General features: G+C 43.9%; 4 protein-coding genes across 15 annotated transcripts in view; 2 read left to right on the top strand and 2 right to left on the bottom strand.

Annotated features, from left to right (window-relative positions):
* The first annotated feature begins 13,127 nt into the window (after positions 1 to 13,127).
* On the top strand, positions 13,128 to 14,063 carry Or1d2 (olfactory receptor family 1 subfamily D member 2). Its single transcript, NM_001000037.1, has one exon. It carries the CDS (start codon positions 13,128 to 13,130, stop codon positions 14,061 to 14,063), a length of 936 nt encoding a protein of 311 aa, NP_001000037.1.
* Positions 14,064 to 18,050: 3,987 nt separating this feature from the next.
* Positions 18,051 to 18,735, bottom strand: Rpl29l6 (ribosomal protein L29 like 6). The gene is made up of 2 exons (XM_039087853.2): positions 18,722 to 18,735; positions 18,051 to 18,601 (listed from the first exon to the last, which is right to left on the bottom strand). Exons 1-2 carry the CDS (start codon positions 18,733 to 18,735, stop codon positions 18,112 to 18,114), a joined length of 504 nt encoding a protein of 167 aa, XP_038943781.1. The 3' UTR covers positions 18,051 to 18,111.
* An 18,448-nt stretch (positions 18,736 to 37,183) lies between these two features.
* On the top strand, positions 37,184 to 38,119 carry Olr1520 (olfactory receptor 1520). The gene has a single exon (NM_001000714.1). The coding sequence runs from the start codon at positions 37,184 to 37,186 to the stop codon at positions 38,117 to 38,119; it is 936 nt and encodes a 311-aa protein (NP_001000714.1).
* Positions 38,120 to 55,572: 17,453 nt separating this feature from the next.
* Rap1gap2 (RAP1 GTPase activating protein 2) overlaps positions 55,573 to 72,089 on the bottom strand; it is a 217,125-nt gene continuing 200,608 nt past the window's right edge. For 11 of the 12 annotated variants that reach the window (XM_039086002.1, XM_017597289.1, NM_001401654.1 and 8 more), the window contains 8 exons: positions 69,768 to 69,905; positions 67,972 to 68,090; positions 65,540 to 65,653; positions 65,203 to 65,320; positions 64,341 to 64,467; positions 60,884 to 60,960; positions 60,381 to 60,419; positions 55,573 to 59,574 (listed from right to left, as the gene is read on the bottom strand). In XM_039086002.1, coding sequence (XP_038941930.1) covers positions 60,411 to 60,419; positions 60,884 to 60,960; positions 64,341 to 64,467; positions 65,203 to 65,320; positions 65,540 to 65,653; positions 67,972 to 68,090; positions 69,768 to 69,905 — 702 coding nt within the window. In that variant the 3' untranslated portion in view covers positions 55,573 to 59,574; positions 60,381 to 60,410. The remainder of the gene's footprint in view (positions 59,575 to 60,380; positions 60,420 to 60,883; positions 60,961 to 64,340; positions 64,468 to 65,202; positions 65,321 to 65,539; positions 65,654 to 67,971; positions 68,091 to 69,767; positions 69,906 to 72,089) is intronic. The other variant, XR_005489831.1, reaches the window with a different exon arrangement.

A 72,089-nucleotide genomic window follows, 5' to 3' on the forward strand; every position in this document is an offset into this window, starting at 1 on the left:
TAGCCAGACTAACGAGAGGACACAGAGAGTGCGTCCAAATTAACAAAATCAGAAATGAAAAGGGAGACATAACAACAGATTCAGAGGAAATTCAAAAAATCATCAGATCTTACTAAAAAACCTATATTCAACAAAACTTGAAAATCTTCAGGAAATGGACAATTTCCTAGACAGATACCAGGTACCGAAGTTAAATCAGGAACAGATAAACCAGTTAAACAACCCCATAACTCCTAAGGAAATAGAAGCAGTCATTAAAGGTCTCCCAACCAAAAAGAGCCCAGGTCCAGACGGGTTTAGTGCAGAATTCTATCAAACCTTCATAGAAGACCTCATACCAATATTATCCAAACTACTCCACAAAATTGAAACAGATGGATCACTACCGAATACCTTCTACGAAGCCACAATTATTCTTATACCTAAACCACACAAAGACACAACAAAGAAACAGAACTTCAGACCAATTTCCCTTATGAATATCGACGCAAAAATACTCAACAAAATTCTGGCAAACCGAATCCAAGAGCACATCAAAACAATCATCCACCATGATCAAGTAGGCTTCATCCCAGGCATGCAGGGATGGTTTAATATACGGAAAACCATCAACGTGATCCATTATATAAACAAACTGAAAGAACAAAACCACATGATCATTTCATTAGATGCTGAGAAAGCATTTGACAAAATTCAACACCCCTTCATGATAAAAGTCCTGGAAAGAATAGGAATTCAAGGCCCATACCTGAACATGGTAAAAGCCATATACAGCAAACCAGTTGCTAACATTAAACTAAATGGAGAGAAACTTGAAGCAATCCCACTAAAATCAGGGACTAGACAAGGCTGCCCACTCTCTCCCTACTTATTCAATATAGTTCTTGAAGTTCTAGCCAGAGCAATCAGACAACAAAAGGATGTCAAGGGGATACAGATCGGAAAAGAAGAAGTCAAAATATCACTATTTGGAGATGATATGATAGTATATTTAAGTGATCCCAAAAGTTCCACCAGAGAACTACTAAAGCTGATAAACAACTTCAGCAAAGTGGCTGGGTATAAAATTAACTCAAATAAATCAGTTGCCTTCCTCTATACAAAAGAGAAACAAGCCGAGAAAGAAATTAGGGAAACGACACCCTTCATAATAGAACCAAATAATATAAAGTACCTCGGAGTGACTTTAACCAAGCAAGTAAAAGATCTGTACAATAAGAACTTCAAGACACTGAAGAAGGAAATTGAAGAAGACCTCAGAAGATGGAAAGATCTCCCATGCTCATGGATTGGCAGGATTAATATAGTAAAAATGGCCATTTTACCAAAAGCAATCTACAGATTCAATGCAACCCCATCAAAATACCAATCCAATTCTTCAAAGAGTTAGACAGAACAATTTGCAAATTCATCTGGAATAACAAAAAACCCAGGATAGCTAAAGCTATCCTCAACAATAAAAGGACTTCAGGGGGAATCACTATCCCTGAACTCAAGCAGTATTACAGAGCAATAGTGATAAAAACTGCATGGTATTGGTACAGAGACAGACAGATAGACCAATGGAATAGAATTGAAGACCCAGAAATGAAGCCACACACATATGGTCACTTGATTTTTGACAAAGGAGCCAAAACCATCCAATGGAAAAAGATAGCATTTTCAGCAAATGGTGCTGGTTCAACTGGAGGTCAACATGTAGAAGAATGCAGATCGATCCATGCTTATCACCCTGTACAAAGCTTAAGTCCAAGTGGATCAAGGACCTCCACATCAAAGCAGACACACTCAAACTAATAGAAGAAAAACTAGGGAAGCATCTGGAACACATGGGCACTGGAAATAATTTCCTGAACAAAACACCAATGGCTTACGCTCTAAGATCAAGAATCGACAAATGGGATCTCATAAAACTGCAAAGCTTCTGTAAGGCAAAGGACACTGTGGTTAGGACAAACCGGCAACCAACAGATTGGGAAAAGATCTTTACCAATCCTACAACAGATAGAGGCCTTATATCCAAAATATACAAAGAACTCAAGAAGTTAGACCACAGGGAAACAAATAACCCTATTAAAAAATGGGGCTCAGAGCTAAACAAAGAATTCACAGCTGAGGAATGCCGAATGGCGGAGAAACACCTAAAGAAATGTTCAACATCTTTAGTCATAAGGGAAATGCAAATCAAAGCAACCCTGAGATTTCACCTCACACCAGTGAGAATGGCTAAGATCAAAAACTCAGGGGACAACAGATGCTGGCGAGGATGTGGAGAAAGAGGAACACTCCTCCATTGTTGGTGGGATTGCAAACTGGTACAACCATTCTGGAAATCAGTCTGGAGGATCCTCCGAAAATTGGACATTGAACTGCCTGAGGATCCAGCTATATCTCTCTTGGGCATATACCCAAAAGATGCCCCAACATATAAAAAAGACACGTGCTCCACTATGTTCATTGCAGCCTTATTTATAATAGCCAGAAGCTGGAAAGAACCCAGATGCCCTTCAACAGAGGAATGGATACAGAAAATGTGGTACATCTACACAATGGAATATTACTCAGCTATCAAAAACAACGACTTTATGAAATTCGTAGGCAAATGGCTGGAACTGGAAAATATCATCCTGAGTGAGCTAACCCAAACACAGAAAGACATACATGGTATGCACTCACTGATAAGTGGCTATTAGCCCAAATGCTTGAATTACCCTAAATGCCTAGAACAAATGAAACTCAAGACAGATGATCAAAATGTGAATGGTTCACTCCCTCTTTAAAAGGGGAACAAGAATACATTTGGCAGGGAAGAGAGAGGCAAAGATTAAAACAGAGACTGAAGGAACACCCATTCAGAGTCTGCCCCACGTGTGGCCCATGCATATACAGCCATCCAATTAGACAAGATGGATGAAGCAAAGAAGTGCAGACCGACAGGAGCCGGACATAGATCGCTCCTGAGAGACACAGCCAGAATACAGCAAATACAGAGGCGAATACCAGCAGCAAACCACTGAACTGAGAATAGGACCCCCGTTGAAGGAATCAGAGAAAGAACTGGAAGAGCTTGAAGGGGCTCGAGACCCCATATGAACAACAATGCCAAGCAACCAGAGCTTCCAGGGACTAAGCCACTACCTAAAGACTATACATGGACTGACCCTGGACTCTGACCTCATAGGTAGCAATGAATATCCTAGTAAGAGCACCAGTGGAAGGGGAAGCCCTGGGTCCTGCTAAGACTGAACCCCCAGTGAACTAGACTGTTGGGGGGAGGGGGACAATGGGAGGAGGGTGGGAAGGGGAACACCGATAAGAAAGGGGAGGGGGAGGGGGATGTTTGCCCGGAAACTGGAAAAGGGAATAACACTCGAAATGTATATAAGAAATACTCAAGTTAATAATAAAAAAAAAAGAAAAAAAAAAGAAAATGCATTCCAAGTTCTAAAAGACCAGAAATGTCAAGACAGATTATTACACCTAACAAAACTGTCACAATAAAAGATAAACAAAATTAAAAATTAAAAGAAAATTTAAAAGGATAAACAAAAACTTTCCACGATAAAAGCAGGGAAAAGGAATTTATGATTAGTAATGCAGTTCTATAGAGTATTCTGGAAGAAATATTTTATAATACAATAAAAATATATATGTCTATGACTACAAAAAGGTAAACAATATAAAGAAAATTAACCAAAAGACACCACAAAATCAACCAAAATGGCAGGAATTGATACACATCTTCCAACAATAAGCATGAATATTAAATGGTTTCAATTCTCCCAACGAAATGACACAGATTAGACTAGCAGATTGGAATAGAAATTAGGATCCATCTTTTTTGTTTGTTTGCTTGTTTTTTGCTTGTTTTTTGTTTGTTTTGTTTGTTGTTGGTTGGTGGGTGAGTGGTTGGTTGGTTGTCTATGAGAAATGAAGTTCACCATCAAAGATAGTGAATATTACAGTAAAATGATAGGGGAAGATATTTTAAGCTAAAGAAGCAAAAAAATATGCTTGATTCTAAAATCTGAAAAAAAAATAGTAATCAAGCCAAAACTAGCAGAAGAGATAAAGAAGGTAGCTTCAGACAAAGAGAGTAATCAAAAATTACAGCTGAAGATGATAGTGGAACACATGTTACATGCAAAAGGAGTGGGGAACACTAGGAGTCAAAGGTTTAAGTTAAGATGACTGCAAAGAAGTGGAGAAGAGATAGGAGTAAGGGGTGTTTACTCCCAAATTTTAAGATGTGTGAAATAGACAAATTGAAACCCACAAGTTTGAAAGATAATTATAATTTCTTTTAAAAGCTGAGTGTAAACAGAGATGCCATATATGAGTAGACAATTTTGCTTCAGAAGACACAAGTTATCAAACAAAAATCTCATACCAGGTATAGGAGGGCATCTCCCTACAAGTTCTTGATTGCCTACCATGACCAGATAGCAAGACTCTTATTTCTGAAAACACCACACGCTTTGGTTGCAGTACATAGAAGAGTCAACCTCAAGCCAACTGAGAAATTTCCTCTCTGCTAATTATCTTTCATCATGCTAGAATATGTTGTTAAAGCAGCTAGAAGAAAAAAAATCAATGATCTTACCCAGTTCTGGCCTCTGCACACTACAACGCCCTCTTACAAGGCGAAATATTTCCATTTGTTCAATGGTGATATAACTGATATGGAGGAGTCAAAGCCTTCCTGATTGGTTTTAGACCCTTTTCCACGGAAAGGAACTTTATTCCTGGCACTGTAAACTGGTTCAAAAGTTGAAGATTGGGGATGCTACAGGCCTTAGGCCTACAGTTGTTATTTTGCTAAATAATTATGTTGTCAGACTACCTTTTAAAAACTGTGTTTATACCTGTAGATACGAGCTACTTTCAGTCTTGTTAGAGAAGAGAAGCTTTTTAGTTTTTAGTGATCAGTGATCTGTGGAGAGATAGATAGCCAATCAAAGACTTAAGAACAAGTGACCATGAGGGCACAGCACTAAATGGATACTCAGTTTCAACAACCCTCCACAAGTCTCAGGGAATATTATGAACAAGTATTTAAAAAGTATGAGGAAAAATGGAAACTGTATTATGAAATGCAATCTTCTGGTCATGATATGGCCGTTACACTAATAAACTTATGGTAGCTGTGGTTACCTACACAAAATCTACACAAGACCACGCCAGCCAAAATTACAGCATGGGTTAAGAAGAGGTTCACACACATGAAACTCAAGATGGATGATCAAAATGCGAATGCTTCACTCCTTCTTTAAAAGGGGGAACAAGGGGCTGGGGATTTAGCTCAGTGGTAGAGCGCTTGCCTAGGAAGCACAAGGCCCTGGGTTCGGTCCCCAGCTCCGAAAAAAAGACCAAAAAAAAAAGGGGGGGGGACAAGAATACCCTTGGCAGGGAATAGGGAGGCAAAGATTAAAACAGAGGCAGAAGGAACACCCATTCAGAGCCTGCCCCCAATTAGACAAGATGGATGAAGCAAAGAAGTGCAGGCCGACAGGAACCGGATGTAGATCTCTCCTGAGAGACACAGCCAGAATACAGCAAATACAGAGGCGAATGCCAGCAGCAAACCACTGAACTGAGAACAGGACCCCCGTTGAAGGAATCAGAGAAAGGACTGGAAGAGCTTGAAGGGGTTTGAGACCCCATATGAACAACAATGCCAAGCAACCAGAGCTTCCAGGGACTAAGCCATTACCCAAAGACTATACATGGACTAAACATGGGCTCCAACTGCATAGGTAGCAATGAATAGCCTAGTAAGAGCACCAGTGGAAAGGGAAGCCCTTGGTCCTGCCAAGACTGAACTCCCAGTGAACGTGATTGTTGGGGGGAGGGTGGTAATGGGGGGAGGGGATTACCCATATAGAAGGGGAGGGGGAGGGGTTAGGGGGATGTTGGCCCGGAAACTGGGGAAGGGAATAACAATCTAAATGTAAAGAAGAAATACTCAAGTTAATAAAGAAAAAAAAAAGAGGTTCACAAGGCCAACCCTTACCTGAGACTCTATCCGAGGTTGATAAAGGCTGGGAAATTGATAGTCATTTATCTTTGGCCATTTAACCACTGGTAGCTGCCCAGTGGATAATCCCAAATACATTAGCCAACAGGCAGCATGAATTGATTACAGTAGGCTATAAAAACAAAGTGGACATTTAGTAGAATAATAGTAGTGGTTTCTCCTCCTACTATTACTGGGCTAGATAGGGATAGTATTAAACTGATTCCTAGTGACTTATACTTGTACCCATAGATCGATGTATCCCTCAACCCTTATCAGAGAAGCTTCTATTTGCAGTAGATCTTGATTAACACAGAGATCCAAATCTGGCCAAGGTGCAGAAAAAGAGACTGCAGAATGTTGTTCCAATCCTATATGCAGCATGTGTGACATACACTGTCCTTCTAAGGTTCAAGGATCATTGCAAAAGAGTGCCAGACTGAGTGTAAAAGCCATAGTGGGTAGATGACTATAGGGAAACTTTTTACAGATACAACAGGACAGTTGCACCTAGGAACTCACAGTGATTGAATGATTAATGGGTCACAAATGAAATCAAGAAAGAAATCAAACACCCTAGAATCGAAGAAAAATGAAACACAACATTAAAATCTATACCATACAATGCAGTTCTACAAGAAAATTTTATGCATATGGGTCTAGATCCATCCCTACATTCACTAGGAAAAAGTCTTAATTAGGACTCTCTCGTTTATTTTTTTTTAAATAATTTTCTTTTTCTTGGATCAGCTTCATTGGCTGGATTCCCGATATGCCTTCCATGTTGATTCATGCTTCCGTAGTCTCATTTTCTTGTCTTTCTACCTCTTGCATTACACTCTAAATACTATGTTTAGGAGAAATAATTAGAGGTCCAGGTGACTTTATCTCCTCTGTGTATAATATTTTGTCACTGATATTGTTTCAGTCCTCACCTTGTGCATGATCCTCCTGCCTCAGCATCATTAATGCTAAGATCACAAGCATGTGTCACCATATCTAGCAAAGACTTGGCAACTTTCTCCAAAGTTTAAAATCAAACCCAAGGCTCCACACATGCCAGATGACTCTGTCACTGAGCTGCCATCATGCCCATGGTGTTTGAAAACTGCTTTAACTTAGTACTTGAAGTCACTAGTGTTTGAGGTTTTCTAAACGTCTAATGGCTCAAGCCAACTTCAGAACTTGTGAGCCATTTATTTCTGGCTTACCCTTACTCCTAGGGAAACTTGAAGGTTTCTCTGTAATAATAATTTGTTTTGCTTCCTGTAAACAAGGTTCATTTCCCAATTCCTTTGTCTCCAGATATTAACACTGGAGCAATTAGTTCCATGTTCATGTCATCTTGGGATTGTCTCCCCAAGGCCTCTCCAAAACTAATAAATAACCCTTTACATCCCCTTCTTAATGAAACTGAGGTTCACGCATCAGTTCTCAGAGACCATGGACCAACCACAGCACAAAGAGCCCTAATTTCTCTCTTCTGATTTATAGACCTAAAGACCCAAGAAAGAAGACCCTACTCCCCACCTGTAGCCACTAGGACAAGGCACAAAGTCCTGTTCTTAAAAAGTAACGGACTGAATTTTTATCCTGTATATGAGAAAAATGAAGGCAACAGAACTAGAGCCACAAAGAGCAGAGGGTAAGATCTGGGTCTCTCTCCCTCTGTCTCCCTTTCCCCTCTCCCCTCTTTCCCACTCCCCTCTTGCCCTCTCCCCTCTCCCCATTCTCATCTTCTCACTCACACTACCCCTTACTTCAAAGTACCCCCACCTGCCCTGCATGCAGTTCTCCATCCACAGGGAGGGCTGCACAGAAGAAGCAAAAAACCCATAACCATGTCCCCACTCAGAATCATCCCGCTAAGGAGACCAAGTCCTCTTTTTTTCCTGCAAGTGCAGAGTTTTGGGGTGTTTGTTTGCTTGTTTGTTTTTTTAGCTCACCCTACATTCTTTCCACACACAGCCAAGCACATAATAGAGGGGCTTCTATCTCTGCAGCCATCTAACCACAGCCACCCTGCAGGGTAGGAAATCTCCTTTGTGCTGAGAATTTGCTGTCTGGGTGGGTCCTGTACTGTTTTGGGGGAGCCGGCCTCCCTTTCACTTGGGCAATCCCAGCTCAAAGACATTCTCAGGCACTGTGAGACCTGCAGCTATGTGGGTTACAGAAAGCTGTGAGAGTCTGGGCAGATCCAGAGGGATCCTCCTGTTTCCCCCTTAGATAGCAAAAGACCACCCTTGACCCTCTACCAATGGATACCTTCTTCTATAAAGAAACCCTAGCCATCACCTACTCCACATTAATCACCCAGGCTTCTGAGGCTTCTCTGGGTGCCTTCCAGGATGAGAAATCTGCTGCCTCCCCAGTTCTCTTTCTGGAATGACACTTGCTTGGGGTACCAACCTCGTTCTAACTGTTATTCTTTAATTGCTGACCTGGACAATCTCCCCTTGCATGGAAACCAAAAGTAGTTCACTCCCACACTCCCCTCTCCTGTGCTGTGGCAACTCAGGGTCTGACAGAAACCAGTCACCAGCCATCTCAGCATCCTAGGCCCTTCTCTGCTGGTACAGGATGAGCTGAGGCTGTTCCTAAGGAGGGAGTAGAGCCAGGCCCCAGATGCAGAGGGCCCTGGAAGCCATTTCACTTCCCCTTTCTCCCACCCAGAGCTGACTTCCCTACCAAAATTGAGTAAACTGTATCAGAATGTTGAACTGGTTAAGAATAAGTCTCCTGTAGCCCTTTCCACAAGAGTCTCTCCAATTTATAATGATACGTTAGGGATGGAGAAATGTGCCCACATGTGGCACTTCAGGTTTTTGACCAGAACCATTGTTTGATATGTGAGAGAGCAGTTGGGGAAGAGATTGGCTGGTGCATCAAATTCCAGCCCTACCAGTTACCAGTTGAGAGAATCTGTGAAATCCATTAGCCTTCTAAACACTTCTGTGGCCTCACCTATAAAATAGGACAAAGAAATGTCTGTGATGAATTAAGTGCCTTAGTAGCAACCAGCCAGTAGTGGAGATTTGTGTCTTCAACTAGGGTATTTCACAGGAGCTGTGGTTTTTGAACCAGAGCTCTTCTGTTACTCTGGGAACTTGTCAGCTGCTTTCCCCTGGGGTGTGTTGAGTTCTTTCTCTCCTCTCCCTCTGGCTTTTCTGACTCTTGATGTCGTATGCCTTTCTGAATCTTTCTTCATTTTCTTCCTCCTCCTCCTCCTCCCCTCCCTCCTCCTCTTCTTCATCTTCTTCCCCTTTCTCCCCCTCTTCCTCCTCCTCCCCTGCAGCTATGTGGATTACAGAAGGCTCTGTCTTTCTCCCTGTCTCTGTTTTTCTGCTGCCATAGTCCATCTTCAGCTTTATTTACCTTCCTCAAGCTGATTCAAAACTATTACTGAGCCTCTCTCCTGAAATCTCAATTTTGCTCTTTGTACATTTTGAAATCCTTGTTGTGCATTTGGGAATCCTAGTTTCCACTGGTTCTTTTTTACCCTTTCTTTTATTCATTTTTATTCAGATTCTCTATTTGACATGGCATTATTGTTAGACTATCCTTTATATCTTTAGTTATAGTTTCCTTTGGCTTTATGAAAATAGAGAGAGAGAGTGTGTGTGTGTGTGTGTGTGTGTGTGTGTGTGTGTGTGTGTGTGTGTGTGTGTGTGTTGCTCAGGATAGAATTTAAGATTTCAAACATCTAAACTATCACTCTTTATATTTTTATTGTCTATGCTGAGATTTTAGGTTTGTTTGTTTGTGTTTGTTTTTTCTTCAGTAAGTCTGATATCACACTGTTAGCACAAACTATTTCTGAGGTTTGTTTTTTGTTGCCTGTGTACCATACACATCTGGTTTCAGTTTGAATTGCTTTCATTTTTGTTTCTTGTTTGTATGTTTGTTTGTTGTTTGAGACAGGGTTTCATTGTGTAACTCAGGCTGCCCTGCAACTTGCCATGTAAACCAGGCTTGACTCAAACGTGCTCTCTGTTTTCTCAGTGCTGGGAAAAAAAACATGGACCACCCACGCCTGGCTCATTTCTGTATTTTGTTTTGTTTAAACGGTGCTATTGCTCGTGGGGATTTTGTTTTTGTTGGTAGTGTTTTAGGATTGGTTGGGGAGGAGGTTGTTGTTGTTTTTGGTTTATTGGTTTGGTTTGGTTTGGTTTGGTTTGGTTTCGGGACAGTGGTGGTTTTGGTTGGTTGGTTTGGTTATACAGCAATGATCTTACTCTGTAACCCTCCCTGGCTGGCCTAGAACTTGCTGTGTCAACCAGGCAGGCCTCAAACTTCAATGACCCTATTAACTCCTCCTCCTCCGTGCCAGGGCTGCAGGCATAGTGTTTGGTGTTGTCCAGCTGGAGGTCAGGCAGCGTGCCCTGCACACTGGGCAAGTGTCCATCCCAGCACTGATGGAGATCAGTTTCCCGAACACAGATTCAAATTCCCAGTATTGCCTGCTTCTTTTATCTCCTCCTAATTTCTGTTGGAAGATGGACATTTTAGATAATTTATTGTAGCAACTGAAGTTCCTAGTCTCCTCTTCTGCATCTTGCTATTGTTATTTACTTACTTCTTGGTTTAAGGCCCAAACTTAACATGAACTGATACTAGGGTACCTGAAGGGCTTTGCTCTCCGTCCCTGCCCACACTAGTAATCAAACCCCACTCATTGCAGCTGACAATTGCTGTGACAATCCTCTGAGACACTGTAAAACAAACTATACAATCAAACCTGAATTCCTTGAAGGGATGCTAGTTACTATTGATGGTCTTGTCCTGGCTGTGGCAGTCTCATGGTCTCTTCTGCACTTTAGTCAGGGCTGCATCATCAGGAATCCATGAATCTCCTTTTACCACAGCCTCTACTGTGCTTCACATTTGGGCCTCAGTCTCTCCAAGCTCTATTGTGAATGAGGCCAGTTCCTTTGAGAAAAGAATAAGAACCATATATTTTTGGTCTGTTTTTGGCACACACAAAAAATCTCCCAGATAAAGCACTGGAACTGGGTGTGAAAGAAGCAAACCTCCCTCTTCGGAAAACCCCCCAGGAGAGAATATTGTGGGTACAGAGACATCAACTTTTGCCCCATCAGCCTCCCTTCCTTCCATGAAACCAGGAGCTCCAGCCTAGTCAAAAGTGATCAGACCCCTCAATCCTCAGCAGGCCACACTGAGCTAAAGCCTCCACTCTGCAGGGGACAGAACAGTGGGTGGCTGCTTCTCTATTACCACACAGAGGCTGAGGCTTAGCCCCAGTAGGGCTGAAAGAGAGGAAAGAAACACACACACACACACACACACACACACACACACACACACACACACACACACACACACTGTAGCCCTGGGATAGAGAGAACTATACAACCCAGGTTGCTGCAACTAGAGAAAATTCTTCCAGGGCTAGGGTGGTACAGGGCAAGTCCTAGTCCTGCCGTTCACACCCTCATCTTCTTCCTTATTCCTCATCTACTCAAATGGCTGCTTAGGATCATTTCCAGGGTCTTTCCATTCTTCATTTACACGTTTCACAGTTGCCCTGAAGAGCATGCTGGTATCAATCTCACACTCACACTTATTTTCAGCTTTAATGGTCCTGCTGTCCACACAGAGGCTAGATGGTTTGAAAGGGGCTCTGGGCCTTTGGCAGATGTACTACATCCCTGCCATTGGCATAATTCATTAATAGTTTACCTTTTCTTTTTTTCATAAAGAAAAACTGGTGTACTGAAAGAACATTCATCAGATTATTTAGAATAATTTTGTTTTAAATTTTGAGTTTGTGCAAATGAGTAGTTTAATCTCCCTTTTTATTCCAAGGAAGAGATCAATATTTGCTATGAAAACTGTAGTGTAGGAAGACTAGAATCACCAAAATTGAGTGCTAACTACATGGCATTACAGTTAAGTATGGATTATACAGTCATAGTATGGATTGTAGTACGGATTACACAGTAAAGGAGAGAGGCTTGAGAAGCATCTCATGGTAGAACACTTGTGTAGCATACATGAGGCTCTAGACTCAAGCGCTAGTGCCCAAAAATAAATAAATTAAATAAATAAGGAAAGAGTGCAAGAAATTTGTCCTAAAATGAAAAAGACATACTTTTTAGATGGGGGAAGGCACTGTATATTGACAAAACCAATGAGGGAAAAATACTACCTGATGGAAATCATAATTTTTAAGAATAAATAAAGGAGGCAGGTGGGGTGGCACACACCGTTAATCTCAGCACTTAGGAGGCAGAGGTAGGCAGATGTAGGTGAGTTCAAGAGCACCTGGTTCTGTAGAATGAGTTCTAGGTCAACCACAGTTATATAGTGAGATCCAGAGTTATATAGTGAGATCTTCTCTCAAAGAAAGAGAGAGAGAGAGAGAGAGAGAGAGAGAGAGACAGAGAGAGACAGAGAGAGACAGAGAGAGAGACAGAGAGACAGAGAGACAGAGAGAGACAGAGAGAGACAGAGAGACAGAGAGAGACAGAGAGACAGAGAAGGAAAGACTTAAGGAGGTATAAAATTACCTTACTTGATGTTAAGAAGTAACAGTAAGTTATAATACTAACTTAAAGAACATTTCCCTACTACATTAAGTGAATAAGGATTATTGAATTAAAAAGGAAAATATAAACACTGAATGTTCCAAGAAAGTTGTGTTTCCTTGGGGAAATTTCGGGATGATGGTGATGATGATGATGATGATGATGATGATGATGATGATGATGATGATGATGATGATGTGTGTGGGTGTGTGTGGGTGTGTGTGTGTGCGTGTGTGTGTGTTACACAGCTGGAGATGTAGCTCAGGAGTAAAGCACTTACCTGACACTCAAAGCACTGAATTCAATCTAGGTTTGAGTTTATGTTTGGGGATGGAGGAAGCAAGGTCTTGTCATGTTGTTGAAGCTGGTTTCAGCCTCCTAGGCTCAAGCAATTATCCTCATCCTCTTAAGTAGCAGAGAGTATGGACAAGAGCCTTCACACCTGGCTCTAAGATACTTTTAACACTAAGGAAGCTGTTGCTTTTTTTTTTGTCCTCATCCTCCATCTAAATAAGAGTGCTTGGTAAGCCAATGTTCATGCTCACATTGCAGAAAACTTGGAAATGGATGGAGGCAACCGGAGTGGGGACTTTGAGTTCCTACTCCTGGGGCTCTCGGAGGTTCCTGAACATCAGCGCATCCTGTTCTGGACCTTCCTGTCCATGTACCTGGTCACAGTGGTAGGGAATGTGCTCATCATCCTGGCCATTGGCTCGGACTCGCACCTGCACACTCCCATGTACTTCTTCCTGGCCAACCTCTCCTTCACTGACCTCTTCTTTGTCACCAACACTATCCCCAAGATGCTGGTGAACCTTCAATCCCAGAACAAAGCTATCTCCTACCCAGGATGTCTGACACAGCTCTTCTTCCTGGTGTCTTTGGTAGCCCTGGACAATCTCATCCTGGCTGTAATGGCATATGACCGTTATGTGGCCATCTGTCGCCCCCTCCATTATACTACGGCCATGAGCCCTAAGCTCTGTATCTTGCTTCTCATCTTCTGCTGGACACTAGCTATCCTCTATGGCCTCATACATACACTCCTCATGACCAGAGTAACCTTCTGTGGGGCTCGGAAAATCCAATACATCTTCTGTGAAATGTACGTCCTGCTGAGGCTCGCATGCTCTGACACCCACATCAATCACATGGTGCTGATTGCCACAGGCTGCTTCATCTTCCTTGTTCCTTTTGGATTCATGATCATGTCCTACATCTGGATTGTCAGAGCTATCCTCAGAATTCCTTCAGCCTCTAACAAGTACAAAGCCTTTTCCACCTGTGCGTCCCATCTGGCTGTGGTGGCTCTCTTCTATGGGACCCTTTGTATGGTGTATCTGAAACCCCTGCACACCTACTCCATGAAAGACTCAGTAGCCACCGTGATGTATGCAGTGGTGACACCCATGATGAACCCTTTCATCTACAGCCTGAGGAACAAGGACATGCATGGGGCCCTGGGAAGACTGCTAAAGCCACTTCAGAAGCTAACATGAGGGTTGCTGGGGGAAAGGGGTATGAAGAGGAGTGCATGCAGCCTTCAATATGTGCAGCCATCCCCTACAGGTTATGCAGGAGTGTTTAGACACAGCTCTGGCTCTCAATGAAACCTCTGTGGTGATGGAAAGACATGTAAGTACACCCCAGCATTCTTCAGATTTCACCATGTTTGGTAATAAATAAGGTCACACTAATGCCAACACTAGAATATTGCAGGGTAGAATATTTCAATGTGCCTGACCATAGGACTACATCCTCACGCTTTCCCAGATAAGCCCAGTTATGACATAGAGACATTTCCTGTATTATCTGACATACACCAAATGCACAAAAAAGCAATAATGACTGATTATTGGTCATTGGGCTATGATGGCTTGGAAGAAATTCTTTAGAGATGAATCACCAGAGCGAGAAGGGTGTAAGACTGTAGAATGCAAGGTTCAGATGATGTGGAAGTCATTCTGCTATTCATCAACATATTCTTTTTTTTTATTAACTTGAGTATTTCTTATTTACATTTCGAATGTTATTCCCTTTCCCGGTTTCCGGGCAAACATCCCCCTAATCCCTCCCCCTCCCCTTCTTTATGGGTGTTACTCTCCCCACCCTCCCCCCATTGCCACCCTCCCCCCAACAATCACGTTCACTGGGGGTTCAGTCTTAGCAGGACCCAGGGCTTCCCCTTCCACTGGTGATTTTACTAGGATATTCATTGCTACCTATGAGGTCAGAGTCCAGGATCAGTCCATGTATAGTCTTTGGGTAGTGGCTTAGTCCCTGGAAGCTCTACTTGCTTGGCATTGTTGTTCATAAGGGGTCTCGAGCCCCTTCAAGCTCTTCCAGTTCTTTCTCTGATTCCTTCAACAGGGGTCCTATTCTCAATTCAGTGGTTTGCTGCTGGTATTCGCCTCTGTATTTGCTCTATTCTGGCTGTGTCTCTCAGGAGAGATCCACATCCGGCTCCCGTCTGCCTGCACTTCTTTGCTTCATCCATCTTGTCTAATTGGATGGCTGTATATGTATGGGCTACATGTGGGGCAGGCTCTGAATGAGTGTTCCTTCTGTCTCTGTTTTAATCTTTGCCTCTCTAGTCCCTGCCAAGGGTATTCTTGTTCCCCCTTTTAAAGAAGGAGTGAAGCATTCACATTTTGATCATCCGTCTTGAGTTTCATGTGTTCTATGCATCTAGGGTAATTCAAGCATTTGGGCTAATAGCCACTTATCAATGAGTGCATACCATGTGTGTTTTTCTGTGATTGGGTTACCTCACTCAGGATGATATTTTCCAGTTCCAGCCATTTGCCTACGAATTTCATAAAGTCATTGTTTTTGATAGCTGAGTAATATTCCATTGTGTAGATGTACCACATTTTCTGTATCCATTCCTCTGTTGAAGGGCATCTGGGTTCTTTCCAGCTTCTGGCTATTATAAATAAGGCTGCGATGAACATAGTGGAGCACGTGACTTTTTATATGTTGGGGCATCTTTTCGGTATATGCCCAAGAGAGATATAGCTAGATCCTCAGGCAGTTCAATGTCCAATTTTCTGAGGAACCTCCAGACTGATTTCCAGAATGGTTTTACCGGTCTGCAGTCCCACCAACAATGGAGGAGTGTTCCTCTTTCTCCACATCCTCGCCAGCATTTGTTGTCACCTGAGTTTTTGATCTTAGCCATTCTCACTGGTGTGAGGTGAAATCTCAGGGTTGTTTTGATTTGCATTTCCCTTATGACTAAAGTTCATCAACATATTCTTCTGAGTGTCTATCAAGCATGAATATGGAGCTCACAGCCAGTTGTGAGAACTAGGTAAAGTTATAGGTAAATGAGCATACCTTATCAGTTAAAAGGCAATGTTAATCACACTGATTTAAATATTTGTAGTATCTATCTGTTTAAGACACAAATGCTAGGGCTAGAGAGATGGTTCAGCAAATGAGAGCACTTGCTGCTCTTCCAGAGGACCCAGGTTCCATTCCCACATGACAACTCACAATTGTCTGCAACTCCAGCTTCAGGGAATCCAATGTCCTCTTCTGATCTTTGTGGGAACCAGGCACAGATATACATGCAGACAAAATACTCATACATATAAAATTAAATAAATCAATCTTTTTTTAAAAAAAGTAAATAAATAAACAAAATAAGAAAGATGCTACAGCGTGGATAAAGCTCAAAGCAGAACATTTTCCAAGCAAATATGATGGTATGGTTCCATGAGGGAAAGAGAGAGGGAGGACAGAGAGAGGAGGAGAGAGAGGAGAGAGGAAGAGAAGGGGAAAGGAGATGGAGGGACAGTGGAGGGAGGGGAGGAGGAAGAGAAGGAGAGGAATGGGAAAAGACAGGGGAGGGAAAAGGGAGGGAAAGAGGAGAGAGAAGGGGGAGAGAGAGAAAGAACTCCAAAAGAATTAAATACACAACAAAGCTGGAAGGTAAAGGGTTACAAACTGGCACACACCATATTTTAAGTAAAATGTTGCTATAGTAACATTAGATAACAGACCTTAAAACAGAAAGGGTGGAGCTCAGCAAAATCATGGATGAAAGCCTACATCTCTCTGACCAAAAATAATTCTTACTCACATAAAACAGCCTGTTACTAAAATAAGATGCTTTATCTAAGCCTCATAATAACAATGAAGATAAACCTCTCTATACTGATTGCACAAAATATAAAAAGGAAACATCCAAAGGATCTTCACAGTGAAATGCATCATGGGAACACAAGAGGGGAAGAGGAGACCTAACTTCAGACACAGTTTGCTCAGCTGCCTCATGCAAGATTATATTCCTTCTTACGCCATAAGCCAAACAAACCAGTCCTTCATTTAAGGGAAAGAAGCACAAAGCAAGTGTTCCAGAAAACAAATTACAAAGTGACAGTAGCAAATATTCATCTGTGAATAATTAATTACTTTATATTATAAACAGATAGGGCTCTCCAATCAAAACACATATAGTACCTGGAAGGACATCGGGTGTGGGATTCAACCATGTGCTGTCTACAAGAAACTCACTTTACTGTAAAGTATACATACAGATTCAGAGTAAATGGGTAAACAGGCAAAGAAATATTCATTTATATATATATATATATATATATATATATATATATTCATATTCCAAGCAACTAAAAACTGGAAGAGTTGCTATGTTTTCATCAGACAAATAAGCCAAACAAAAAGTCAAACACTAAAAATAAGCCACAAAGGCCTCTTAAATAATGATAAAGGGACAAATTTACCAAAAGACATACAGTTGTAAATAGCTGTGCATATAACATCAGAGTATCTAAATGCATAAATCAATTGTTAAATGACTCGAAGGAGAGAGATTGCAACCATTGGAGACCCTGAACATTACACTCTTGGCAATTAGAAGACCATCAGAGGATGAACCTTGGCCTTTGTGTTAGCCGCTCTGCTTGTCTCAATGTCAAATCAGAATGCCTGACAGAAAAAACTCCAAGGAGGAAGGATTTGTTTTGACCATTTCAGGGATCTCAGACCACTGTGGCATGAGAGTCAGGCAGCTGGGGCAGCTCCAACCATGGCAGTGAGAGATTACAACATAGCCCATTCACATCAGCAAATAGTGAGAGCCCAGGCTATGTCCCGAGAAGGATACCTTCTTCAAGGCCTGCCCTAGCCAGACCACAGTTTCATTCTTTTGGGACTTTCTACTACTTTCCAAAATGACATCATGAGCTACTGACCAAATATTCAAACATGATCCTGTGGTGAGCATTTTACATTCAAACTATATGGATTTAAAATTTCACTTTAGACTAAATGGATCTATATTTATCCACAGTCAGCAGAATGTATATTGTTCTAGAGCTCAGTCCCCATTTGTGTGAAGTCACCCTGACTAACTCAGTCTATTTTGTGCTACCATAAGGAAACATCTGAGATTGAGTACATTATTTTTTTTCTTGTCTCGTTTATTTGTAAAAACAGCATAGGACACCGGTCATCTGCAAAGAGTGTGTAGGTGGGTGTGTCACAGCAGTCCATCTGTCTTCACACTGCCAGAAGCCTTTTCTATGGGGCCTTCACAGGGGCCTGGGCACCCTTGGGAGCCTGGGCTGGAGCTGAAGCCTGGGCCTTACCTGGAGCTTTGGCCTCTGCCTTGGTTTGAACCTTGGGCTTTGATTGGCAGAGCCTATGACCCTTGGCCATGTAGCTTTGAATCTTCTTCCCAAGCTTGGGGTGAAGGATAAAAGCCAGACGGCTGAGTTTGTGGCTGGAGCCCTTTGGCATCTTGGGCTTGACAGCCTGAGGCTTCACATGGGCCTTGATGGCCTCTGCTCGTGCACTCACTGCCTTGGCATTGTTGGACTGCATCTTCTTCAGGCCTTTCTTGTGCTTCTTGGCAAAACACATGTTCCTCAGAAACTTGGGGTCGACCCCCTTAAGAGATTTGTATATTTGTGAGTGGGGTTTCTTAATGACATTTCTGTGCCATTTGCAGAACTGGTTGTGTGAGGTATGGTTCTTGGACTTGGCTATGTCTGCATGGTAAGCCACAGCGCTGAGTACATTATTTTAAAAGAAAGAATGAAAAGAAATTTCAAGGCTGGAGAGATGTGGGTCAGTGGTTAAGAGTATTTGATATTTTTCCCAAGGACCAGAGTTAGGTTCTAACACTCGCATTGAGATGCCCATAACTACCCATAGACCCAGAAGAGCCTACGCCCTCTTCTGGCTTCCATGGGTACCTGCACCCACATTGTGTACATTCACAGAGACACACATTTACACATACATGAGTTTAAAATGAAAATAAATCCTTTAGAATGCAGAAGTTCATTTCTCACAGTTCTAGAAGCTGGAAAAATCAAAGACATTGGTGCCTGTAAGGACCAGTCCCTCAGAGTCAGTATAAAACATACCCAGAACCAAGTTCACAGCACCAAGGAGATTTATTACCTGGGAGGGATGGGGATCAAGGGGTTGACTTTACTGGGACAAAGGCAGTAAAAAGGTGTCTCTACAGGAGTGATGTTTAAGAAGAAAAGGGGAAGTCTGAGCTAGGATGAGTTAGTAAGGCATGATTGGCCAGGTTAGCCACTATAGCCAAATAATGAATTTTGATTGGTGAAGCTTGGTATTTCGTCTTAGGAATGAGTCAGTGGCCAAATAAGGGAATAGACTTTGGGGGCTGGCTTTAGTTTAGCTAAATGTTTAGCACGGGAGATGGAAGGAGAGAGGGTAAAACCTGCCAGCTCCCATGCTTGCTGTGTTCCTGCCTGTTGGAGAGTCATTCAGTACCAATTGCTGAACTGGGTCTCCTTCCTTCCAAGATTCTGCTTTATGCATCCTCCAGAGGGAAGAAATGCTGTGACCACGTGCTGCAAAAGATGTGTGAACAGGAGAGCTCACTGCTACATAAAAATTATTTTATATGGGTCTTACGTTCACTCACAAGAGGAATCCTTGTTTCCCGTTCCCCCTAGAGGCCCACCTCTTACTACTACATGTTGGCCATTAAATTTAAATGCACGACTTCAGGGGAAACACTCAGACCTTATCATCAACCCAACAGGGATGTGTTAGGATGTTCTAGATGAGTTTAATTCCACATTATACATGTCGGATCATACATTATTATACATTATAATATAATTGATTAAAAATCGATCAATATGTTGTCTCAATTCTGAATATATATGCCCCAAAGGCAAGGGCACCCACAGTCATAAAAGAAATATTACTAAAGTTTAAATTATACATTGAACTCCACACATTAATAGTGAGAAACTGCAACACCCACTCTCACTAATGGACAGGTCATCAAGACAGAAACTAAACAGAGAAATAATGAAACTAACCAATGTTATGAATCAAATGGACCTAACAAATATCTACAGAACATTTCAACAAAACAAAATATACCTTCTTCTCAGCACCTCAAGGAACCTTCTCCAAAAATGATGATATACTCTCATAAAGCAAGTCTAGAAAATTGAAATATCTTATCAGACCATCATGAATTAAAGCTGTACTTCAGCAACAACAGAAAGCCTACAAATTCATGGAAACTGAACAACTCTTTACTTAATAACCACTGGGTCAGAAAAGAAATAAAGAAAGAAATTAAAGACGTTCTACAAATCAATGAAAATGACTGTACAATATACCCAAACCTATGGAACATAATGAAAGCAGTTCTAAGAGAACAGTTCATAGCACTAAGTGCCTCCATAAAGATCCAATAAGATCTCATATTAGTGATCTAACAACATACTTGAAAGTTCTAGAACACAAAGAATCAAACACACCCAAGAGGAGTAGATGGCAATAAATAAACAAACTCAGGGCTGAAATTAATAAAATAGAAACTAAGAGAATGATGCAAAAAGTCAATGAAACAAAGAGTTGGTTCTTTGAGAAAGTCAACAAGATAGATTAAACACTTAGCCAAACTAACAAAAAGTCAAAGAGATAATATCCCAATTAACAAAATCAGAAATGAAAAGAGGGACATGATAACAGACATTGAAGAGATCCAAAGAACTATTAGATCTTACTTCAAAAACCTGGACTCCACAATATTGGAAAATCTAAATGAAATGAATAATTTTCTTGATAGATACCATTTACCAAACCTAAATCAAGATGAGGAAAACAATCTAAATGGACCTATTACCCCTAAGGAAATAGAGGCAGTAATTAAAAGTCCTCCACCAATACCCTCCATGCAAAAAAAAAAGGAGGATCAGAGGGTTTTATTGCAGAACTCTACCAGACCTTGGAAGAAGAGCTAATACCAACACTCCTCAAATTATTCTAAAAATTAGAAACAGAACAAACACACCTGTAGTGGGTTGGCCTAATGTTTGTATTCTAATGTTAAGTGTGGGTTCTTTCAATCTTGAGTCTGCATGTAGCCCTTGGAACCCTGCCTCCAAGTTAATTTTTGTTGATGTTTTGTCTTTTATTGTCTATTGTAATGCTAAGTGTGAGCCCCCAAGACCTAGATCTACACATAGAAGTAGACTCTAGCATCGGTAGACACAGCAGTGACCCTGTCTCTAGTTAACTGTGATTGGTAAATAAAGATGTCAATAGCCAATAGCTATACAGAAGAGACATAGGTGTGTTTGAGGTTTTGTGGGCTTGGAGAGAGAGGACCAGGAGGGAAGAAGAGAAAAAAGAAACCATTGCAGAATAAAGGAAGAACATGCAGGAGGGAGGAGAGCTGCCATGGCTAAAGGCCAAGAGAATGTAGCCCAGAGCGCTGCCCAATTGGAGTTTAAAGCACCCAGATGGAATACAGTCAATAATAAGTGATAACTTGGGGTTATTAATAGGGAAAAAGATTTTATCAACATGAAGGGTAGATATCTGTCTAGCTATTGGGTTATCTAAGGCTATTTATAAATATAAAGGCTGTCTGTCTTTCATCTGGGAACATAAATGGTCTAAGGCTGGGAAGAAGCCCCAAGCCAGAATTTTTAATTTTTCTACTATATCACCAAATTCATTTTCTGAGGCCATAGTCATCCTGATACCTAAGCCACACAACAAAGAAAGAGAATTTCAGACCTATGTTCCTTATGGATACTGATGCAAAATTCTCAAACTGAATCCAAGAGCACATCAGAAACATCATCTACTATGAGCAAGTGGGCTACATCCCGGAGATACCAGGATGGTTCAATATATGAAAATGCATCAATGTAATCCACCATATAATCAAACTGACAGAAAAAAACTAATAATAATCTTATTAGATACAGAAAAGGCCTTTTAAAAAATCCAACACCCCTTCATGATAAAAGTATTGGAGAGATCAAGAATTCAAGGCACATACCTAAACACAATAAAGACAACATAAAGCAATCCAATAGCCAACATCAAATTAAATGGAAAGAAATTTAGAGCAATTCTACTAAAATCAGAGACATGATAAGGCTGTCTACTCTCTCTGTATCTATTCAATATAGTCCTTGAAGTTTTTGCTAGAGCAATAAGACAACTAAAGAAGGTAAAGGATATACAAAATGGAAGGGAAGAAGTCAAAGTATCACTATTTACAGATGATATAATAGTATACATAAGTGACCCCAAAATTTCTACCAGGGAATTCCTATAGCTGATAAACAACTTCAGCAAAGTGGCTGAATACAAAATTATTTCAAAAAATTGGGAGCAAATGATAAACAGGCTGAGAAAGAAATTAGGGAAACAATACTGTTCACAAGTCACAAATAAAATAAAATATATTGGAGTAACTATAACCAAGAAAGTGAAAGGACTGCATGACAAGAATTTCATATCTTTAAAGAAAGAAATTGAAAAGGATATCAGAATATGGAAAGATCCCCCATGCTCATGTATCCAGATCAACACAATAAAAACGTCCAACCTACCAAACACAATCTACAGATTCAACACCACAATTCCCATCAAAATGCTTTACAGACCTGGAAAGAACAATACTCAACTTCATATGGAAAAACTAAAACCCAGGATAGTTAAAACAATTCTGAACAATAAAAAAAATCTGGAGGTATCACCATCCCTGATTTCAAGCAGTACTAAAGAACAATAGTAATAAAAATTCCATGGTACTGGCATAAAAACAGACACATTGATGAATTCAATTGAATGGAAAAATCAGAAATAAACCCACACAACAATGCACACTTGATTTTTGACATAGAAGCCAAAACCATACATAGAAAGAAGAAAGCGTCATCAACAAATGATGATGGTCTAAGCTGATATCTTCATGTAGAAGAATGCAAATAGATTCATCGCTACTACCCTGCCAAAACTCAAGTATTGGTGGATCAAAGGCCTCAACATAAAACTGCATACATGAATTCTGATAGAAAAGGAGGTGAGGAATAGCCTTGAATACATTATCACAGAAAACAACTTCCTGAACAGAACACCAAGAGTTTGGGTACTAAGATCAAAAATTAGTAAATAAGACTTCATGAAACATCTTTAGTCATCAAGGAAATGCAAGTCAAAATTACTCAGAGATTCTATCTTATACCAGCCAGAATGCTTAAAATCAAAAAGTGACAGCTCCGGTTGGCAAGGATGTGGAGCAAGGGGAACACTCCTCTGTTGCCAGTGGGAATGCAAACTCATACAGCCACATTGGAAATCAATATTGCATTTTTTAACCATTTCTGATTCCGCAGTTGAGAAACCTATGCTTATATCTGCACCCCATGTTTTAATTGGGTTATTTGGTTTGTCGATGTTTAGTTTCTTGAGTTCTTTAAATGTGATCCAAATTAAGATACAAGCCATGAGAGGAAATCTACCTCTGTTACTACCTGGAGGACAAGAACCAAGAGGCTGGAGAGCCCAAAACCCTAGAATAAAAGCAAACAAGACTAGCAGAAAAAATCAGTGAAATTATTCCTAATGATATTCTGCTATACTCATAGATTGGTGTCTAGCCCAATTGTACTCAAAGAGGCTTCACCCAGCAATTGTTGGAAACAGATGCAGGGACCCACAGTCAAAATTAAGTAGAGATTGGACAATCCTGTGGAAAAGGGAACAAGGACACCACAAGAAAACCAAAAAAAAAAAAAATCAACTAACCAGGGCTCATGGGACTAACACAGATATAATTGCCAACCAAAGCCTGCATGGAACTGATCTAGGCCCTCTGCATATGTGTTACAGTTGTGTATCTCAGTGTTTGTGTGGGACTCCTAATACAGAGAGCAAGGGCTGTCTCTGACTCTGTTGCTGTCTCTAGGACCCTTTTCTCCTGCTGGGTTGCCTTGTCTATCCTTAACAAGAGAGAGGGTGCCTAGTCTTATTGCAACTTGATATGCCATGGCTAGTTGATATTCATGGAAAGCCTGCCCTTTTCCGAAGAGAAACAGAAGTAGATGGAGTGAGGGAAAGAAGGGAGTTGAGTTGGAAAGTGAGAGACTTGGAGAAAAGAAGGGAGGAGAAACTGAGTTCGTTTGTTGACTGGATCATTCATTCAAGATTAATGATAATATTTTAGGTATATGAATGGAACATGATAGAGCTTTGGGACACCATAGAAAGACCAAATCTACAAATGACAGGCATAGAGGAAACAGAACAATCCCAAGCCAAAAGCATAGAAAATATTGTCCAAAAAATCATAGAGGAAAATAATAATAAATCTAGAGAATGAGATGCCAATCTGGGCTCAAGAGGCACACAGAACACCAAATAGACAAAACCCCAAACTTGATCATTTTAAAGTCAAAACACTAAAGTTACAGAACATAAAGGAATGTTGAAAGGTGAAAGAGAGAACAAAGTCACATGTAAATGCTGATCCAGCAGAGTAACAGCTGTATTTGATAGAAAACTTTTTTATTTATTTAAATTTTAGAGCCAAAAAATCTTAGGAAAATGCATTTCAAGTTCTAAAAGACCAGAACTGTCAAGACAGACTATTATACCTAACAAAACTGTCATAATAAAGGATAAACAAAATTAAAAACTAAAAAAAAAATTTAAACAATAAACAAAAACTTTCCATGATAAAAGCAGGCTAAAGTAATTTATGATTAGTAATGCAGTTCTATAGAGGATTCTGGAAGAAATATTTTGGACTACAGATAAAGAAATATGCATCTATGACTAGGAAAAGGTAAACAATATAAAGAAAACTAACCAAAAGACAACCACAAAATCAACCAAAATGTCAGGAATTGATACACACTTTCCAGCAATAGCCCTGAATATTAAATGGTCTCAATTCTCCCAATGAAATGACACAGATTATACTAGAAGATTGAAATAGACATTAGGATCCATTTTTTTGTTTGTTTGCTTATATTTTGTTTCTTTTTGTTTGTTGTTGGTTGGTTGGTTAGTTGGTTGGATGGTTGGTTGTCTATGAGAAATGAAGTTCACCATCAAAGATAGGAACAATATTACAATAAAATGATAGAGAAGGTATTTCAAGCAAATGGAGGAAAAAAGTATGCTTGATTCTAAAATCTGAAAAAAAGATAGACATCAAGCCAAAACTAGCAGAAGAGTTGAAGAAGATAGCTTCAGATAAAGAGAGTAATCAAAAATTACAGCTGAAGATGATAGTGGAACACATGTTACATGCAAAAGGAGTGGGGAACAGTAGGAGTCAAAGGTTTAAGTTAAGATGACTGCAAAGAAGTGGAGAAGAGATAGGAGTAAGGGGTGTTTACTCCCAAATTTTAAGATGTGTGAAATAGACAAATTGAAACCCACAAGTTTGAAAGATAATTATAATTTCTTTTAAAAGCTGAGTGTAAACAGAGATGCCATATATGAGTAGACAATTTTGCTTCAGAAGACACAAGTTATCAAACAAAAATCTCATACCAGGTATAGGAGGGCATCTCCCTACAAGTTCTTGATTGCCTACCATGACCAGATGGCAAGACTCTATTTCTGAAAACACCACACGCTTTGGGTGCAGTACATAGAAGAGTAAACCTCAAGCCAACTGAGAAATTTCCTCTCTGCTAATTACCTTTCATCAGGCTAGAATATTTTGGTAAAGCAGCTAGAAGAAAAAAATCACTGATCTTACCCAGTTCTGGCCTCTGCACACTATAACACCCTCCTACAAGGCAAGATATTTCCATTTGTTCAATGGTGATATAACTGATATGGAGGAGCCAAAGCCTTCCTGATTGGTCTTGGACCCTTCTCCACAGAAGGGAATTTTATTTCTGGCACTGTAAATAGGGTCAAAAGTTTATTGGGGAAGCTACAAGCCTTAGCCCTACTGTTGTTATTTTGCTAAATGATGATGTTATCAGACTACCTTTTACAAACTGTGTTTATACCTGTAGATACGAGCTACTTTCAGTCTTGTTAGAGAAGAGAAGCTTTTTATTTTTTAGTTATCGGTGATCTGTGGAGAGATACATAGCCATTCAAAGAGCTAAGAACAAGTGACCATGAGTGCCCAGCACTAAATGGATACTCAGTTTCAACAACCCTCCACAAGTCTCAGGGATTATCATGAATAAGTATTTAAAAAGTATGAGGAGGGCCCAGGAGCAGCAGGTCCGCTGCATCTGAGACACCGCCAGAACCTGAAGGGACCTACCGGATAAACAGTTCTCTGCACCAAAATCCCATGGGAGGGAGAGCTAAACCTTCAGAGAGTCAGACACGCCTGGGAAACTAGAAGAGACTGCACTCTGCACACATTTCTGACGCCAGAGGAAAACACCAAACGCCATCTGGAACCCTGGTGCACGGAAGCTCCCGGAAAGGGCAGCACAGATCTTCCTGGTTGCTGCCTCCACAGAGAGCTCGTAGGCAGCACCCCACGACCAAACTTGAGCCTCGGAACCACAGGTAAGAGCAACTTTTCTGCTACAAGTGACCTGCCTGGTGAACTCAAGACACAGGCCCACAGGAACAGCTGAAGACCTGTAGATACGAAAAACTACACGCCCGAAAGCAGAACACTCTGTCCCCATAACTGGCTGAAAGAAAACAGGAAAACAAGTCTTCAGCACTCCTGACACACAGGCTTATAGGAGAGTCTGGCCACTGTCAGAAATAGCAGAACAAAGTAACACTAGAGATAATCTGATGGCGAGAGGCAAGCACAGGAACCCAAGCAACAGAAACCAAGATTACATGGCATCATCAGAGCCCAATTCTCCCACCAAAGCAAACACGGAATATCCAAACACATCAGAAAAGTAAGATCTAGTTTCAAAATCATATTTGATCATGATGCTTGAGGACTTCAAGAAAGACGTGAAGAACTCCCTTAGAGAAACACAGGAAAACATTAATAAACAAGTAGAAGCCTACAGAGAGGAATTGCAAAAATCCCTGAAAGAATTCCAGGAAAACATTAATAAACAAGTAGAAGCCTACAGAGAGGAGTCACAAAAATCCCTGAAAGAATTCCAGGAAAATACAATCAAACAGTTGAAGGAATTAAAAATGGAAATAGAAGCAATCAAGAAAGAACACATGGAAACAACCCAGGATATAGAAAACCAAAAGAAGAGACAAGGAGCTGTAGATGTGAGCTTCACCAACAGAATACAAGAGATGGAAGAGAGAATCTCAGGAGCAGAAGATTCCATAGAAATCATTGACTCAATTGTCAAAGATAATGTAAAGCAGAAAAAGCTACTGGTCCAAAACATACAAGAAATCCAGGACTCAATGAGAAGATCAAACCTAAGGATAATAGGTATAGAAGAGAGTGAAGACTCCCAGCTCAAAGGACCAGTAAATATCTTCAATAAAATCATAGAAGAAAACTTCCCTAACCTAAAAAAAGAAATACCCATAGGCATACAAGAAGCCTACAAAACTCCAAATAGATTGGACCAGAAAAGAAACACCTCCCGTCACATAATAGTCAAAACACTAAACGCACAAAATAAAGAAAGAATATTAAAAGCAGAAGGGAAAAAGATCAAGTAACATATAAAGGCAGACCTATCAGAATCACACCAGAGTTTTCGCCAGAAACTATGAAAGCCATAAGATCCTGGACAGATGTCATACAGACCCTAAGAGAACACAAATGCCAGCCCAGGTTACTGTATCCTGCAAAACTCTCAATTAACATAGATGCAGAAACCAAGATATTCCATGACAACACCAAATTTACACAATATCTTTCTACAAATCCAGCAATACAAAGGATAATAAATGGTAAAGCCTAAAATAAGGAGGCAAGCTACACCCTAGAAGAAGCAAGAAACTAATCGTCTTGGCAACAAAACAAAGAGAAGAAAAGCACACAAACATATCCTCATATCCAAATATGAATATAACAGGAAGCAATAATCACTATTCCTTAATATCTCTCAACATCAATGGCCTCAACTCCCCAATAAAAGACATAGATTAACAAACTGGATACGCAACGAGGACCCTGCATTCTGCTGCCTACAGGAAACACACCTCAGAGACAAAGACAGACACTACCTCAGAGTGAAAGGCTGGAAAACAACTTTCCAAGCAAATGGTCGGAAGAAGCAAGCTGGAGTAGCCATTCTAATATCAAATAAAATCAATTTTCAACTAAAGGTCATCAAAAAAGATAAGGAAGGACACTTCATATTCATCAAAGGAAAAATCCACCAAGATGAACTCTCAATGCTAAATATCTATGCCCCAAATACCAGGGCACCTACATACGTAAAGGAAACCTTACTAAAGCTCAAAACACACATTGCACCTCACACAATAATAGTAGGAGATTTCAACACCCCACTCTCATCAATGGACAGATCATGGAAACAGAAATTAAACAGAGACGTAGACAGACTAAGAGAAGTCATGAGCCAAATGGACTTAACAGATATTTATAGAACATTCTATCCTAAAGCAAAAGGATATACCTTCTTCTCAGCTCCTCATGGTACTTTCTCCAAAATTGACCATATAATTGGTCAAAAAACGGGCCTCAACAGGTACAGAAAGATAAAATAATCCCATGTATCCTATCAGACCATCATGGGCTAAAGCTGATCTTCAATAACAATAAGGGAAGAATGCCCACATATACGTGGAAATTGAAGAATGCTCTACTCAATGATAACCTGGTCAAGGAAGAAATAAAGAAAGAAATTAAAAACTTTTTAGAATTTAATGAAAATGAAGGAACAACATACCCAAACTTATGGGACACAATGAAAGCTGTGCTAAGAGGAAAACTCATAGCGCTGAGTGCCTGCAGAAAGAAACAGGAAAGAGCATATGTCAGCAGCTTGACAACACACCTAAAAGCTCTAGAACAAAAAGAAGCAAATACACCCAGGAGGAGTAGAAGGCAGGAAATAATCAAACTCAGAGCTGAAATCAACCAAGTAGAAACAAAAAGGACCATAGAAAGAATCAACAGAACCAAAAGTTGGTTCTTTGAGAAAATCAACAAGATAGATAAACCCTTAGCCAGACTAACGAGAGGCTACAGAGAGTGTGTCCAAATTAACAAAATCAGAAATGAAAAGGGAGACATAACTACAGATTCAGAGGAAACTCAAAAAATCGTCAGATCTTACTATAAAAGCCTATATTCAACAAAACTTGAAAATCTGCAGGAAATGGACAATTTCCTAGACAGATACCACATACCGAAGTTAAATCAGGAACAGATAAACCAGTTAAACAACCCCATAATTCCTAAGGAAATAGAAGCAGTCATTAAAGGTCTCCCAACCAAAAAGGGCCCATGTCCAGACAGGTTTAGTGCAGAATTCTATCAGACCTTCATAGAAGACCTCATACCAATATTATCCAAACTATTCCACAAAATAGAAAGAGATGGAGCACTACCGAATTCCTTCTATGAAGCCGCAATTACTCTTATACCTAAACCACACAAAGACCCAACAAAGAAAGAGAACTTCAGACCATTTTCCCTTATGAATATCGATGCAAAAATACTCAATAAAATTCTGGCAAACCGAATCCAAGAGCACATCAAAACAATCATCCACCATGATCAAGTAGGCTTCATCCCAGGTATGCAGGGATGGTTTAATATACGGAAAACCATCAACGTGATCCATTATATAAACAAACTGAAAGAACAAAACCACATGATCATTTCATTAGATGCTGAGAAAGCATTTGACAAAATTCAACACACCTTCATGATAAAAGTCCTGGAAAGAATGGGAATTCAAGGCCCATACCTAAACATAGTAAAAGCCATATACAGCAAACCAATTGCTAACATTAAACTAAATGGAGAGAAACTTGAAGCAATCCCACTAAAATCAGGGACTAGACAAGGCTGCCCACTCTCTCCCTACTTATTCAATATAGTTCTTGAAGTTCTAGCCAGAGCAATCAGACAACAAAAGGAGGTCAAGGGGACACAGATCGGAAAAGAAGAAGTCAAAATATCACTATTTGCAGATGATATGATAGTATATTTAAGTGATCCCAAAAGTTCCACCAGAGAACTACTAAAGCTGATAAACAACTTCAGCAAAGTGGCTGGGTATAAAATTAACTCAAATAAATCAGTAGCCTTCCTCTACACAAAAGAGAAACAAGCTGAGAAAGAAATTAGGGAAACGACACCCTTCATAATAGACCCAAATAATATAAAGTACCTCGGTGTGACTTTAACCAAGCATGTAAAAGATCTGTACAATAAGAACTTCAAGACTCTGAAGAAAGAAATTGAAGAAGACCTTAGAAGATGGAAAGATCTCCCATGCTCATGGATTGGCAAGCTTAATATAGTAAAAATGGCCATTTTACCAAAAGCGAACTACAGATTCAATGCAATCCCCATCAAAATACCAATCCAATTCTTCAAAGAGTTAGACAGAACAATTTGCAAATTCATCTGGAATAACAAAAAACCCAGGATAGCTAAAACTATCCTCAACAATAAAAGGACTTCAGGGGGAATCACTATCCCTGAACTCAAGCAGTATTACAGAGCAATAGTGATAAAAACTGCATGGTATTGGTACAGAGACAGACAGATAGACCAATGGAACAGAATTGAAGACCCAGAAATGAACCCACACACCTATGGGCACTTGATTTTTGACAAAGGAGCCAAAACCATCCAATGGAAAAAAGATAGCATTTTCAGCAAATGGTGCTGGTTCAACTGGAGGTCAACATGTAGAAGAATGCAGATCGATCCATGCTTATCACCCTGTACAAAGCTTAAGTCCAAGTGGATCAAGGACCTCCACACCAAACCAGATACACTCAAACTAATAGAAGAAAAACTAGGGAAGCATCTGGAACACATGGGCACTGAAAAAAAATTTCCTGAACAAAACACCAATGGCTTATGCTCTAAGATCAAGAATCGACAAATGGGATCTCATAAAACTGCAAAGCTTCTGTAAGGCAAAGGACACTGTGGTTAGGACAAAATGGCAACCAACAGATTGGGAAAAGATCTTTACCAGTCCTACAACAGATAGAGGCCTTATATCCAAAATATACAAAGAACTCAAGAAGTTAGACCGCAGGGAGACAAATAACCCTATTAAAAAATGGGGTTCAGAGCTAAACAAAGAATTCACAGCTGAGGAATGCCGAATGGCTGAGAAACAGCTAAAGAAATGTTCAACATCTTTAGTCATAAGGGAAATGCAAATCAAAACAACCCTGAGATTTCACCTCACACCAGTGAGAATGGCTAAGATCAAAAACTCAGGTGACAGCAGATGCTGGCGAGGATGTGGATAAAGAGGAACACTCCTCCATTGTTGGTGGGATTACAGAATGGTAAAACCATTCTGGAAATCAGTCTGGAGGTTCCTCAGAAAATTGGACATTGAACTGCCTGAGGATCCAGCTATATCTCTCTTGGGCATATACCCAAAAGATGCCCCAACATATAAAAAAGACACGTGCTCCACTATGTTCATAGCAGCCTTATTTATAATAGCCAGAAGCTGGAAAGAACCCAGATGCCCTTCAACAGAGGAATGGATACAGAAAATGTGGTACATCTACACAATGGAATATTACTCAGCTATCAAAAACAATGACTTTAAGAAATTCGTAGGCAAATGGTTGGAACTGGAAAATATCATCCTGAGTGAGGTAACCCAATCACAGAAAAACACACATGGTATGCACTCATTGATAAGTGGCTATTAGCCCAAATGCTTGAATTACCCTAGATGCCTAGAACAAATGAAACTCAAGACGGATGATCAAAATGTGAATGCTTCACTCCTTCTTTAAAAGGGGAACAAGAATACCCTTGGCAGGGAATAGAGAGGCAAAGATTAAAACAGAGACAGAAGGAACACCCATTCAGAGCCTACCCCACATGTGGCCCATACATATACAGCCATCCAATTAGACAAGATGGATGAAGCAAAGAAGTGCAGACCGACAGGAGCCGGATGTAGGTCGCTCCTGAGAGACACAGCCAGAATAGAGCAAATACAGAGGCGAATGCCAGCAGCAAACCACTGAACTGAGAATAGGACCCCTGTTGAAGGAATCAGAGAAAGAACTGGAAGAGCTTGAAGGGGCTCGAGACCCCATATGAACAACAATGCCAAGCAACCAGAGCTTCCAGGGACTAAGCCATTACCTAAAGACTATACATGGACTGACCCTGGACTCTGACCTCATAGGTAGCAATGAATATCCTAGTAAGAGCACCAGTGGAAGGGGAAGCCCTGGGTCCTGCTAAGACTGAACCCCCAGTGAACTAGACTATGGGGGGAGGGCGGCAATGGGGGGAGGGTTGGGAGGGGAACCCCCATAAGGAAGGGGAGGGGGGAGGGGGATGTTTGTCCGGAAACCGGGAAAGGGAATAACACTCGAAATGTATATAAGAAATACTCAAATTAATAAAAAAAAAAGAAAGAAAAAAGAAAAAAAAGTATGAGGAAAAGTGGAAATAGTATTATGAAATGCCATCTTCTGGTCATGACATGACCATTACACTAATAAACTTATGGTAGCTGTGGTTACCTACACAAAATCTACACAAGACCAAGCCAGCCAAAATTACAGCATGGATAAAGAAGAGGTTCACAACGCCAACCCTTACCTGAGACTCTATTGGAGGTTGATAAAGGCTGGGAAATTGATAGTCATTTGTCTTTGGCGATTTAACCACTGGTAACTGCCCATGATCCAGTGCATAGCCCCAAATTCATTAGCCAACAGGCGGCGTGAATTGATTACAGTGGGCTATAAAGACAAAGTGGAAATTTAGTAGAATAATAGTAGCTGTTTCTCCTCTATTACTGGGCTAGATGGGGATAGTATTAAACTGATTCCTAGTGACTTATACTTGTACCCATAGATCAATGCATCCCTCAACGCTTATCAGAAAAGTTTCTATTTGCAATAGATGTTGGTTAACACAGAGATCCAAAACTGGCCAAGGTGCAGAAAAAGAGACTGCAGAATGTTGTCCAATCCCATATGCAGCATCTGTAGCACACTCTCTCCTAAGGCTCAAGGATCATTGCAGAAGAATTGCCAAAGTGTATAAGCCATAGTGGGTAGATAACTACAGGGAAACTTTTTACAGACACAACAGGAAAGCTGTACCTAGGAACTCACAGTGATTGAAAGATTAATGGGTCACAAATAAAAGCAAGAAAGTAATCAAACACCCTAGAATCGAAGGAAAATGAAACACAACATTAAAATCTATAGGATACAATGCAGTTCTACAAGGAAATTTTATGCATATGGGTCTAGATCCATCCCTACATTCACTAGGAAAAAGTCTTAATTAGGACTCTCTCGTTTATTTTTTTTAAATAATTTTCTTTTTCTTGGATCAGCTTCATTGGCTGGATTCCCGATATGCCTTCCATGTTGATTCATGCTTCCGTAGTCTCATTTTCTTGTCTTTCTACCTCTTGCATTACACTCTAAATACTATGTTTAGGAGAAATAATTAGAGGTCCAGGTGACTTTATCTCCTCTGTGTATAATATTTTGTCACTGATATTGTTTCAGTCCTCACCTTGTGCATGATCCTCCTGCCTCAGCATCATTAATGCTAAGATCACAAGCATGTGTCACCATATCTAGCAAAGACTTGGCAACTTTCTCCAAAGTTTAAAATCAAACCCAAGGCTCCACACATGCCAGATGACTCTGTCACTGAGCTGCCATCATGCCCATGGTGTTTGAAAACTGCTTTAACTTAGTACTTGAAGTCACTAGTGTTTGAGGTTTTCTAAACGTCTAATGGCTCAAGCCAACTTCAGAACTTGTGAGCCATTTATTTCTGGCTTACCCTTACTCCTAGGGAAACTTGAAGGTTTCTCTGTAATAATAATTTGTTTTGCTTCCTGTAAACAAGGTTCATTTCCCAATTCCTTTGTCTCCAGATATTAACACTGGAGCAATTAGTTCCATGTTCATGTCATCTTGGGATTGTCTCCCCAAGGCCTCTCCAAAACTAATAAATAACCCTTTACATCCCCTTCTTAATGAAACTGAGGTTCACGCATCAGTTCTCAGAGACCATGGACCAACCACAGCACAAAGAGCCCTAATTTCTCTCTTCTGATTTATAGACCTAAAGACCCAAGAAAGAAGACCCTACTCCCCACCTGTAGCCACTAGGACAAGGCACAAAGTCCTGTTCTTAAAAAGTAACGGACTGAATTTTTATCCTGTATATGAGAAAAATGAAGGCAACAGAACTAGAGCCACAAAGAGCAGAGGGTAAGATCTGGGTCTCTCTCCCTCTGTCTCCCTTTCCCCTCTCCCCTCTTTCCCACTCCCCTCTTGCCCTCTCCCCTCTCCCCATTCTCATCTTCTCACTCACACTACCCCTTACTTCAAAGTACCCCCACCTGCCCTGCATGCAGTTCTCCATCCACAGGGAGGGCTGCACAGAAGAAGCAAAAAACCCATAACCATGTCCCCACTCAGAATCATCCCGCTAAGGAGACCAGAGGACTTGACAAATCTTTTTTTCCTGCAAGTGCAGAGTTTTGGGGTGTTTGTGTTTGCTTGTTTGTTTTTTTAGCTCACTCTACATTCTTTCCACACACAGCCAAGCACATAATAGAGGGGCTTCTATCTCTGCAGCCATCTAACCACAGCCACCCTGCAGGGTAGGAAATCTCCTTTGTGCTGAGAATTTGCTGTCTGGGTGGGTCCTGTACTGTTTTGGGGGAGCCAGCCTCCCTTTCACTTGGGCAATCCCAGCTCAAAGACATTCTCAGGCACTGTGAGACCTGCAGCTATGTGGGTTACAGAAAGCTGTGGGAGTCTCTGGGCAGATCCAGAGGGATCTTCCTGTTCCCCCTTAGATAGCAAAAGACCACCCTTGACCCTCTACCAATGGATACCTTCTTCTATAAAGAAACCCCAGCCATCACCTACTCCACATTAATCACCCAGGCTTCTGAGGCTTCTCTGGGTGCCTTCCAGGATGAGGAATCTGCTGCCTCCCCAGTTCTCTTTCTGGAATGACACTTGCTTGGGGTACCAACCTCGTTCTAACTGTTACTCTTTAATTCCTGACCTGTACAACCTCCCCTTGCATGGAAACCAAAAGTAGTTCACTCCCACACTCCCCTCTCCTGTGCTGTGGCAACTCAGGGTCTGACAGAAACCAGTCACCAGCCATCTCAGCATCCTAGGCCCTTCTCTGCTGGTGCAGGATGAGCTGAGGCTGTTCCTAAGGAGGGAGCAGAGCCAGGCCCCAGATGGAGAGGGCCCTGGAAGCCATTTCACTTCCCCTTTCTCCCACCCAGAGCAGACTTCCCTACCAAAATTGAGTAAACTGTATCAGAATGTTGAACTGGTTAAGAACTCCTGTAGCCCTTTCCACAAGAGTCTCTCCAATTTATAATCATATGTTAGGGATGGAGAAATGTGCCCACATGTGGCACTTCAGGTTTTTGACCAGAACCATTGTTTGATATGTGAGAGAGCAGTTGGGGAAGAGATTGGGTGGTGCATCAAATTCCAGCCCTACCAGTTACCAGTTGAGAGAATCTGTGAAATCCATTAGCCTTCTAAACACTTCTGTGGCCTCATCTATAAAATAGGACAAAGAAATGTCTGTGGTGAATTAAGTGCCTTAGGAACAACCAGCCAGCAGTGGGGATTTGTGTCTTCAACTAGGGTATTTAACAGGAGCTGTGGTTTTTGAACCAGAGCTCTTCTGTTACTCTGGGAACTTTTCAGCTGCTTCCCCCTTGGGTGTGTTGAATTCTTTCTCTCCTCTCCCTCTGGCTTTTCTGACTCTTGATGTCCTGTGCCTTTCTGAGTCTTTCTTCATTTTCTTCTCCTTCTCATCCTTCTCCTTCTTTTTTCTTTTTCTTCCTCTTTCTCTTCCCCTTTCTCCCCCTCTTCCTCTTCCTCCCCTGCAGCTATGTAGGTTACAGAAAGCTCTGTTTTTCTCCCTGTCTATCTGTTTTTGTGCTGCCATAGTCCATCCTCAGGATTGTTTATCTTCCTCATTCTGGTTCAAAACTATTACTGAGCCCCTATTCTGAAATCTCAATTCTGCTTGTTGAGCAATATGAAATCCTACAATTTCCACTGGTTCTTTTTTACACTTTCTTTTATTCACTTTTATTCATATTTTCTACTTGACACTGTATTATTGTTGGGCTTATTTTCTACTTGACACTATTATTGTTGGGCTTTCCTTTATTTTTTAGTTATACTTTCCTTTGGCTTTATGAAGAGAGAGAGAGAGAGAGAGAGAGAGAGAGAGAGAGAGAGAGAGAGAGAGAATGTTGAATGTTGCTCAGGATAGAATTTAAGATTTCAAACATCTAAACTATCACTCTTTATATTTTTAATGGCTATGCTGAGATTTTAGGTTTGTTTGTTTGTGTTTGTTTTTTTTCTTCAGTAAAGTCTGATATCACAATGTTATCACAAACTATTTCTAAAGTTTGTTTTTTGTTCTTTTGGTTTGTTTGGGTTTTTTTTTTTTTTTTTTTTTTTTTTGCCTGTGTACCATACACGTCTGGTTTCAGTTTGATTTGCATTCATTTTTGTTTCTTGTTTGTATGTTTGTTTGTTGTTTGAGACAGGGTTTCATTGTGTAACTCAGGCTGCCCTGCAACTTCCCATACAAACCAGGCTTGACTGAAATGTGCTGTCTGTTTTCTGAGTGCTGGGATTAAAGATACGGACCACCCATGCCTGGCTCATTTCTATGTTTTCGTTTGTTTAAATTGTGCTGTTGCTGGTGGGGATTTGTTTTTTGGTGGTAATGTTTGGGGGTTGTTTTTTGAGAGTGGAGGTGTTTGATCAGTGAGTTGGTTGTTTTGGTTTGGTGGTGTGTGTGTGTGTGTGTGTCTGTGTGTCTGTGTGTCTGTGTGTCTGTGTGTCTGTGTGTCTGTGTGTGTTACACAGCTGGAAATGTAGCTCAGGAGTAAAGCACTTACCTGACACTCAAAGCACTGAATTCAATCTAGGTTTGAGTTTATGTTTGGGGATGGAGGAAGCAAGGTCTTGTCATGTTGTTGAAGCTGGTTTCAGCCTCCTAGGCTCAAGCAATTATCCTCATCCTCTTAAGTAGCAGAGAGTATGGACAAGAGCCTTCACACCTGGCTCTAAGATACTTTTAACACTACAGAAGCGGGTGGTTTTGTTTGTGCTCATCCTCAATCTAAATAAGAGTGCTTGGTAAGCCAATGTTCATGCTCACATTGCAGAAAACTTGGAAATGGATGGAGGCAACCAGAGTGGGGACTCTGAGTTCCTACTCCTGGGGCTCTCGGAGGTTCCTGAACATCAGCGCATCCTGTTCTGGACCTTCCTGTCCATGTACCTGGTCACAGTGGTAGGGAATGTGCTCATCATCCTGGCCATTGGCTCTGACTCGCACCTGCACACGCCCATGTACTTCTTCCTGGCCAACCTCTCCTTCACTGACCTCTTCTTTGTCACCAACACTATCCCCAAGATGCTGGTGAACCTTCAATCCCAGAACAAAGCTATCTCCTACCCAGGATGTCTGACACAGCTCTTCTTCCTGGTGTCTTTGGTAGCCCTGGACAATCTCATCCTGGCTGTAATGGCATATGACCGTTATGTGGCCATCTGTCGCCCCCTCCATTATTCTACGGCCATGAGCCCTAAGCTCTGTATCTTGCTTCTCATCTTCTGCTGGACACTAGCTATCCTCTATGGCCTCATACATACACTCCTCATGACCAGAGTAACCTTCTGTGGGGCTCGGAAAATCCAATACATCTTCTGTGAAATGTACGTCCTCCTGAGGCTTGCATGCTCTGACACCTACATCAATCACATGGTGCTGATTGCCACAGGCTGCTTCATCTTCCTTGTTCCTTTTGGATTCATGATCATGTCCTACATCTGGATTGTCAGAGCTATCCTCAGAATTCCTTCAGCCTCTAACAAGTACAAAGCCTTTTCCACCTGTGCGTCCCATCTGGCTGTGGTGGCTCTCTTCTATGGGACGCTTGGTATGGTGTATCTGAGACCCCTGCACACCTACTCCATGAAAGACTCAGTAGCCACCGTGATGTATGCGGTGGTGGCACCCATGATGAACCCTTTCATCTACAGCCTGAGGAACAAGGACATGCATGGGGCCCTGGGAAGACTGCTAAAGCCACTTCAGAAGCTAACATGAGGGTTGTTGGGTGAAAGAGGTATGAAATAGAGTGCATGCAGCCTTCAATATGTGCAGCCATCCCCTACAGGTTATGCAGGAGTGTTTAGACACAGCTCTGGCTCTCAATGAAACCTCTGTGGTGATGGAAAGACATGTAAGTACATCCCAGCATTCTTCAGATTTCACCATCTTTGCTAATAAATAAGGTCACACTAATGCCAACACTAGAATATTGCAGGGTAGAATATTTCAATGTGCCTCACCATAGGACCAGATCCTATGGTCAGGCTCAGGCTTTCCCAGATATACCCAGTTATGACATAGAGACATTTCCTGTGTGATCTGACATACACCAAATGCACAAAAATCAATGGTAACTGATTATTGGTCATTGGGCTATGGTGACTTGGAAGAAATCCTTTCGAAATGAATCAACAGAGCCAGAGGGTGTAAGACTGTAGACTGCAAAGTTCAGTTGATGTGGAAGTCATTCTGCTTTTCATCAACATATTCTACAGAGTGTCTATTAAAACCTTCAGAATGGGTTGCAAACGTTAATGTGGAGCTCACAGCCAATTGTGAGAAATAGGTAAAATTGTATGTAAATGAGCCTACCTCATCAGTTAAAGGACAATGTTTATCACACTGATTTATTTTTTTTCTCATCTTTATTAAATTGGGTATTTCTTATTTACATTTCAATTGTTATTACCTTTCCTGGTTTCCAGGCAAACATCCCCCTAATCCCTCCCCCTCCCCTTCTATAAGGGTGTCCCCTCCTCATCCTCCTCCCATTACCGCCCTCCCCCCAACAATCATGTTCACTGGGGGTTCAGTCTTGGCAGGACCAAGGGCTTCCCCTTCCACTGGTGCCCTTACTAGGCTATTCATTGCTACCTATGCAATTGGAGCCCAGGGTCAGTCCATGTATAGTCTTTGGGTAGTGGCTTAGTCCCTGTAAGCTCTGGTTGGTTGGCATTGATGTTCATATGGAGTCTCAAGCCCCTTCAAGCTTTTCCAGTCCTTTTTCTGATTCCTTCAACAGGGGTCCCATTCTCAGTTCAGTGGTTTGCTGCTGGCATTCGCCTATGTATTTGCCATATTCTAGCTGTGCCTCTCAGGAGAGATCTACATTCGGTTCCTGTCAGCCTGCACTTCTTTGCTTCATCCATCTTATCTAATTTGGTGACTGTATATGTATGGGCCACATGTGGGGCAGTCTCTGAATGGGCGTTTCTTCAGCCTCTGTTCTAAACTTTGCCTCCCTATTCCCTCCCAAAGGTATTCTTGTTCCCCTTTTAAAGAAGGAGTGAAGCATCTGCATTTTGGTCATCCTTCTTGAGTTTCACGTGTTCTGTGCATCTAGGGTAATTCAAGCATTTGGGCACACTGATTTAAATATGTGTAGTATCTATCTGTTTAAGACACAAATGCTAGGGCTAGAGAGATGGTTCAGCAATTGAGAGCACTTGCTGCTCTTCCAGAGGACCCAGGTTCCATTCCCACATGACAACTCTCAACTGTCTGCAATTCTAGGTTCAGGGAATCCAATGTCCTCTTCTGATCTTTGTGGGAACCAGGCACGGATATACATGCAGACAAAATATTCATACATATAAAATTAAAATAAATCAATCTTTTTTTTAAAAAGTAAATAAATAAACAAAAGGAAGAAAAATGCTACAGCGTGGATAAAGCTCAAAGCAGAACATTTTGCAAGCAAATATGATGGTATGGTTCCATGAGGGAAAGAGAGAGGGAGGAGAGAGAGAGGAGGAGAGAGAGGAGAGAGAAGGGGAAGGGGAAAGGAGATGGAGGGACAGAGGATGGAGGGAGGGGAGGAGGAAGAGAGGGAGAGGAATGGGAAAAGACAGGGGAGGGAGAAGGGAGGGAAAGAGGAGGGAGAGGGGGGAGAGAGAGAGAAAACTCCAAAAGAATTAAATACACAACAAAGCTGGAAGGTAAAGGGTTACAAACTGGCACACACCATATTTTAAGTAAAATGTTGCTATAGTAACATTAGATAACAGACCTTAAAATAGAAAAGGTGGAGCTCAGCAAGATCATGGATGAAAGTCTCCATCTCCAGCAAGATCATGGATGAAAGTCTCCATCTCTCTGGCCAAAAATAATTATTACTCACATAAAACAACCTGTTACTAAAATAAGATGTTTTATCTAAGCCTCATAATAACAATGAAGATAAATCTATCTATAGTGGTTGCACAAAATATAAAAGGAAACACCCAAAGAATCTTCACAGTGAAATGCATCATGAGAACACAAGAGGGAAGAGGAGACCTAACTTCAGACACAGTTTGCTCAGCTGCCTCATGCAAGATTATATTCCTTCTTACGCCATAAGCCCAAACAAACCAGTCCTTCATTTAAGGGAGAAAAACAGAAAGGAAAAATGTTCCAGAAAGCAAATTACAAAGTAACAGTAGCAAATATTCATAAATATTCATCTGTGAATAATTAATTACTTTAAATATAAACAGATAGGGCTCTCCAATCAAAACACATATAGTACCTGGAAGGACATCAGGTGTGGGATTCAACCATGTGCTATCTACAAGAAACTCACTTTACTGTAAAGGATACAGTAAAGTGTACAGTAAAGGATACTGTAAAGTATACAGATTGAGAGTAAATGGGTAAATTGGCAAAGAAATATTCATATATGTATGTATATATATATTTTCCAAGCAACTAAAAACCGGAAGAGTTGCTATGTTTACATCAGACAAATAAGCCAAACAAAAAAGTAAAACACTAAAAAGAGACTACAAAGGCCTCTTAAATAATGATAAAGGGACAAATTTATCAAAAGACATACAGTTATAAATATCTGTGTACATAACATCGGAGTATCTAAATGCCTAAATCAATTGTTAAATGACTTGAAGGAGAGATTGCAACCATTGGAGACCCTGAACATCCCACTCTTGGAAATTAGAAGACCTTCAGAGGATGAACTTTGGCCTTTGTGTTAGCTGCTCTGCTTGTCTCAATAACAAAACAGAATTCCTGACAAAAAAAAAAACCTCCAAGGAGGAAGGATTTGTTTTGACTATTTCTGGGATCTCAGACCACTGTGGCAGGAGAGTCAGGCAGCTGTGGCAGCTCCAACCATGGCAGTGAGAGATTACAACATAGCCCATTCACATCAGCAAACAGTGAGAGCCCAGGCTAGGGCCCCAGGAGGATACCTTCTTCAAGGCCTGCCCTAGCCAGACCACAGTCTCATTCTTTTGGGACTTTCCACTACTTTCCAAAATAATATCATGAGCGACTGGCCAAATATTCAAATGTGATCCTGTGGCGAAGATTTTACATTCAAACAATATGGATTTAAATTTCACTTTCGACTAAATGGATCTATATTTATCCAGAGCCATCTATCCATGGTCAGCAGAATGTATAATGTTCTATAGTTCAGTCCCTATTATGTGAAATCACTCTGGCTAACTCAGTTTATTTTGTGCTACTGTAAAGAAACACCTAAGATTGAGTACTTTATTTTAAAAAGAAAAAACAAAAGGAAATTTCAAGGCTGGAGAGATGTGGGTCAGTGGTTAAGAGTATTTGATATTTTTTCCCAAGGACAAGAGTTAGGCTCCTAGCACTCACATTGAGCTGCCCATAACTACCCATAGACCCAGAAGAGCCATGCCCTCTTCTGGCTTCCATGGGTACCTGCACCCACATGGTGTACATTCACAGAGACACACATATACACATACATGAGTTTAAAATGAAAATTAATCCTTTAAAATGCAGAAGTTCATTTCTCACAGTTCTGGAAGCTGGAAAAATCAAAGACATTGGTGCCTGTAAGGACCAGTCCCTCAGAGTCAGTATAAAACATACCCAGACACCAAGTTCACAGCACCAAGGAGATTTATTACCTGGGAGGGATGGGGATCAAGGGGTTGACTCTACTGGGACAAAGGCAGTAAAAAGGTGTCTCTACAGGAGTGATGTTTAAGAAGAAAAGGGGAAGTCAGAGCTAGGATGAGTTAGTAAGTCATGATTGGCCAGGTTAGCCACTGTAGCCAAATAATGAATTTTGATTGGTGAAGCTTGGTATTTCGTCTTAGGAATGAGTCAGTGGCCAAATAAGGGACTAGACTTTGGGGGCTGGCTTTAGTAATGTGATGTGTTTAGCAAGGGAGATGGAAGGAGAGAGGGTAAAACCTGCCAGCTCCCATTCTTGCTGTGTTCCTGCCTGTTGGAGAGTCATTCAGTACCAATTGCTGACCTGGATCTCCTTGCTTCCAAGATTCTGCTTTATGCATCCTCCAGAGGGAAGAAATGCTGTGACCACGTACTGCAAAAGATGTGTGAACAGGAGAGCTCACTGCTACATAAAGATTCCTTTATATGGGTCTTGTGTTCACTCACAAGAGGAATCCTTGTTACCTGATCCCCCCAGAGGCCCCTCTTACATGTTGACCATTAAATTTCAGTGCACAACTCAAGAGGAAACACTCAGACCTTATCATCAACCCAACAGGGATGTGTTAAGATGTTCTAAATGAGGTGAATTCCACATTCTACATGACAGATCATACATTATTATACATTATTAATCACACATTATAGCCCCATCTTGTTTAGTCACCAGATGTGGGGAATCCTAGGAAAGGAGTGGTCTTTGGAAAAGAGGGCTCTGAAACCAAGGCAAACCCTTAAGGAATGGACTCCTGGAGGCTGTCCACTGACCATTCTTGCCAGGGGGACACAGGGAGTCCACTGTGTTGGACCATTTCTACTGTTGGTCTCTTTGGGAGTGGGAGTTAATTTCGCTTTGGACAGAGTCTCACTATGTATGCCAGGCTGATTTCAAAGTCATGATCCTCCTGCTTCAGCTTTCTGAGTGCACCACCACACGTAGCTAGAAAGTCTGTTCTTGAAGTGAAAACTGTCTTTAAAGTTCATCTCCATTTCCCCACGGATATTTGTGGGTACTGTTATTAAAACTCTTGAGTATACAAAAAAAACTAATAATGTCAGCTTATCAGTGGCAACCAAGTCTTCTAGAAGATTGTCCACAAATTATGTGTATTGTGGTTAGATGTTTAAAATGTGCTTGCTTTGTTTTGCTTCCCTTCGCTTTTCCTTTCTTTCTACGGGTAGGGGTATTTTGACTGCACATATGTACACCACCCAAGTGGGGGCCAGAAGAAGGTGTGAGGTTATGGACATGGTGGTGGGAATCAAACCTATGTCCTGGGAAAAGGCAACCAATGTTATTAACTTCTATAGACCTCTTCATTCCCTAACTACCCTTGATTTTATTAGATCTGTGTCTCAGATACTGGGAGCCTAGGAGGACTTATAAGGTCTAGGTCTCAGCCTGGCAGATCTGGATAAAGTTCACTCACCAGCTCTTTTCCTTCCCACCATGTGCTGCACCCCGGGTCAGGACCCAAAGAGTTCCCCTAGAGTCATTTTCCACCAGAGGCAAAACCCACACCAAGATGAGCTGTGTCCTTGAAACCCTCTGGTTCTCACCCAAATAGCCTTGGCCTCCGCAGTGTCCCCCATAGTTTCAGAGCGTGGAGGACCTCGGATCTGTATGTTGTCCATTCTCGCTCCCCAGAGGAACTGATCAAAGAGGCTAACACACCCTGCAGGACCTAGCGTAGGAGCAGTGAATGAAAAGCCGGGAGCTCGCTGAGCCGCGCGCGCATCCTCTCGTTCTACAGTCTTCGAGCTCCATCCAGCGGCGGCGTCCGGAATCGCGTGCGTCTTAGACAAAATTCCGAGGCTGTAATCCGTGATTCCAGAAGGATCCTCTTCTGCTCACAGAAAAGAGAAATACCTTCCACCCTATCCCACCTCACCCTACCCCCTGTCTCCGACTTTCCTTAAAATTACGTCATTCTTCCCCACAGTGACCAGCCGGTGCCGGCTCCCAGCTCTCTACATTCTCTTTTGCAAAAGTATTTGATACAAGGATGTAAAATGAAATTCAAGAAGATTCGTTCTAGGATTACGTTGGAAAAATAATATACAAACACAACGACCTATCATCCTTAGACCACCAAAGTCATTTGATAAAACAACACTCGCTAGTGATTTGAAAAACAAACATCTCTGTGGACGAGGAGTTAAAACAATAAAAGCTTTAAAAAACATAAAAAATAAAAAATCGGCGCCCTGCCTGGCACCAGCTCCTATGTCCAGGTTTCTGCCCTGTTTGAGTTCCTGTCCCAGCTTCCTTCAATGATGGACTACAATGTGGAGGTGTAAGCCAAATAAACCCTTCCTCCTCGACTTTCTTTGGTCATGGAGTTTCTTCATAGCAATAGTAAGCCTAAGACAGCTATTAAAGATTTTTATTACCAAGATGTTAGAATCCAAAGAATAGCCACATTTACTATTAAAAACATTAAAGTGAATTTGCAAATTGTCTTTCTTTTTTGTTATTTTTAGAGATATTTATTTACATTTCAAATGTTATCCCCTTCCTGTCCATAGACCCCCTATCCCTTCTGTTCTCCCCCATCTATGAGGGTGTTTCCCCACCCATCCACCCACGCCTTTCCTCCTCCGCATCCTGACATTCCTCTACACTGGGGGGGAGGGGGTACAGCCTTAGCAAGACCAAGGGCTTCTTCTCCCATTGGTGCCCAACAAGGCTAACCTCTGCTACATATGCAACTGGAGCCATGGGTCTGTCCGTGTGTACACTTTGGATGATGCTTTAGTCCCTGGGAGCTCTGGTTGGTTGGTATTGTTGTTCCTATGGGGTTGCAAACCCCTTCAGCTCCTTCAGTCCTTTCTCTAACTCCTTCAATGGGGACCCCATCCTCAGTTCAATGGTTGGCTGCAATCGTCTGCCTCTGTATTTGTCATGCTCTGGCAGAGCCTCTCAGAAGACAGCTGTATCAGGCTCCTGTCAGCATGCACTTCTTGTCATCGGCCATATTGCCTGGGTTTGGGCTGTATGTATATGGGCTGGATCTCCAGGTGGAGCAGTCTCTGGGTGGCCATTCCTTCAGTCTCTGCTCCAAACTTTGTATTTCCTCCTGTGGGTATTTTTGTTCCCCGTTCTAAGAAGGACTGAAGTATCTGCACTTTGGTTGGCCTTCTCCTTGGCCTGTGAATTGTATCTTGGGTAATTGGAGTTTTCTATGGGAGATTATGACACCAGGAGAAAAGTGTCCCTTCAGATTCATTTGCATGTACGTGAACTGTAATTACTGGTTATTAGTTATCTGAAGCTTCCAGAATTGTAAAATGACTCCAAGAGATTCTGAATCAGATAACCCAGGAAGGTGTGCCCAAGACAACACAGTTTTCACTGTTCTTCCATCCCTCAAGGCATTGTTAATCTGATTTCTCTATTTCCTGGAGCTGGGCATGCTCTTCACTGATACAACAGATAGCTTTGATACATAAGAGTTTTCTTCCAATTTTCATAGAGAATGGAAAGAGGTAGGAGCCCACGACAGGCTGAGGGAGTATTCCTAACATAAAGACTAAACTAACAGTCTCTTTACTTACAAATTACACACACACACACACACACACACACACACACACGCGGAGAGAGAGAGAAAGAGAGAGAGAGAGAGAGAGAGAGAGAGAGAGAGAGAGAGACCATCACTACCACTACCACCAGAAAGGAAGGAAGAGAGAGAGAGAGAGAGAGAGAGAGAGAGAGAGAGAGAGAGAGCTAATGACCACAGAAAATGGAGATGCACAGGAAAAGAAATGCCTGAACATAGAAAAAGAAAATGTTCAGGCACATTCATGAGTTTTATGAAATGTAAATTAAAACTATGATAAAATACTTCTCAGGCAAGGACTGGAAAGCTTTATTGAAGGTGAAAGAAATAAGGTATTTTCATACCTTGTGAAAGGATATAATCATATAGCCACTTGGAAGGACAGTTTGGGGGGAAAGGGCAGTCAAAATACATATACATTTTCCCACAATAATACTACTTCCAGGCATTTATCCCATGGGAGTGCTGGCCTACACATGCAAAAATATTTACAGATAAATATTATTTGAGCAGCCCTGCTTGCGGTCACAAAGGGTTGAGAAGAAAATAGTTAAATAGCCACATGTGCGTCTATAAGGTGGAAACCATCCAATTATTTAAAATAATGAGGCAAAGCTACAGCCACTCCCAGTATCAGGAAGCTGAGGCAGGAGGATTGCCACAAGTTCTAAGCCAGTTTAGGCTACACAGTGAGTTTCAAGACAGTCTGGGCTACTCTGTAGAACCCTGTCTTAAGTAAGTTGAAAATTGAACAAAACAGTCAGGTTTCAAGTCAGCAAGAAGGCTGTGTTTGGGCAACGGTAGCATGCTTGTTGTCCAGGTTAGTTTTACATCAACTTGGCACAAGCTAAGATCTGAAAGGAGAAAACCTCCGATGAGAAAAATGCCTCCATAAGATCCAGCTGTAGAGCATTACCTTAATTAGTGGTTGCTGGGGGAGGGACCAGACCATTGTGAATGGGACCATCCCTGGGCTGATGGTCCTGGGTTCTATATGAAAGCGAGCTGAGCAAGCCATGAAGAGCAGCACGCTCCACGGCCTCTGCACCAGGTCCTGCCTCCAGGTTCCTGCCTGTTTGAGTTCCTGTCCTGACTTCCTTTGATGATGAAGAACAATATGGAAAAATGAGCCATATAAGCCCTTTCCTCCTCAACTTGCATTTTGATCACAGTGATTCATCACAACAGAAATGCAAAGTGAGACTTTACAATTTCAGTATTACCTCAACAACTTTACTGATGTTTCCACTCACTAAACATCCAAATACTTATCAGCATAATTCAGGTTCCCACTAACACTATAATTAAGAAGGAAAAATCTACAGACTCCAGTTAGAAATGTGTTCACAATGGCTCTTTTGCTGCTCCCATCATCCATTGGGTGATTTGTGGCTACTCTGCGTCCCAATCACTGGCTGGGAACAATTGATGCGGTGAGAAGTGATCACCCAGTATTCTTGGGCCAACCAAACTCTGCCTGATGAGACTATAGATAGAACTAAATACTGCCTGCACTGCTCCTTTAAACATGGGAACTGTGGACAAACTCTGTGTGTGTGTGTGTGTGTGTGTGTGTGTGTGTGAGAGAGAGAGAGAGAGAGAGAGAGAGAGAGAGAGAGAGAGAGAGAGAGAGAGGTGGGGGGTCTCTCACTAAACCTTGGTATGGCACTTTGGCTAAGCTGGTTCCAGGCCTCTCTGTCCCCTGGTGCTGGTGTCATAGACTTACAGGGACACCCTTGGCTTTTTGTGATGGTGCAGAGGATCCTAACTCGAGTACTCATATTTTAATAGCAATCATTTTACCCACTGAGCCAGCTCCCCTGGCCAAAATGGCTTCTTCAGAGAGACGCTAAGAAAACTGGTCTAGGCCCCATTACAAGAGAAAACCCCCATAGCAATTTGAGGGGTGAAGGTTTAATATAAAGAATTATTAACTATACACTTTAATACAAAGAATTATTGACTATAAACTTTAAGGACTGTCAAAGTGACAATACAGCCACTACCCTTAAGAGTAAAAGAGATTTCCCTAGAAGAGCCATCCTACCCAAGGTCAGATCTATCTCCGCCTGGCTTTGTTCCTGGAAAATAAATCTCCATGGGTCTACACCAGAAGAATTTACTAGACATCTTTCCTCTATTCTCAGGGAGCTGTCTCACTGAAAACAATGCACTACCAGAGCACTGAGGATGTGGAGACAAGGAGGGGGGTTAGAGGACAAGTCAAGGGACAGAAAGGGCTGCTAACCACTGTGCACTTCATGAGCTGAGCACTGGAAGGGCTGTGTGCATTGTGCATGGACAGAACCTGGTCCTGAAGGGGCGCCCTGTAGTAGGGGCCAGCCCTCAAGATGCAGAGAGTGCTACAGGAACCTGCCACAGAAGCCCCTAAAAGTTTCTCCAAGTGTCACAAACAGATAGGGGGAAAGACCCTTCTGCAGGGCCTCACTTGTGCCTGGCTTGAAACACAGCCACCTGATCTGAACCTATTTCGTCATCTAGACAGTAAAGAGGGAATTCAGCAGTGCAGCTAGTGTAGCTGGACTCAGGACTGTAATAAAGCCAACAGACAATTATGCATATACTGTGTCTGAAAAAGCTTTCTGGCTGTCACAACCCCACTTTAATAGGTCCAACAACTCAACTCAAGCAAAAGAACAGAGAAAAACTGACAGCAGAAGCAAGAAGTAAACAAGAGACATGTCATTTCTGTCCTTCGAGTGCAGAGAAACACCTGCATCTTGTTAATAAGTACCCCTTTAAAGACTTAAATTAGTTTGAGCTAGTTTTGATCCCTGTGACCAAATCATCCTACTAAATACTGACTGTTAATAACGATGCCCTCAAGTTGAAGACTTAATAACAATATACATGTACACACATACATATAAGCATACAAATACACACATTCACACATACACACATGCACACATACTTGCATGCACACACATGCGCACACTCACATATACCCACACAACATACACATAATACATACATACATACATAACATACATACATACATACATACTCACATATACGCACAAATGCACACACGCGTATATATAAACATACACACATACAAATGCACACATAGATGCACAAAAACACAAACATATACACATCCATACACATACCACATACACACACAAATACACACATATATGCACATAAAAACACACACATACACAAACACAACACATGCACACACACAACATACACATACAACATATGCACACACATACATACAACACACATACACATACACATATACACACGCATACAACAGACTACACACACACACACACACACACACACACACACATCCTTTCCCACTATATTCAGTATTATATTTGAAGGATGTAGTTGAATTTCACTACCTATAAACCCTATAAACCCTATAGTCCACTTTCCTCAGATTTCTTATTAACAATGAATTGTTATAAAACCTAGAAATCCATATTTTAATTTTTTACATGTTTTAATTTACTGTGTGAGCATGCACACACCCACACATGCATGCCTGCCATGAACATGTGTAGGACTACTTGCAATAGTCAGTTCTCCCCTTCTGCCAGGTGAGGGACCCAGAGATCAAACTCAGGTTCATCAGGCATGGAGGCAAGCAAGCACCATTACTCTCTGAACCATCTAGCCAGCCCACAAGATTTCTTCGTTGGCTACATGCACACAAGCACATACACACACACACACACACACACACACACACACACACACACACACACACACACATACACACAGGCACACTCACATACATGTGTATGCAGTGTCTTACAAGGCAATCATTAAAACCCATCTGATAACCTGCACAAACTTTCCACCATCTTGTGTGTTCTGATGCCATGAGGCCTGGCCAGCATCTGCCTCATCATTTTCTCATGGAGCTGACTGGGGTCAGCTTGTTTGGTCCCTTGCTTCTCCTAAATGAGCTGTTTCGTGTTATTTTTCTACATTATGGGGCCAATTTGCCAGCTTTATTCTTGGGTCTGTCTCTTTTTTTTTTTCACTTATTTTGCCCCTAATCCTGCTAGCACGAGGGAACACTTGCCCATGCACCCATGGGGTGTGAGCATCTGCTCTTACTGACAGCTGTTCTGTTCCTGGGGGCCTCGAATCATATCTTTCCTCTGTTCATCTGTTTTAATTTGAAGAAGACAGCCAGGCTGCTTTCCATTTTAATAGAATTTCCCGTCCTTTCAACCTCACCAACTTCTCGCCCATCTATTTCCTCATGGTGCTATCTTTTCTCCCAACAGCCCCTATTTCGGAATGTCTGTCGTTCCTACAGCCATCATCCATCTTCATGTCAAATTACTCCTCTCAAGCTTCCTATTTTAGGACCTGTTCCTGGTTCTGATCTCTTTGGTATTCCTAAAAAATCCTGTTTTATAGGATATGTATTTTTCCACCTGGGCAATAATTGTGAAAAGAGTCCCCCTAGATGAGGGGTAGATTTCTCTCCATCCTGTACATTGGGACACTGTACAGAGAGGCTTCTGTCTAACCTGTAGGTAGAGAACAAGCTTCTGAGCCTGAGACTCCTCCATGGGAAATAGATTTTTAAATAATCTGTACACTGAATCCATAGCTCCCAAATCATCAGACTACAACAGAAATCTCCATGTGCTCATCTAAAATTACACATCTGATGAAGCATAGCAGTGCACCCCTTTAATCCCAGCCCTTTAGAGGGAGAGGCAGGCAGATCTCTGTAGTTCAAGGCTAACCTTGTCTACATAGCAAGCTCCAGGACAATCAGGGCTTCATAGTGATACCCTGGACAGCACACACACACCCAAAAATGCAGATCCCTGGGCCTTACCCTAGAGTGATTGAATTGTAAAATCTCAGTACCTTAAATCAGCATTCTAGAGAAAGTTTCCCTGAATGGTACTCATGCAAGGGACAGTGTGCCCTGGGTATGGAAGAGGATAGCTATACTGGTTGGTTTTCTGTGTCAACTTGATACCAGCTGGAGCCATCAGAGAGAAAGGTGCCTCAGTTGAGGAAATGCCTCCACGAGATCCAGCTGTAAGGCATTTTCTCAATCAGTTTTAATGGGGGAGGGTTGAGCCCATGGTGGGTAGTGCCATCTTTGATCTGGTAGTCCTGAGTTCTATAAGAAAGCAGGCTGAGCAATCCAGGGGAATCAAGCCAGTAAGCAGCACCCTCTTCTATAGCCTCAGCTTCAGCTCCTGCCTCCAGGTTCCTGTCCTGCTTGAGTTCTTGTCCTGATTTCCTTTGTGGAAGACCAATGATGTGGACATGTAAGCAAAATAAGCTCTTTCATCTCCAACTTGCTTTTTGGTTCCACTGTTTCACTGCAGCAATAGCAAACCTAACTGAGACAATGGCCTAAAGCCGAGATCAGTCTTCTCTAAGGTATCCGCACAGCCTGTTACTTCAGATATCATTTCCACCTGAGGAAAAGGGACAGAAAATCCTGTCTCGTAGATGACTACCATAAAGTGACTAATGTGTCTTAGATGTTCCTCTCTGGAACTTAACTCTGGCTCCCATAAGGAGTGGCTGCCACAGGAGCACACAGTGTGCTGTTAAATGACTAAGAGGGATGCTGGACTGGACCATAGCGATGATTCGCCCATCCCACACTTCAAATGCAGGGGACCACTGGAGTCAATGGAAACAAGCAGGATCTCAACAGCTGTGCAGAAGTGAGCCATGAGAATGAGCAAGAGCAGCAGTACCCACCTCAGCCCACAGCTCGATGAAGGTGTGGCTGCATTGGAAGGTGTGCAAGTGAGACTTGTGTGATGGCTGGTAACACATCAACAGGACTGGGCCTGAACACCCAGAGAGCATAGAAAGCATTAATTTTGAATGTGTCTATATGGGGCATCCAGAATCCGTTTATTGGAATTACTAGGCTGAGCAGCTATCACTCTGACCATGGACATGGGAAGCCGACAATCCAGGAGGGCCTGAAAGGAACAACGCAGAGGAAGGACAAAGTTGCTCTCTGCTCAACCTGGCATTTTCATGTGGCCTTGGCCAGCAGCTCTCCTGGTTCTCAGGCCTTCAGATCAGGACTAGACCTGTGCCATCAGCCCAGCAGATCTTGAGGTTCACATCTGAACTACACTGAAGCCAGACATCCCACAGGCTGCTCCCACCCAGTATCTGTTTCCATGAGGAGTAGCAATTACAGTCCCATGGAATCTATGGATTCTTCTAGTGGACAACTTGGATGAGGACTCCCCAGCGGCCTTGAAGAAGTTCTTGTAGAAGCTCGCTGCTATCATGGTCACTTCTGTCCAGCCCTTGACCCACTCGATCTTTCCTTTAGGCATCACAATGACAGCTGTCTAACCTGCTCCAGCTCCCTCCCCATTCTGCCTCACAGGCCTTTCCCTTAATAAATCCATCATTCCTGTCTCAGTATCTACAGAAGGACATTAGTGGAAGGGCAGACCAGCCCCTAAGCAACAGAAAATTATACCGGTCAGACAAAGGATACTTTGTTCAAACTGTTGCAATAAGGAAATGAAGTTGAACCCAACAGCAAACATGACAGAGACCAGTGGGAATTTGTAGCCAAGTGTTGAGGTGAGCAATTTTCTAAGGTGGAAAATTACCAAGAGGAACTCATATGGTGTACTGGCTGGTTTTGTGTGTCAACTTGACACAAGCTGGAGTTATCACAGAGAAAGGAGCCTCAGTTGTGGAAATGCCTCCGTGAGACCCAGCTGTAAGGCATTTTCTCAATTAGTGATCAAGATGGGAGGAGCCAGCCTATTGTGGGTGGGGCCATCCATGGGCTGGTGGTCTTGGGTTCTATAAGAGAGCAAGCTGAGCAAGCCAGGGGAAGCAAGCCAGTAAGAAACATACCTCTATGGCCTCTGCATCAGCTCCTGCTTCCTGCCCTGTGTGAGTTCCAGTCCTGACTTCCTTTGGTGATGAAGGGCAATGTGGAAGTGTAAGCTGAATAAACCCTTTCCTTCCCAACTTGCTTCTTGGTCATGATGTCGGTGCAGGAATAGGAACCCTGACTGAGACAAATGGGTATCAAGACTGAAGAAGTGCCCTGAGTGGATGCTGAGGTTGGGAGCCCTTACCCGGGTTAGATTGGGTTTTAACTTAGATGAAGCCTACTCAGAAAGTGGACTCCAAGGAGCAGGATGGAAGTTAGGTTGACAGAGTCTCTGTAACAACCCAAGGCAAGACAATTATCCCCCGATGCCAACCTCCACCAAAAAAAAGCATTGGTGAGACAAACTTTGAACTGAACATGAAGTTTAAAACAAGCTTGAAATGGGGTTAACGAATTTAACTGCAGAGTCATAGAACCAGGCAGTGATACTGGACCCAAACACACAGCAGGAGAAAAGAGAACTGGCCAGAAATCCTTTCTCCATATAGTGGGCAGAATAATGGACCCCAAGATGTCCAAGAGCTCCAAGCTTTTTGACCTAAGAAGGGGGCTGTGTGAAGATTTCAAGAATCCTAAGAACTGTCTGAGCTGGAGGTGTGCCCACTTGCTGTTAGAGTAACATGTGGAGTTCCAGGGTACCAGCAGGGTCCGAAAGTATTGGGGGCTAGTTATTGGCCCAGGTGAGTGATATCCATGCCTTTTACCGCACTTCCCACATACATGAGAATTCAGCTCCCACAAGACTCTGTCCATAAGGAATATCTCTCCTTCCTGTTTCCAGGGAGGAAAGTTGAACCCAGGAAGCAACCAAACCCTGAGGGGCAGAGCAGCATCAGATGCTCGTGTGAAAGATGTCGCTTCAGTTAGAATCTCAAACTACAAAGAGGAAGCCTACAACTACTGTTGAAGAGAAAGCACTGCTAACATGGGCTGAAGCCCCCAGCCCGGGAGACTGTAAGCATGGGGTTCCAAGCAGGACAGGGAAGCCAGTAACATTGACATGCAGGGTACCTGCTATGCCACTGTTCAGTCAGTGCCACTCTCAGTCATCTAGAACTTACCTTCATGTTAATGTCAGCTCATCAGATTCGGGTCCTAAAATGAGATGTGACTCTGACCCCGTAAGTGGAATAGAAACAACAGTCTCAATGAGCTGTTTTAGAGACGGAGATCATAATCGATTCTTCCTGAAGGCTTGTTTTTTAAAATGATATGTTGGTCCTATGCAATTGATGTAACCAGGGACAACATCAGTCAGTCTAAGACAGCTTAGACTTTTGCTCCTGCATTTTGTCTATGAGAAATATTAGGTGCATGCAGGTGACTGCACCCAGCTATATCAAGATGCACAGAACACACACACACACACACACACACACACACACACACACACACAAATACAACATACCTCAAACATCTGCTGGCTGCCTCCATGTAACCCATGTGTTCTGGACCCCGTCCATTCATCCAACTTCAGACTATGGCTCCCCTACCTCCTCACAGCTCCTAAGTGGCGACCCTTCCAATGCTCATCTTCACAGGCAAACTTCAGGCCCATTTCCAGCTGACAAAGGTTGGTCACTGATGTGTGCATTTATTTCTTAGTCATTTAGCGTGTATGAATTGTTACCAGCTTTATTAAGCTCGTATATCTTTATTTCTACTTGTCACCAATAATGTATTTGAGTGTCACACACTTAGCCCATCTTTCCCACAGTTGCAGCTTCCCAGGGTGTATTTTTAGGGACCGGTAAGACATTATAGCTAACTGGCTACCTATGTAAACGTCATCTGCTAATGTTAAGACTACTGTCCTCGGGCTGGAGAGATGGCTCAGCCGTTAAAAGGCTAGGCTCACAACCAAATATATAAGACTACTGTCCTCACTGAATCTCTGCTACTAAACAAAGCTTTTTTTTTTCAAAGTGTTTCCTCAATTAGGAATTCATTTTTTTTTTTTTTGGTTCTTTTTTGGAGCTGGGGACCGAACCCAGGGCCTTGCGCTTCCTAGGCAAGCGCTCTACCACTGAGCTAAATCCCCAGCCCCAGGAATTCATTTTTATCCTCATGCTCATATTTCTGATAGCACCTAGAGGAAGATTCAGATGCTGGCATGTTGAATAATCTGCGCAGGATCACAAAGCAAGTCCCCAACAGAGGCTTAAAACCGACCTCTTGCCTTCAAGTCTACACCCAGCGGGTCAAGCAAAGCACGTGAGTGAGTGTAGCCACTGTGAGTGAGAGGAAGGAGGATAGGAGAAGCATTTAGTTACCGGAGACTCCTTGAACAGAGAATCTGAAGAGGAGCTTGGGCGAAGGGGGGAAAATGCTAGGAGGGAGACAAGTCAGTGAGCAGCAGGAGGCTCATCTCCTCAGTACCACAGAGACTAAATAGAGTGGGTGAGCAGCTGATGGGCTAAGCAGTAAGGAGTGCCGGAGAATATGGCAAACTCGGGTCTCACCAAAGCCAGCTCTTATCAATCCATGCCTGAGTATGTCTGACTCTTTTTAAAACAGAAACTCCTTTTTTTTTTTTGGTTGTTAGTTCGACTTTGTATGTGTGTGCATGAACACATGTGATGCATGTGTACGTGGAGCACATGTTTGCACTCCTGTGCACGCATGCCCAGGACATCATTAGTCTTCTTCCCTCACTCTGGACCTTATTGACGCGAGACAGGGTCTCTCAGTGAGCGGAAAGCTTGCCATCTTCCCTTGCCTGACAAGCAAGTTCTCAGTATCTGTCTGCTTCTACACACACACACACACACACACACACACACACACACACACACACACACTGTAGGGTCACAGTCATGTGCACTCAGGCATGGGTTTTGTGGGCTGCAGATTCAGACTCAGATCTGCAGAGCAAGCAATCTTATCCAACAAACTATTTCCCGGGCACCATGTTTGTTTGTCTTGTTTGTTTTTAATATTAATAAAGTCTGTAAACAGGTTCAAACCGATAGCCACCCCCCAGGGAAAGGCCCTGCTAGAGTCTAGTGGTGCCCCACTCCAAGAAACGTGAACTCTAATGGACACAAAATATGTTATTTATTGTCAATTTCTGCAAAGACACATTTAAGCAACAAAATATACATTTTCAACCTTTTAGAATTTGTTTTATACATTAACAAATACAATGTGCTACCATAGCAATAAATTAGATGTACACTATTTACATCACATAGGCAGTCAGGATCTACAAATCACCCCCCTCACTGAGAGGAAGCAAAGAAAAGTCATCGTCACAGGGGTCACTTCCAACTACACCTCTTAGGTTCTACCACATGGGTATCTCTTCACATGGCAACACCGGCACCCTGGGAGCTGGAGATCGGGCGGGGACATCACAAGTTGGTGCATACGCTAAGGAGTGGGAAGGGGAATTACACCCTTTCACATGGGAATGTCACAGAACCAAAGACAACGACGACTAATTCCAGTCTTGCAGCCAAGCACACCATCTGGTGCAGATGGTAAGGCCCAGGCCAAAGCCACTGCCCCAGCTGCTGCTCACTACAGACCACCCTTGGCTCTGGAAGTTGTCTTCTTTCTCCCAAAGGAGTACATAGCCTGGCTGTGAAGAGACGTGGGATTGGTGTGGGCATGCAGCTGGTGCTGAAACAGACACCAGAGCTTTGTAGGATGCCTCAGAAGCCCTCTACCACTCCAGGTGGCAGGAGTAGCCTTGTTCTCTGTGTCAACCTTGCCTTTGATTGAGCGGTAACTAGAAGCTGGGGAGGGAGCATGGGGGTCCAGAGCATGGAGCTAACTTGGTTGCTGCTGGCCCAGAAACCATAAGCTCTATCTGAACCCCGGGCAACCCACACACACACACACACACACACACACACACACACACACACACACACACACACACACAACACAGCTGTCTTTGCAGACTGAGAAACAAAGAACAAAAGGTGATGTTTGAGTTGGCACCTTAAAGGGTCAAAGGAAAGAAAATGAAACTGGCTGTGCCCTGCCTAGACACCTGATCTGGGCTTTTATTACCCACCTCCATTTTAAAAGGCTGGAGAGGTCTGGACCTAGACTCGGTGGCAGGGTTCTCACTCAGCATGAGCAAGACCTTGGGGACGTCCCCAGCACCACCAAAAAAAGAGGAAGGAAGGGATGGAGAGAGGGAGGGAGAGAAGATAGACCAGAGAATTAGTTCATTTTATCACTTTCTGTCCTGATTTAGGACAAAGACACTTTTGTCCAGGTACCTTTGTCCCAGTCACTGAAAACCCAAAGAAGCACTTTATGTAAGCCCTCCCCGTCCATGTCCTTCACCCAAGCCACTGGCTGTGTCCTCGCTGACCAAGACTTCTCATGGTGGGAAACAGCAGAGACTGAGGCCCCATTAATACCCTCCACCCCCAGCACCTCTCCTGCCAATGCAGAGACCCCAGCTATTGGGCTTCCTCAAAACCCAGGCTCCAAGAAATGCAACCGCTTGCTGAGCCAACAGTAGGTAGAGTTGGTATGCAGTAGGGCCAAGGCTGTTGTGGGTCTAGTAACAGCTTTGCCACTAGGCGGCTGTGTGGCCTCAGGCAAGTTCTTTCTGTTCCTCTGGAAGATGACGTGGTCTGATGAGAAGCAAGCAGGGGCCAGAAGGCTTGGGTATCAAATGGTGCCTGGGATTGTTTTCCAAGAAACACCATTCGACATTCATTATCGCAGAGGAAACTCTGGCTTTGGCCTTCTATTCGGAGCTCTCCCACATCTGTTTCAGGTTATCCACAGAGCTGGGGGCGTCTGGATGCCTACTAACACCTGCAAAACAGTTTCCACGGTTGTGACAGGAGAATCTCTTGTGGAGGTAACAGTGGAAAGGTTCCCCCAAATCCAAGCAGAAGCATTGTCTACAGAAGCCCAGTCACATGAAGGGGTCTCAGCAAGACTCGGAGCCCTAAGACTGGATCAGAGTGTGGGAGGAACAGTCTCCAACCCAGAGGGCTGAGAGGAGGCAGAGCCCCACCATTATCCTCCTCCTGCTAAGCAGAGAGAACTTGAGCGGGGCTGTGGTACCTACTCTGGAAGCCACAGGTTGACCTGCTAGATAGACAGAGGCATGAGCAGAGGTCAGGGGCACCTCATATCCTGCCCAGAGTATCTCAGGAGCAAACCAAGGGTGAAGACCACAGCCAGGGCCTCTCACTGCCTCTGTACACAGTCAGCCATCCTATCCACTGGCCCAGAGGTAACGCCTGCAGGCAGAGTAGCCGAAGCAGTGGGGACAAAGCTTATAAGGTTTCCAGACAACATGGGACAACCTGGAAGCCCCTGGGAGACCCAGACCATAATACAACACAGCAGAACCACTAAGCAGGTAAAGCTGTCCAACACCGAGAAGGGAGCCAGAGTCCTGTCATAGTTTCAAAGAAAACACAGTCTGACCTTTCAAGTTCGAGCAGGAACCTGCCAGCAGAACACTGCCAGAATCCACCCGCCTCCTTCCAGCCCTGGGTGCTGCTACGCTGGCTTTTAATAAAAGATAAACAGATATTCTGTTGACCTTCTAACTAGAACAAGTCTTACCAGATTAGTATTTCATGTAAGCAGGTTTCCCCGAGTGGAGTGGCGGGGAGACCGCCCCTTCCCCTGGGTGCACATAAGTGCATGGGGAATGAAGGATCAAGATTGTGCTCAGATGACACAGTTACAATACCAGCCCCAAGGGCTGCCCCACCCTTCTGTACTTTGGCTTGGGAATAGGAGCCTATGCAGACAAAGCACTTGGCTGGAAATCTGGTCGTCTGCTCACTGAAATGGGGGCCCAGGACTAAGCAGTCCTGTGCCACAGACCTATGTGTACCTAATGGGCTGGGATCTTCAAGTCCCTGCTGTGCAGAGCTAGGGTTTAGCCTGGTGGATACTCTACTCCCAACCCAGGAGCAGAAAAGCCCTGCGAACCTGGAAGGCTGAGGAGCCAAGGACAGCTCCTCGGGATGAGCCGGCTCACCCAGAGAAGGCGGCCATGCAAGGAATACAGATGGCCTGTGTCTTAAAGCACGGGCTCGTGGGATCTGGGCTTCCAGGAGCCCTGCAGATGGGACAGTGGTCTAGAAACCTGCAGTTGGAGATGGAAGGAAGAAGACTGGAGAGGACTGAGCCTAGAAGCAGGCCCTAGGCAGTATCAGCCCCCTCACAGGTGACAGGACCACGGAGGTGGAAGAACACTAGATTGTTTCCACCACATACTTGACTGACCAAAACTTGCCAAGTCCGCTACATCACTCCCCTCTCTCTCGCCTAAGAGATGGCTTAAACTTTGTCTTTTCCAAAATCTCACAAAAGTGGAGACCTGAGTCCTCCTGCACTGGACTCCAGACTCCTGGCTGCCCACTACCAGGGCTTCTCCAACCACAAAGATGATCAGCAGCTTGAATAGAGTTAGAAAGGAAAAACCTTGAGACTACAGTCAAGGGAGCATGCACCCGGGTCCTGGAACACCTAGCTCTAACTTGGAGCTTCCAGCATCCTGAGCCTCCTGAGAGGACCCTGGCAGAAGGGACAGAGCTCCCTAGGCCTGGGCCAGCAGATGTGTCAGAAATGCAAAGGCATTCAACCTTGAGGATGCTGGGATATTCCTGGAAGAGCAGCCTTTCCACCATGCCCAGGAAGGCACTGTACTGTGACCCAAGACAGACAGTACCCACCCACCATTCTGCAGTTACCTCTGCTCCCCACCACACAACCCCCTTCTGTCTCTGGGGCAGACGAGCTCCCTAACTTCTCCCTGAGCCCCCTGGGACTCAGAGTCCCCCTTGCCCAAATCTTTTCCTGCATGTAAAACATGATAGTTGACTCAGAGAGCCGGTCACATCGGGAGGTCAGAAGTACAGGCTGGGGCTTTCAGGTCTGGAGAAGGATCCGGCAAGGTCATGGCCAGGTCAGGACGTGGGACAGACAGCTGGTCTGCTGGGCAGGCGACCAGTGAGACAGCAGGCCTACACGGTCAGAGTAGTAGACGGCACCCCCAAGCTGCTGGAATTAGGAGCCTTCTGTAGACCAAAGTCCACACTTCCCTGAGGAGATAAGGAAGGGAAGATGGAGAACTGGGTAAAAGAGAGATGAGAACATGCTGGAATCAGAGAGGGAACCCACTTGCCTGTGACTACACTCAGGACTAGGAGGCTACCAAGTACAATGGGCCAGGACTCAGCCCCCAGAAGCAGTGTGTAAGTATTGTGCAACGGAAGCATCCACATTCCCTCACAGGTAGTGGAGGCCAACATCACACTCCCATTTTCTCTTATGTTTTCTCACACGTGGGTTTAACATAAAGTGAGCTTAACTGTACCCTTCCTCTCGGTCCCAACTCACTCATACTCCAGGGGGACCTCACTGAGTAGGTGGGGCCAATGAGTCTCAGACGACTTCACTATCAGGAGTTCACTGGTGCATCATGCCAGGAGAGACTACCCTGGGACTGTCCCTCACAACAACATGAGGCATCTCATGTCATATGGGGAAGATAGACACCAGCCTGGAGCCTTGGCCAAAATTTTAAGGAGAGACAGACTGCCTGCACAAAAGCAACTGTTAACCTGAGGAATCCTCCCTCCAGGGAAGGACGTGAACTCTTCAGCTATGTCCCCTTCTAGCTACAACCAGCTCCACCCTGTGTGGGGATTCACCACAATGCCACTGGACAGCTCTTCCCAGCCACTGTTCTCATACCCTCCTTCCCCATGAAGCCTGGAGATGACCATGAACAGCAGGCCTCCATATTTCTCAGCTGACCTCCTCTGGCCATTCTCAGGCCATAAAGCCATAGACACTGTGACTTTAAGGGAATATTCCCCTCTCATGGCCACAGTAAGACACTCACCTTGGACAAGGGAAGGCCTTCACTTTCACATTAGTGACCCTGTGTAAAAAACACACAAGAATTTTTCAAAAAAAAAACACACAAACCAACAGACAAGAGCCTCCACCTGCAGCTTCTGTGTACTTGGCTTTGGCAATCAGAGTTCAGGAAGGGACTTGGGGTCAGCAGAACCCATCTCAGCTCTGGGGATGGCTGTGTGCTAGAATGTGGCTCTGTTGCAGGAGGAGTGGCAAAGGTGGCTGGAGGCCACCTGCCCAGCCTGGTCTGCAGCAAGTAAGGACAGGAACCATCACCCCCAGATTCATCTCTGCGTGCTTCAGGGGACCCCAACGAGCACTCTCCAGGTGCGCTCTCTCTCTCTCTCTCTCTCTCTCTCTCTCTCTCTCTCTCTCTCTCTCTCTCTCTCTCTCTCCAGCATACAGGAAGAGTCTTGTGAGGAGGGGTGCTGAATGTGGGGTGTAGGACTCATGGCGCCTTTCCTTAGAGGCCCACACCATACTTACCGCACTGGAGCTAGCATGGCTGAGTTTATCAAAGCGGAATTTCAGGTTTGACCTCGGGGAGTTTCTGCTTTTGGCATCTAAGAAGATAAAATGTAGATATGGAGCTTGAGCGGTTATTCTAGCAAAGTCAGAACACCGAGTAGGGAGGGAGTGCCTCAACCTCCCCCAAAGCATGCTCCCTCACAGGTACCCACCTGTCAGAAACAATGCTCAGACTTTGAGAAATGCTGTACCCTGCTTATTATACAAGGGTCACTTTAAAATTTTTCAAAATTAAATTATGGAAGCTCATAAGTAAACAAGCCAAATTTGAATATGATATGCAAGATTATGGTCAAATAAGAGGAAGATAACGGATATTTCCTCATTATATTGCAGTGTTTTGCTTTTATCTGTGTCACTGCATCTGCTGTGTCCTTTTATCAAGATTGGTTAAGGTGGTAGGCTGTGCATCTCCCCTCAGCACCAAGCTCAGGGATGAAATGGTGGGGGCTTGAGATCAATCTCAATGAAAGCATTAAAACTACTGAAGCTGACAATGTTACAAACCCGGGCTTGGTGTGTGGTTTTGTTCTTCAGATGTAAGAAACTAATGGAAGGGCTGGAGAGATGGCTCAGGGGTTAAAAGCACTGACTGCTCTTCCAGAGTTGAGTTCAATTCCCAGCAACCACATGGTGGCTCACAACCATCTGTAATGGGATCTGGTATACAGACAAACATGTAGGCAGAACACTGTATACGTAATAAATAAATAAATCTTTAAAAGAAAGAAAGAGAGGAAGAAAGAAAGGAACTAATGGAAAGAAATAATAAATCAACTAAACTCGAAAGAAGTTTGTGCCGGCCGCCACTACACTGTGAAGACCAGCATGAGAGCCACCTGCCCCCCAGTGTTGGAAAACTACTACCAAACTCAGCAAAGAGGCTGTTTGTATCACTGACAGACAAATGCTGTCTTTCCAGTGCAAAATGTCAATGTAGTCAATAATATCCATCAACACCCACATGGCAACCAGATTTGACTGTCATCTACAGCCTTGTACTGGCTACAGGCGCCAGAGTTAAGTATCACTGAAACTGTCCTATGAGAATCAAAGTAAAAGAATACTGAATATTTTGCCATTATTTTCAAACTGTGCTTCAATTGGCAATGTTGGTAAAGTTTACCATGTCTATGCATCACATACATGCACACACACACACACACACACACACTCACACACACCCCATGAATACATGCACACACACACTCACACACACCATGAATACATGTAAACACACACACATGCACATGCACACATGCACACACACACATGCACATGCACAGGCACACACACACACACACACACCACGAATACATGTACACACACATGCTATTAGACCCTCCCTGAAAACCCTGACAATTGCTTCCCTTTGTGTCCCCAGAAGCTGAAGTGAGGATAGACAATGACCAAGCATCTGCAATTATAGAAGACTCCCAGACCACCCCTCTCCCCTCAGCCTGCCTCTCCACACACTCATTGGAGCAGCTAGAAACAGGTTTCCAGACCTCCAAGTCCATGTTACATGGGGTTTGGGGTCAGAAGCAGAAAATCAGGGTTAAATACAGCCAGTGGGTGGGGAGATGCACCAGCTGGGGTCGTAGTTAGCACTGGGAAAGAGTCCACACCTGCTCCACATTTCCTCCTGCCCTGAGTGACCTTAAACCAGTTAGCTGCAGACACTCCCGAAGGCTCTCTTCACTCAGACCTTGTCCAGGAGAGCAGGCTGGTATTCACTGCTTTTGATATTTACTTAAGTGACACAAAGGACACAGTTTGGTGATAGATTATCTGTTCATTCCATCAATATTTAACCAAGCAATTTTTTTAGGGAAAAAAAATCAGCGAATGTGTAGGGCTATTCCATTTTACAAATGGGGAAACCGAGGGTTGGGAGGTGAGCCAGTCAGCAGCAAAGCTGAGGTTAGAGTCCATCTGGAGAGCTGTCTGACCACAAGACAGGGAGCTGTAAACTGCTCATTAACTAGAAAGCCTTCCACAAAGTGCCATTTGCTTTTACCATGGTCTCTGCTGGATCTCACTACATCCTCCTTTTGACATCATTTGATCTCTACAGAGTGAGTGATAACCAGTAGACCACCACCCCGACTCCAGCTATTGTGAAAACCAAGATATTGCCGAAGTCCCTTGGGGAGCGAGATTAGCCCTAGCTGAGAACTGGTTGGTCACACTAATGTTTTATTCCAGTCCCACAAGACACATTTAGGTTAATGGTTGTGTGCTTTTTACAGTGTCTGCTCATCAAATCTTCGTAGGGAGCCTTGGAAGTCCTGAGAGAGTGTGTCCTGTTAACCCAGACAGCTATGTCAAGGACCCAATGCCTTAGACCATGGAGATGGCAAAGCCTCCCCTACCATGGTGAGGCCTTGGCCTCCTCTGGTCAGTGTGAATATTGACAGTGCATGTAAGTACGAGTGTTTACAGATGATTGACCAGTGTGTGCAAAACCTAGCAACTGCCCTTCCTCTTCCTGTTTACTGCCTGAGACTGCTTGCCTACTAACACCTCCTTCTCAGACTAGCTCGCCCTTCCCCCACAGTGCATGCCTGGGTAAAAGTCCTCTGTCACACTGGGTACTTGGTTGACCCTGAGAGCTGATCCCTTTCCTTTTCCTCCAACCTGGTACTTCCTACACAGCTCAACTGTAGGGATCTCAGAAACCTGAGAGACGCAGGTCCCTATACTCTCCCTAAGCCTGCACTACCAACCAAGTAAGTTCTATACCCCAACATGCTCTGCCATGATCCTGACTCCACTTAGAGCCCACTGGGCCTCTGCTGGTGCCTCCCCTCCAGCTCCCACCAATCCTTTTTATACTCAACATGCAGCTGCCAAATGGTCTTTCTCAAGACCAGGAGGCTCCTCCAGGCTCTTCAGTGGCTTTTACCAACATTGCCCGAGTCCTCCCCAGGCCTCCTGGCAGCCCACTCATGGTCCCCATAACCCCTGTCCTTTCTCACCTCTCCATGACCCCCACTGCACTGAACCTCACCCACACCCAGAACATAGTCTCTCGTTCCTCCAGCCCCCTCCACTGTCATTTCCTCTCACTGCCCAGTGCTCAAAATCACCGCTGTGGCACTGGCCCTCAGAAGTGACAGGGTAGGGCGAGAGATGAGTAGAGCATACAGTCTTCTAATCACTCAATCCTAACTTCTCCACCATGGGGTCATCATGAAATCATTCAATTCTCTGAGCCTCAGTTTCCCCATTTATGAGAAGATAAGATGTTGGGCAGATGGTGTACGCTAGTGGAGGTGAGGCCCTAACATCTTGGAAAAGGAGAAGCTGGCCTGTCAAGCATGCCTAGGGTACATGCATGCCCTTAGGACTTCAGTCAGGGCACACCTCTGTCCTCCTAACAACATCATGCAGATCTTCACATGCTACTGACCTGTGGGACTCCGGCTCATGATGATGGGCGTGGCAGCGGCCCCCAGGCTGGGGCTCTCGCTGCTGGGGGACGGGCTGTAGACAAACACCTCCTGCTTGAAGGGCGAGGTTGTGGACGGCTGGCTGCTCTGAGGAGAGAAACTGGGTGAGCAAGGCCCGTGTATACCCAGAGGCCCCACCGCTGTCCTGAGATGGACCACGCAAGCCACTGTCTCCAACCCTCCATGGCACTTCTGCCTCAGCCATGACTGCCTTTCCCTGACCTCTTTCCAGTTGGTGTCCCCCTGGCATGAGCGACCTCCACTGCTGCTCCTAAGCACTCTGCTGAGACGGAGTCCCCTCACTCACTGCTCTCATTTGGTAGTAACAGCTGCATAGGCCACTCCTCCTTTTAAAGCAAAATGTAACCGCCTAGGCCCCTGTACTGGCTGGTTTTGTGTGTCAACTTGACACAAGCTGAAGTTATCACAGAGAAAGGAGCATCCCTTGAGGAAATGCCTCTATGAGATCTAGCTGTAAGGCATTTTCTCAACTAGTGATCATGGTGGGAGGACCCAGCCCACTGTGGGTGGTGCCGTCCCTGGGCTGGTGGTCTTGGGTTCTGTAAGAGAGCAAGCTGAGCAAGCCAGGGGAAGCAAGTCAGTAAGAAACATCCCTCCATGGCCTCTGCATCAGCTCCTGCTTCCTGCCCTGCTTGAGTTCTAGTCCTGACTTCCTTTGGTGATGAACAGCAATGTGGAAGTGTAAGCTGAATAAACCCTTTTCCTCCCCAACTTGCTTCTTGGTCATGTTTGTGCAGGAATAGGAACCCTGACTAAGACAGCCCCAGAGTGCTATTCTCTGATTGACTGGGACTCACTTACCCCACTGTCACACTCCTCCATGGCCTCGCCCTCCCCTGCTGTGCTGCTGAAGCTGCTGGTGCTGGAGGAGGAGCGGGAGATGTTGGCACGGCCATTCTCCTTCAACTTGATGAAGGGCCTGCAGAGAATGGGAAGCAAGGCAGATGGAGAGAGAGGCAGGTCCACCAGAGAACTGAGCTTCCCCACAGCAGCTCCCCCAGCCTCTGCCCAGTGGTCTTTGTGTTCCAGAGACTTCCAAAGGCAAGAACTGCCCCTCTCAGCTTGCCTGGCGGCAGAGTGCATGAGCCAGGACTCTAAGTGGCTACTCCCAGCCCTTCCCAAACCGGAGCTCCCTTACTTCTCTTTGTTGGGACAGATTTCTGGAGAGCTGGGATTTGACGAGGTCTCCGACTTTATCTCCTGAGAAGAGTGTCCGCCATCTGGGGTTTTGGGGGTGCTGGAGGCACTGTCACTAGGGAAGGAGAATAAAGAGAAGTGAAGCTGGAGGCCAGGCCCTGCCCTTGTCCACCCTTGGCCCCAGTCAGAGCTCAGACTGCAGGGACCACAGAGGGTAGCCAATTCTCCCCTCCCCACCTGAGCCACTGAGATTACAGAAGACAGCAGAGGTTTCTGCTCCCCACAATAAAGGCCAATCCGAATTCATGGTGATAGTCCAAGTCAGCAAACTGAGGTCCTGGCTTGACGGCCTCCAGCCAGGCTATCCCTTTCCTGTGCTGCCCACTCCCCCAGGCAGAGCTATGAATCAAGAGCCAATCCCATAGGGAACAGAGCAGGGCCATAAAGGAATCAACACAGTACCCATGGATTCCTGAGGGGTTGGGAACGGGAGGCACTGCTATAATGACTCTTGGGAACATCCTACAATGCACCCCAGGGTGCTGGGGAGGGAAAGGATACTCTAAGCCCAAGGATCCAAGAGCCTCCTCCTGCCATTCAGCAAAGATCACAATTTACCCTGACTCTGGGAGCAGGACAGCTCTGTCCTCAATTCCCTGTTTCTTCTTTAGTACTTCTGAGCCCCAGAACCACTGATCTCTTCTTTAAGCCGTGTTTGTTTACCTATTGTCTATGTGTGTGTCTGCCTGCATGTGTGTACTGCGTCACATGCTTGCCTGGTGTGCCCATGTGTCTATAGAGAACATTGGATCCCCTGGAATTAGAGTTACAAACACTTGTGAGCCTCTGTGTGGATGCTAGGAACCAAGCCACAATCCTCTGCAAGAGCGCTAGTGCTCTTAACTGCTGAGCCATCTCTCCAGCCCTTCGGTGAGCTTTTTATAATAGCAGCATTAATGAGGCATAATACACGTGTCACATTTTTAATATGTTCATGGAATTGTGCAGTCATCGCCACAATCTAATTTTAGAACATTTTAAGGCCATAAAAAAAAAAGACTCTGTTTCACTGCCCACCCCCCCCTAACCTATTTATTTCCGTCTCTGTGAACTCTGCCTAGTCTGGACATTCCCTAGAAATGGGACTTGACAGCATGCATGGTCTTCACATCTGGATTGCACTAGCTTAACATTTTCAAAGTTTGCCCGGGCTGTAACCTGCCTCGGCATCTCAGCGCTCGTTATCTGCACACTTTGTGGGTATACTTATTTCATTCTGCTCATCTCGTCATCGGGTGGCAGGCCCTTCGACTATTCCCACTTGGAGCTACCGTGAATAATGCTGCAATTAATAAGTATGTGTTGGTGTTGTCATGGACAACTGCTTTCAGTTCTCATGGTCTCTGTACGTACACACCTACGGGTGGGACTGCGGGGTCTGATGGGAACTCTATGTTTAGCCCTTGGAAGGCTGCCACACTGTTTTCAGAGTCGATGCACTATCTCACATCCCCACCAGCAATGAACAAGTGTGCCAGTATCTCCACATCCTCCATAACACTTACATTCACCTTTACCCTAGAGGTGTCAACAGCCTATATAAACTCTGTGTGTGGAGGGAGGGAGGGGGAGGGGGGAGAGAGAGTAGCATGTGCATGTGCACACAGGTGCTTTCAACTGCCTATGTCTGTGGAGATCAGAAGCCAACATGGGTGTGCCCTCTAGTTTTCCTCCTCATTTTCTAAGATAGTTTCTCACTGATTCTTGACTCACTGACTAACCAGAAAGTTCCAGGGACCCTCCTGTCACCACATCTGGCTTTTTATAAGGATACTAGGGTTCCAAATCCAAGTCCTCATATTTAATCAGCAACATTACCCTCTGAGCCACCTTCCCATTCCTCCATGCACTTTAGTGAGGTTGCTAGTGACCTCTTGACTGTCAAACCCAGGGTTGGGTCACTACAATGAACTTCCCTCCATGATAAACACAGGAATTTCTTCTTTCTTCCCTCTTAGCTTTGGAGACCACACGAATGCACGCGCACACACGCATACACACACACACACACACACACACACACACACACACACACACACACACCTCATGCAGTCTCCTCTCTCTGCCTTCCCAGCTGTCCTTGCCAGGAGACCGTCTACTTGTCTGAGTACAGTGGGGCTCTACACACTCTCTCCGAGCAGCCATGCAAAGCTATTCAGTTTCTTTGCATCAGAAACTCTGATCACTTCCCACTCAGGGCCTCTCTCCTAAACACAAGTAACAGGATATGCAGGTACCTGGGGTGAGGTCAGGGTTCAGGGGAAGCCTGACACTGGGAAAACCTGTCCCCATGCATGGACACCTGACAGCTATCAAGGAGAAGAGAACTGACAGGCCCCATGGCTGGGATGGAGTCCAGGCCCTGACAGTTACCATCGTGTCCGGCTGTCCCCCTGGCCTTCAGAGCCTGAGTGCAGGCGGGGGAAGAGTCCCGACCGCCGCTTGATGGGGCTCCGTGACTGGTTCTTCACGGTTGCTGCGGCCACTGGAGGCTGCCGATAAAACCACCACAGTGAGTGCACATGCCCACCCAGTCCTTCCCACACCTTCTCCGATCTATACATGACTCCTTGTCTTATGAGACCAGAGAAAAACAGCAAAGAGCTCAGACCCCAACATTGAGCCACTCACAACCTCTCCTGCTCTTAAACCAAGCCTGTGACAGCAGGCAATGGTCCAACAGAGCCTAGAGCTCTTGGAGGATCACCATAGTGAGGCCAGGTGCTAAGCTGGTTGAGATGATTCAGGAGATCATAGATCGAAACATCTGGAGGTACCCTGGATTGTCCAGCCTCAGTCTTTTCACCTTACTAATCAGAAAGCCGAGGATCAGGAAACGGGGTCAAGGTCAGCTAGCCATAAGAACCCAGGGCTCCTCAGTCTCCATCGCTGCTTGTGAATAAATGGTCCCAGACAAGAGTTGCAGCAACAAACCAAATGAGAGCAGTGGAGCTGAGTCCGCATGACTGATGGGCAGTCTCAGGTCTCCCGGGAGAAGAAGGACACCATGGTAAAGGTTTGAGCAAAGAGGCAAGGAAGCCTGGAGACTGCTAGGTTTCTAACCCCAGCCTCACTGTCCATCATGTGCTGTGCCACTCTGGGAGAATGGTCAGACTCTCTGGGCCTCAGTTTCCTCATCCTCACCCTCTGGGAGATACAGGTGATATATGTGAAAATATTAGGTAAACCAAGCCATTGCTCAAAAGGCCACTTATAATAGAAGTCAACATCTTGGTGAGTCTATTCTGTTAATTTTTTTCCTCCATCTTTATTAACTTGGGTATTTCTTATTTACATTTCAATTGTTATTCCTTTTCCCGGTTTACAGGCCAACATCCCCCTAGCCCCCCCTCCCCTTCTATATGGGCTTCTCCTCCCCATCTTCCCCCCATTACCGCCCTCCCCTCAACAAGCACGTTCACTGGGGTTCAGTCTTGGCAGGACCAAGGGCTTCCCCTTCCACTGGTGCTCTTACTAAGCTATTCATCTGTTGATATTTTTTTAAAAGAAAATTGCACTCCATATAAATCAAAAGCCACTTGTCCTATTAATGGCTGGCTATGTGGTTCCCTCCCCTACCCTTGTGTTAGTCAAGTGGCCTGAGCTCACAGACCCACGAGGCTGGCTCTCCCCAAGAACTGAACACAGTGATGAAGAGGCTAAGTTTTCTATCATGAGGTCCTGCATTCAAACCCCAGATCTTCTTCTTAGCTGGGTGACTTTTAGTCAGTTACCTAACCTCTCTGAGCCTCCTTTTCCTAAAGCATGAAACAATGAGTGCTCCTGTGTCTACACAGACAGCCATGACAGGGATCAGGTAAGATCTTGGGTATCAATCACCAGCTCAGTGCCAGCAGCAGAGCAAGCTGGTGTGGCCACTGTGTTCATCAATAATTAGGGTCTCCCTCATGAGTCCCCAAGCTCAGACCCTAAGGAAACTGGGAGAACAATTCATGGTACAAACCAAGCCCAGGGCAACCTGGCACAGAAGTTCCATAGGACCGCTGTCATCAAGCAGAGGTCAGCTCACCTCCTCAGCAGCTTCAGTGGTCTCCAGCCCAGCAACCAGCTTGCCTGCTAAAGCTGCCTAACCCAAACCTTGATAGAGACACACCCTTCCTCCCTCCTCCTCTTCCCCCACATGCTGGCCCAGTGTCCAAAACACTCACCGAGAAGGTGGTCTTGGTGACCTCCATGCTGTTGTGGACAATACCTCCACTGAGGCTGCCAGGAATGTTCCCACCATGCAGCTTCCTCTGGCTGCCCACCATGGTCTCCATGGAATGGCTGCGCACTCGGATGGCTCTCTGCAAAGGGTAGGGAGTGACAAAGGTCTGAGAGTCACCACCGGTCCCACTGGATGGCTTTGCCCTGGGCTCAAAAATATACATATGTGTGCACACACTAGCAATGAACTGTGTGTGCACACACTAGCAATGAGCTGTGCACACAGTTAAAGAAGCCCATGCCTTGGTGATTGGTGTTTACAGAGATCTCTGAATTCTGTCAAGGCAGGGTCTGAGGTCTCAGTGCTGCAAGGTGGGCCAACCTGCTATCCTCGTCTTATGAGGAGGGGAAGCAAGACCTGCAGCTCAGCAAACCTTAATGACACTGTCTAGTTAGCAACTCTGCCTCTCTGAGTTATGGCTTCATTGTCTATACAATGAGTGTCACACATTTCACAAAGGATGGGGGCTAAACACAAGTGCTAAACACTAATTCTTTGTTATTTTAGTGTGTGTGTGCGTGTGTGTGTGTGTGTGTGTGTGTGTGTGTGTGTGTGTGTGAGAGAGAGAGAGAGAGGGGGGGGGGAGTGTCCTCAACCACACAGCAGCTCTGTGTTTGCAAAGCTAAGCTTCCTCTGCTAAGTGTATACTGGACCGCCCTCCCCCATGACCACAGATCTGACTTGTGCAGCTACAGCCCTGGATGTACAACCCTGGAACAAGTCCCTGCTCATCTCTGCTCCAAAGCTGCAACTTGTCATCCCATGGACATGCAGAGCTGAAGTCATATATTTCCAGATCAACACTTCAGATCTGCATGATTGTTCAGAGATATGTGCTCTGACTGGGCACACTAAGGAACCGTGGTGGGTGTGGAACCTTGTGTTCACTAATGACCGGCAAAAATCAAAGTGTGGGGCAGGTGGATGGGTACTGGCCAGCTGTTAAGTGTGTGGCCAATGACAACCAGGACAGTTTTGTTATGGTGCTTGAGAAAATGAGAATAACTGAGCCATACAAACAGTAACTGGACCCCTAGAAGAGCTGGACCCGGGGTGACAGTCCACCCCCACCCCCAGACTTCTCTAGAGTACAACACTGCTCTGCACAGGACCAAGGAGGGGTGTTTATGATGCTTGGAACTCAGCTCCAACTACAGCAGGACTTCCGGTCAACAGAAGTGCTACAGGATCCTGGCTCCTCTGGGATAATACTGATTTGCTTCCGTGGTGTTTGAAGTGTAGGTATATTTCAGAGGTTTTCTCCAGTGACCCCAATCCCTTACATCAGTGCCCTCTTTCTGGTCATCTACCTAGTTTCTCAATAAGATGGCCAGACAACACAATTTAGAGGTCAAAAGCACAAAAGTGTTAGGCCGCTGCTGCCAGGAGTCACGCATGTGCTCCCTGCTGTGCCACTAATTAGTTGGGGACCCTGCAGGCTACTTAGCTTCTCTGAGACATAAGTGCAATGGGATAGGGTGGGTCTACACAAGGAGTAGCAATGAGAACCTATAAAGCTCTTAAAAGAGAGGCCAGGGCATCACAAATGTAGCTTCTCTTGGTGTTGATGTTAAGCACAATGTGTTTCCTGTGTGCCCAGCATCACACCAGGAACTAGAACTGCACTATTGAGGCCAAAGGGGCATTGCACCCAAGAGTGCACAAAACACACTTCTAAGAGGATGCTAATAATGCAAGACTCAGTGTCTGTGATGATGGCCTATTTGTGTGAGTTGTTCTGGGGCCTAAAGAGCAAAGGCTCCTGGACTCCTGTACTGTGAGTGGTTCATGTACAGGTGCCAAATTCCAACCGGCAGATCTCTTGCTGGCAGGACCAACATGTATCCCAATGCCTCCTCCACCACCTCTTCCCCCTCCCCTTCCCTTATCCCTTCCCCTCCATGCCTCCGACCCCCTTGAAATACAAAGTACTCAGGCTTAATCTAAAGCACTCATTTAATTTATCCATTACTAGAGAAGCTGGAGGGATTTCTGCTGGTGGCTTTGTGGAGAGCCCCTGAAAGCACTGGAAGTCAAACCTGATGACAAAGCTGGAGAGGCCAGGATCACATGGGGTGGGGGGAGGAGAACACACATGCTTTGACCAACTGTGCCAGAGTCACCTGGACATCTTGCTACAGTAATTAGCAAATTTCCCTCACTGTGGTGTGAGCCTGTCAAGACAGGGTAGTCTCAGAACCTGACACACAGCAACCAGATATGGACTAAGCTGAAGTCCATACCCTTATGAATGGACTCAGGC

Source organism: Rattus norvegicus, chromosome 10 (genome assembly GCF_036323735.1).
Source record: "Rattus norvegicus strain BN/NHsdMcwi chromosome 10, GRCr8, whole genome shotgun sequence".
Taxonomy (NCBI): domain Eukaryota; kingdom Metazoa; phylum Chordata; class Mammalia; order Rodentia; family Muridae; genus Rattus; species Rattus norvegicus.

What these genes read in the sequence shown, in the direction of transcription:
- Or1d2 (NM_001000037.1), top strand. Translation starts at nt 13,128, where the DNA reads ATGGATGGAGGCAACCGGAGTGGGGACTTTGAGTTCCTACTCCTGGGG.
- Olr1520 (NM_001000714.1), top strand. Translation starts at nt 37,184, where the DNA reads ATGGATGGAGGCAACCAGAGTGGGGACTCTGAGTTCCTACTCCTGGGG.